The sequence below is a fragment of the Arachis hypogaea genome, chromosome 16, assembly GCF_003086295.3.
Source record: "Arachis hypogaea cultivar Tifrunner chromosome 16, arahy.Tifrunner.gnm2.J5K5, whole genome shotgun sequence".
Taxonomy (NCBI): Eukaryota; Viridiplantae; Streptophyta; class Magnoliopsida; order Fabales; family Fabaceae; genus Arachis; species Arachis hypogaea.
Genome location: NC_092051.1, coordinates 57,263,725 through 57,335,813, shown reverse-complemented (window position 1 = coordinate 57,335,813; position 72,089 = coordinate 57,263,725). Strand labels below are relative to the sequence as shown.

Genomic DNA, 72,089 nt, shown 5'->3' with positions numbered 1-72,089 from the left:
TTTATCTCTCTGTTAGACACCTCGGCTTGCCCATTAGTCTGAGGATGGTAGGCTGTTGTTATTTTATGAATTATCCCATGCTTCTTTAGTAATCCTGTTAGTCTCTTGTTACAAAAATGGGTGCCTTGATCGCTCACGATTGCTCGTGGTGATCCAAAGCGACAAATAATGTGGTTTCTCACAAAGGAAACAACAGTGTTAGCATCATCAGTGCGGGTAGGAATTGCTTCCACCCATTTGGAAACATAATCTACAGCTAACAATATATAAAAATAACCATTAGAATTTGGAAATAGACCCATGAAGTCAATGCCCCAAACATAAAAAATTTCACAGAAAAGCATAATTTGTTGAGGCATCTCATCCTTCTTGGATATATTACCAAATTTTTGGCATGGGAAACAGGATTTACAAAATTCAGCAGCGTCTCTAAAAAGAGTAGGCCACTAGAATCCACAGTCTAAGATTTTTCTAGCTGTTCTTTGAGGGCCAAAATGTCCTCCACTCAAATGAGTGACAGGCCTCTAAGATGGACTGAAATTCTGATTGAGGTACACACCTTCTAATTACCTGGTCAGCACCACATCTCCATAAATATGGATCATCCCATATATAATATTTAGACTCACTTTTCAGCTTATCTCTTTGATGCTTAGTAAAGTTTGGAGGAAAAGTGCGGCTAACTAGATAATTAGCTACAGGTGCATACCAAGGGACTACCTCAGATACTGCTTGCAGGTTATCAAAAGGGAAATTATCAGCTATAGGAGTGGAGTCATCCTTAATGTGCACAAGGCGACTCAAGTGGTTTGCCACTAAGTTCTAGTTTCCACTCCTATCCTTTATTTCTAAATCAAATTCTTGTAGTAGCAGTATCCAACGTATAAGCCTTGGTTTGGATTCCTTTTTAGCTAATAAATACTTTAGAGCTGCGTGGTCTGAATACACTACAACTTTGGTACCAAGTAAATAGGCTCGAAATTTATCCAGAGCAAAAACAATAGCAAGAAGCTCTTTCTCAGTAGTAGTGTAATTAGACTAAGCGGTGTCTAAAGTCTTAGACGCATAAGCAATGATAAAAGGATCCTTACCTTCATGCTGAGCCAGCGCTGCTCCTACTGCATGGTTGGAAGCATCGCACATGATTTCAAATGGCTGGTTCCAGTCAGGTCCTCTCATAACTGGAGCTTGAGTCAGGGCAGTTTTCAGCTTATCAAACCTTGTTTGCATTCCTCACTGAACTCGAACTCAATATCTTTCTGCAACAATCTGGATAAGGGAAGCGCTACCTTACTGAAGTCCTTAATAAATCTCCGGTAAAAACCTGCATGGCCAAGGAACGAACGGACTTCCCCCACAGAGGAGGGGTAAGGCAAACTAGAAATAACATCCACCTTTGATGGATCTACAGAAATGCTAGTATTAGACACAACATGTCCTAGTACAATCCCTTGTTTAACCATAAAGTGACATTTTTCAAAATTTAATACAAGGTTTGTACTGACATATCTATCTAAAACTCTAGATAAACTATCTAAGCAAAGGCTAAAAGAATCACCATAAACGTTAAAATCATCCATAAAAACCTCCATACAGTCCTCAATGAGATCAGAGAGAAGACTCATCATGCACCTTTGGAAAGTAGCTGGTGTATTGCACAAGCCAAAGGGCATTCTCTTATAAGCATAAGTCCCAAAAGGACAGGTAAAAGTAGTCTTTTCCTGATCTTCAGGAGCTATATGAATCTAGAAATAACCTGTGTAACCATCTAAAAAGCAATAATGCGATTTACCTGACAGGCGATCCAACATTTGATCAATGAATGGAAGAGGATAGTGATCCTTACGGGTGGCCTAGTTTCGGCGCCTGTAATCAATGTAGACCCTCCAGGCGTTCTGTACTCTGGTTGCCATGAGCTCTCCATGCTCATTCTTCACTGTAGTGACTCAAGACTTCTTCGGCACCACTTGTACTGGGCTTACCCATTCACTGTCTGAGATGGGATAGATGATATCTGCCTCTAGTAGTCTGGTCACTTTTATTTTGACAACCTCCAAGATAGTGGGATTTAGTCTTCTCTGGGGTTGACGAACAGGCCTTGCTCCCTCTTCTAAAAATATTCTATGCTCACAAACTTGAGGGTTGATGCCTACTATGTCTGCCAAACTCCACCCAATTGCCTTCTTATGCCTCCTCAACACACTAAGTAACTGCTCTTCTTGTTGAGAAGTGAGTTCCCGTGCAATGATAACTGAAAACTTCTGCTTTTCCTCAAGGTAAGCATATTTGAGTTGTGGAGGGAGGGGTTTTAATTCTAACTTCTGCTCATGGTCAGGCTCTGGATTTTCTGGAGTTGGTGACAATGGTAAAGTACTTTCGTTGTCCTCAGAAAGTGTCCCCACACTCGGACCTTGTCCTATGTACTTCTCTTCTAACTCCTCCTGGTGAATTTCAGCTACGGTTTCATCTATGATGTCACTCTAGAGGATATAATGATCTTCTGGAGCGTGCTTCATAACTCCATTCAGATTGAAGCTTACTACTCGGCCGTCTATTTCAAAAGAGTATGTTCCTAAAAAAGCATCCAATTTGAACTTCGAGGTCTTCAGGAATGGTCTTCCAAGTAAGATTGATGATGGCTTCTCTGAGCCATTTTGGGGCATCTCCAGGATATAAAAATCAATGGGGAATGTGAGCCCCTTAATGCCCACTAATACATCTTCAGCAACTCCAGCCACTGTAATAATGCTTTTATCTGCTAACACAAAACAAGCTGCCAACCTTTTTAAGGGAGGGAGCCTCAAAATATCATATATAGACAAAGACATTATACTCACACATGCTCCTAAATCACACATGCAGTCAGAAAATACTACATCACCAATAGTACAATTAACCATACATGGACCTGGATCACTACACTTTTCAGGTATACCTCCCATTAAAGCTGATATAGAAATACCTAAAGGAATAGTTTCTAATTCATTAATTTTGTCTTTATGTATACATAAATCTTTTAGAAACTTTGTGTATTTAGGTACTTGTTGAATAACATCAAAAAGGGGAACAGTTACCTCAACCTTTTTGAATATTTCTACCATTTTGGGATCAGGTTCCAACTGCTTCCTAGGCTTCTTTGCAAGTTGTGGAAAGGGAATAGGAATGGTGTTTTCTACAGTGTCTGCGCCCTTCGGTGCTTCTTCCTGTGATTGAGCTTCTTCTTCTTCAGCCATGTCCTGTATTTCCTCTTCCTCCTCAACATCTTCTATTTCCACTACCTTTTCAGCTGAGGCATGTTCTGGTGGGCTTGGCTCCTCCTGATTCCTCTCTTGCAATGTGGTTCCGGACCTTAGGGTGATGCCATTAATGCCACCCTTTGGATTGGGTAAGGGTTGAGAAGGAATTCCACTAGAGCTTCCTGTTGAGTGTTTGAAGTATTGGGTGGTGCCAGCTGAGAGATGAGAGCTTGTATAGCGGACGCTAGGCCATTAAGTGAACTTTCCATGTTCCTTTGTCCTTGTGTAATGGATTGAAGAGGATCGTCACTCGGAGAGGAATTAGATTGAGTGACCTGCAGAACTTGTTATTGGTTGTGTTATGGTCCTTGGGACTGCCTCAGATGAGGTGCTCTGTAAGGCTGGTTCTGGTTCTGCTACCTGTTGTTGTTATTATTCCACCTCTGATATCCTTGATTGTCTCTGCCTCCTCTGTTATTTTGTCCCTCCAATTCTAGTTAGAATTGTCCCCCCAATTCTGGTTAGAGTTGTCCTGCCATCCATGGCTGTAACTGCCACCTTGATTGTACCCTTGGTTGGGGCAGTCATAGAAGTTATGAGTGGCTGCCACAGTGTTGTCTTCCTGTTGGAGCTGCGGACATTCATCACTATAATGGCTATAATCGGCACAGATCCCACACACTCTCTGTGGGACTAACTGTTGGCTTTGCTGTGCTTGTTGTTGACTCAACTGCATCTGCTTCAGTAAGTTGGTCATTTCACATATACTCTGAGCCAGAGCAGTAGTTTCTTTGCTAGAAGATACCTCTGCAACAGCCCTTGAGCAGCTTTGTTTCTGCCTGTGATTCCTTGTAGACTCAGCCAAGTCGCTGATCAATTGCCATGCCTCATCAGTGGTCTTTTACTTTTTCATAGACCCATTGCTAGCACTTTCCAATGTGGTCTTATCTTGGGGCCTCATGCCCTGTGTGACGTAGCCGAGCAACACTATCTTGTCAATCCTATGGTGGGGGCATGCTTCCAGAAGGTTGTTGAAGCGCTCCCAGTATTTAAAGAGAGTCTCGGATTCGTCCTGAACAATCATGAAAATGTCTTTCCTCAGTTTATCAGTAACTTCAGCTGGGAAGAATTTTTCCAAAAATTCTCTTCTAAGCGTATCCCAGTCAGAAACGGTTGCTGCGGGTTGAGTGTAGTACCACTCTCTTGCTTTTCCCTCAAGAGAGAACGGGAAAGCTTTCAACAGAATAGAAGTTTCATCTGCACCATCACGCCTGACAGTAGAACAGGCTGCTTGGAAATCCCTCAGGTGCTTGATAGGTTCTTGAGCAGGTAAGCCATGAAACTTAGGCATCAAGTTGAGCAGTGCAGTCTTTATTTCAAAGTCTGTAGCCACTGCTGGGTGATGCGCTTGAAACAGTTACATTGTAAAATCAGGGGCTCCAGCCTCCTGGATAGTAATTCTCCTAGGTGCTGCCATGTCACCTACACGTAAATCAACCAAATCAGCAGAAAGGGAGCTTGTTTCTTCCTCAAGTGACGTTTCAGATTCGCCCTCAGAGAGGACTAACCGACGCCGAGTTTGCCTTATTCGTGAGATAGTTCTTTCAATCTCAGGATCAAATACTGGCAAGCTTGGATCAGGAAGTGAACGCATCATTTAACGAAAGAAACATGCAGCTCATAGTAGCAAAATAAAATAAAATACAAATAAATAAAATCCAATCAATAACTTAGCACTCTATTGCAACTCCCCGGCAACGGCGCCAAAAATTGACGTGGCGAAAATTGGCGAGTTAAGAAATTCTTATAAGAGATACGTTGCAAGTACAGTTCTTAACCAACCGAAAATCCACTTATCAATTTAGAAGGGTTGTCACAAAATTAAAATTAAAATCAAAATACTGGGACTATGAATCCCAGGTCGTCTCCCAACGAGTTGCAGAAAGATGTGCTATTTTATTAATCAGATGTTTTTCAAAAGTGGTTTGAGTTGATAAACAGGAATTTAAATTAGAGAATTTATGTAATTTTAAATAAAACCCTTGACTGGGAGTAGATTAGTTGGAAGCCCTATTCTTGTTGGAGTACTCTCAACATTAATTGATAATTGAAGGTTGTTCTGCTTAGTTATCCCTTACTAGGTAGAGGAAAGTCAAGCAAGTTGGAAAGCTATTTCTAGTCACAAGACTTAATCCTCTCTCTTGGGAAGGACTAGTGTCAATGATCAGAGGGCGATCCAACAATAAACCCAATTACAATTTTTTCTCTTGAGTAACCCAACTCAAGGTTTCCTTTCAATCATCTCCCAATCAAGTTATGGAACTACTCGCTCATTATGAATGTAAATTTCACAAAATAAGGAAGAGAAATACTGAAAGACATAATAAATAATAATCAAAAGGATCAATTAAAATAAAAATAATTCTTATATAAATAAATTCTAGAAATAATCCAAGAGTAATTCTGAGTAAATAAGGAACATGAAAGAGTAAGTGACAAGTAAGGAAACAAACTGGAATGATGAAGTCTTGACGGAGGTAATAACTCTTCTCAATGTTCCAATCCAAAATGCAATAAAATCAAATCCTAAGAACTATGAATGTGTAGAGAGAAAACCTAGAGGAGAGGTAAAATCAGATCTAAAACTAAAAATTATGCGGAATGAATGTTGTATTTTCGTCTCCGCATGTTCCCTGGCTCTAATTTGCTTTTCTGGGCCGAAACTGGGTCAAAACAGGGCCTAAAATCGCCCCCAGCGAATTCTGCAAATTCTACAGATCGCGCATATCACGCGATCGCGTCATCCAGGCATTCGCATCATCCAGCATTTTGCCTTGCCACCCGTGCGCGTCGTCTACGCCTTCACGTCACTGGTGCAGTTTCCAATCCGCGCGGTCGCGTGAGCCATGCGCTCGCGTCACTTCTCCCTGGTCATCTACTTAATTTCTTGTGTTCCTTCCATTTTTGCAAGCTTCCTTTCCAATCTCCAAGTCATTCATGCCCTATAGAGCCTGAAATACTTAACACACAGATCACGGCATCGAATGGAATAAAGGAGAATTAAAATACAAAATTAAAAGTCTCTAGGAAGCAAGTTTTCAACCATAAAGTATTTTTAGGAAGGAATTATAAATGCATGCTTATTTAATGAATAAGTTGGTAAAGATTTGATAAAAACACACAATTAAACACAATATAAACCATAAAATAATGGTTTATCACTCATCTCTTCATGAATTCTCCACTTTGCATGCTTTTTTCTTCACTTCTTCCATCCAATACTTGCCTTATGAACCACAAATGACTCAACAAACACATCAAGGCATCGAATGGAATTAAAGTGAATTAAAATCACCAATTTAAGGGTCTAAATAGCATGTTTTCACACTTAAGCACAAATTAAAGGAGAATTACAAAACCATGCTATTTCATTTAATAAATGTGAGAAAAGGTGATAAAATCTCCCCAAATAAGCACAAGATAAACCACAAAATTGGGGTTTATCAAACCTCCCCACACTTAAACTAAGCATGTCCTCTTGCTAAACTCAAGAAAGAAGCAAAGGGTATCCACATTTATTCACTGCAAACTAACTATATGCAACCTATCTAAATGCAAGCTATCTAAATGAGTGCAATTACTTGGTAAAAATAAATCAATTCCCAATAATAGATATACCAGTTCGAGGGCTAAAGCAATAGCAATCAAAGCAAATCCACAATTGAATTGAGTTATTAAAAAGAATTTACAAATTTTCAAGAAAAGATGATCATGGGTGGAAACACGTAATTGAGCGATCGAACCCTTACCGGATGTGTATCCGCTCTAGTCACTCAAATGTATGGAGTTGATTCACTCAATTCTCCCCTAATCATGCTTTTCAAGATTTATTTTTCATCTAACAATCAACAATTATTTCATGCATGCATACAAATATCATGAGGTCTTTCCCATAGGTTGTAATGGGGCTAAGGTCAAGGTAAGGATGCATATGGTCAAGTGGACTAGAATTTGAATCTTTGATTAACCTAAGCTTCCCACCTAACCTATATAACAACCTATACAATTCAAATCTAACCTAACTACCCATTCTTTACTTTTTCACACACTCATGCATTCTATTTTTGGTTACTACACATATGCATTGATTTTTATTGAGTTTTACTTGGGGCATTTTGTCCTCTTTTTATTGCTTTTCTTTTTCTTTCTTTTTCTTTTCCTATATATAAATATATTGTATATATTTTTTTCTTTTATTATATATATATATATATATATATATATATATATATTTTCTTTCTGCAACAAAGTATATACAAAAGTATCAATGCATATGCTTTTACATTTGATTAACACATGAGTATGTACCCAATCCCCATGATTTTCAACAAAGATACAAAAATGCACTTTTATCTCTACCCAATGTTCCTAACTATCCCAAAATCAAATAATGAACACTCTCACTAACTTAAGCTAATCAAAGATCCAAACAAGGGACATTTATTGTTTTTCACTTAGGTTTGTGATGTGCTACAATTAAGAACAAATGGGTTAAGCATAGGCTCAAAATTGGCTAAGAATGGAAGATAAAAGGTAGACTATTTGGGTAAGTGAGCTATTTGAACAATGGCCTCAATCATATAAGTGCATGTATACACAAGATAATAGACATAAAGAATCAAACAAATCAAATATTACAATCATAGAAAGAGAATACTAAACACAAGAATGAAAGTAAGTGGTTATATGATGTATGATAAACCCCGATTTTGTGATTTATCTTGTGCTTATTTTGGGGAATTTTACCAACTTTTTCCACATTTATTCAATGAAATAGCATGGTTTTGTAATTCTCCCTTGAATTTTGCTTAAGTGTAAAAACATGCTTTTTAAGCCCCAAACTGATAATTTTGATTCATTTTTATTCTATTCGATGCCTTGATGTGTGTGTTAAGTGATTTCAGGTTATAAAGCAAGTATTGGATGGAAGGAATGAGTAGAAAAGCATGCAAAGGGGAGAATTCATGAAGAAACAAAGATTGGGAGTGCATCAAAGGACGCGCACGCGCACAAGGCACGCACGCTCAAAAGTGATCTTGCCCATGGACGCGCACGCGTACATGCCGCGTCCGTGCGGATGAAGAAATTGCCAATCGACGCGCACGCGCACATGGCGCGCACGTGCCAATACTCTTACTTGGCCCACTTGAAGGCAAAACACTGGGGGGCGATTTTTGAGCTGCCCAGGCCCAATTCCAACTTGTTTCTGAGTGTATTTCATGCAGAATTGAAGTCCAAGCAAAGGGGGAGCAATTATTTGAAGTGTTAGCATCATGTAGAGTAGTTTCTAGAGAGAGAAGCTCCCTCTTCTCTCTTGAATTAGGATTATAATTTCTTAGATCTAGGTTTAATTCATGCTTTGATTTACTTTTCCTTTACAATTTCTTGTTCCTCTACTCTTCCTCTCTCTAATTTTGTATTTCATTCTTGTAATTGCTTGCTTTGTTGTTGATGCACTCTTCCTTCTTCTATTTTATTTTAATGCAATTTATGATTCATGTTCTTTTATCATTGATTTGCTTTTTTGTTGTTTAATTCCTTGCAATTGAGTAGTGTAGATTTATATTCCTTGCAATTTTTCTATGCTTTCCTTTTATGCCTTCCAAGTGTTTGATAAAATGCTTGGTTGGATCTTAGAGTAGAATTTTGTGTTCTTGGCTTGGGAAGGTAACTTAGGAACTCTTGAGTCACTAATGTCTAAGTGATTGACGATTGAGAGCCATTAATGCTAGATCTCACCAATTGATTAGGTGTAGAACTAGGACTTATGGACTTGGATTGATATAGCTCACTTGACTTTCCTCTACTATTAGTTAGGGGTTAACTTAGTGGGATTGATCCTTGCTAATTCTCATGTTGTGGTTAGTGATTAGGATAGAGATCCTTGACCACCTAACCTTGCCAAGACCTTTTTGTTAGTTTATTTCCTTTGCCATTTATATTTCTTGTCCATCATCTCAAAAACCCCAAAACATACTCCATAACCAATAACAAGGCACTTTATTGCAATTCCTAGGGAGAATGACCTGAGGTTTAAATACTTTGGTTTATAAAATTTAGGGGTTTGTACTTGTGACAAATAAAATTTTTTTTGAAAGGACTATTGTTTGGTTTAGAAACTATACTTTACAACGAGAATTCATTAGTGGAATTCTATACCACACAAAAGGTCGTTCATCAAAAATGGCACCGTTGCCGGGGAGTTGCAATGGTGCTATGTTATTGGCTATTGTATATATTGTGAATAGCTTGATTTTTAAATTGCTTGTTAGTTTTTGCTAGTTTTAGGACTTTGTTTCATTATTTCTTGTTAGCTTTTGTTTCTTATTTTCACTTTTCACTATGAATTCTCACTTTGGCTATGAGTGTGATTATAACTATGTTGTAGGAAATGGGAACTTCAATGAAGATGTGTATCAAGGATGGGACAATCAAAGGTGGGAGGAGCCATATGCATATGATCAATCCTCATGGCAATAACCTCCACTAATGCACTATGAAGAAGAGCTATTCTACGATACATATCAATCCAATGGCTATGGTGAATCCCCTTGTGACTTTCAAGAACCACCACCATATTCCTATGAGCCATATCCCCAACATAACCCTCAACCATGCTCACAAGCCCCTTCTTACCAACCATCTTCACATGACCCTAATCCATATCCATCCTACCAACAATCATATGAGCTATATGAACCACACATAGAGCCATCATTACTCCAACATCAACATTTTCAAGAGCCGCCCCCTCCATATTATTACCAAGATGAACCACCTGCAATACATGAAAACTTTCAACCACAAGATGAACTCTACTTTCCATCACAACCTCCTATGGAAGAATACTCATGTCCTTCAATACAAGAGTCATATGATCCTACTCGTGATATCCAAGAGGAACAAGAGTCAAGGGATCGTCTAAAGGAAGCATTGGATCAATTTCAAGCAACCATGGAGTGTGTTGTGCAACAAATGGAAAGAATGGAAAATATTGAACCACCACAACTCTACCTAAAACAACCACCTTCCGACTATAATACCTTTCCCTCAAACAATGAACCCTCTCTTCCACCATCACCTCCCGATGAAGCCTTTATGCTAGAATTAAGGGATCTTAAATCTCGTATCTTAAGGCAACACGAGGAGGATGAAAAGAAATTTGAGGAGTTAAGAGCAAAAACGACTATCATGGTAGAAGCCATTGGCAACATAGTCTCATCCCGCCTAAGCCTATGCGATCAAGGCACTCCCATTGTGGAATGTGGAGAAGCAACCAAGGAGCTTAGTGAGGGAGTGAACTTGAAGCTCCAAGGTGAAGAAGAGGAGTTAAAGCAAGAAATGCAACAAGAGGAGGAGGTGGAGATTATTGAACAAGAGGAAGAAGTGATTGAAGACTTAGGAGATGCGGAACCACCTTGGGAGTCTAGGATTGAAGAAAACCCCTCCAAAATGATTGAATTTGATGCTAAGGAAGAATGTGCACAACCTCCAAGGCATATCCCTTATGAAGAATTGGATGGGATAGAGCAAGAATTGAGTCCCCTTGGTGATGAAGATCAAGCATCAAGTCTTAGTGGTGGAGAATCCTTTGAGCATGAAGAACCTTCTCCCGTTGGGTTTGAAAGCGTTGTGGAGGTAAATTTTTCTCACCCTCCCAATTATGACTTGAGTAAGGGAAAAGGCTTAGATAATATTGTTGAACAAAGGATCATATTTGAGAAAACTTGTGAAGAGGTGGAGATCCTTAGAAAAAGGAGGATGGAAATTGAATACGCTTTGTCAAGACCCTTAGGAGCTTTTTTGCCTAGGGTATCATCTACTTCTACATTTGAGTGGGTAAAATTCATTTCTATTACCTTTACTATCCCACTCGAATATGGCATACTTGAAACGGATGGTCAACTTAGGATGCTTTGTGGGATGAAGCGTAAAAGAAAGATGTTTCGTGGTTGGCATTGTATGTCTAGGCTCATTATGGTTGAAGCTTCAAGGAGTAAAGGTTGGACTAGTGCTCAATTGGATGGGTCTAGGAGGATAGTTTGGTGCTTCCATGAGAGTTCATCTCTCTTGCCACCCAGAGGAAACCACCATGATCAACTCAAGGACGGGTGTGAAAACAAAGTGTGGGATCCCGGATCGCACAAGGAAGATCAACTTTGGGAGCCTATGGTTTGTGAAGAACTCTATCAAAGCTTGGAGTTATTAACTTTGAATGATGAAGCGCAATGGAAGTCCAAGAATTGGTGGATGTTCAAGGATGGATTCAAGCACAAGCCACCTTGATGAGGAGCTCCCCATAAGTCCAACTTAAGGACAATAAACAAAAGTGCTAGGTGGGAGACACCCCACCATGGTAACATCTTTTCATTTTCCCTTTTGTACATATTGGTAAAATAGGTTTAATCTCATGTTTTGATTGATTTGTTAAGTTTGTTTGGTAGTCTAGTAGGTTAAATAATGTTTTATGATGTCTTGGAAGTTGTTTGGAGGTTTGGAATGCTTGGTTTGCTGCAAAAACATAGAAAACTTTTGAAAAATAAAGCATCACCCACGCGCACGTGCACTCCACACCTATGCGTGAATCAAGCAATTTCGGCCATCCATGCGGACGCGCCATGTACGCGTATGCGTGGATTGAATTTTTCCACTTCCCATAAATTCACCCGAGAGTTGTGCCTGAAGTGTGCCAACTTTGTGCCACAGGGCACGCGAACGCGTACCTTGCACGTCCGCGTCGACTCTCTACTTTGCAATGCATGCGTACACGTCATCCACGCGTACGCATCACTTCCATTTCATCAATCCACACTTACGCGCACATGACGCGCACGCGTGGATTGCCCTATTTTACCCACCTTCTTCTCTTCTCTTCTTTTCATTTCCTTCCTTCTTTTCTCTTCTCTTCTTTTCTTTCCACCCTTCAAACATCATCCAACACTACCAAATATCATGTAACACCATTTTTTTTAGTTAGTTTAATTTTTGTTTAACTTTTGTTTTCCATTATAAGTGTTGGATTACTAATCTTGTTTACTATTTACTGCTGCTGCTTATTGATAGGATGTTAGTTTAACATCATTGTTGTTAATTGTACTTGTTGGATTTCTTTGTTGAGGTTGTATTTGGTTACTTGGTTTGGAATTTTTCATGTTTAACACTTTTGAATACCAAGTACTTGTTACATTGCCTTCATGCATCTTAATTCTTTGAATTGCATGTTTTGGCCACCATGCATTCATCATCTATTGTTAGGCAATTGTATATTCTTATTGCATTTTTTAGGTGATGCTTGTTTATGGTTTACCCTTATTCACATCACTTATTTCATACATTGAGTTTGTAGAATCGTGAAATTGGATCGAAAGCTTACCTAGCGACATATTTTTGAGCTTTCTAAGCTTTGTGGACCATGCTTGCTATGTGATTGATTTTCACTTCAATCTTTTTTTTCCTAAGCTCCATAGCATCCATGTGTTTCACCTCTATGTCACTTAGGTGTTGCAACAATTTCAATATGTGTCATTGATTGTTGTGTGAGTTTCATATACCATTTTGTTCACTAAATCTACCTACACATCAATCAATGCCCATGCACTATCCAATTTTACAATGGCTTGATTAATTACTTGAATGCTTTTATGCTTCTTCACTACTTGTTTGGTTGCTCTAACCTACAAGTCTTTTAAAGTATCTCAAGCACACTAGAATGACTGAAGTGTATGCATTCTTTTGTGTAAATGTGACATAGCTTTTTATACTAGCGTGTGTGTGTTCTAAACCGCGCACAATTTTAGAACCCGCACACCTATTTTTCATCAATGTCACACTAATTCACTCGCTCAATTCTAGTGATTCACCATAAGCAAAAATGGAAGCGGAAGGAAGAACACGCAACAACCGGTTGACCTACCAGCTGAAGGTGGCAACTAGGAGAGTCGCCGTACCCCCTTGCTCATTTAGTGCACCGAAGACGGTGCAAACTTTTAAGTGTGGGGAGGTCGTCCGACCGCTCGGCATTTTCGGGTGACAAGTTTCTAATCCCAACACTTTTGCATTTCAATTTTAAGTCTTTTAGGATTTTTAATTGCATTTTCTTATTTTTCATATGTATATATTAAGCTTAGTCAAAATCATGATATTTTCCAAGGATTTTATCTATAGGCCACCCCAATTGAAAAAAAAATATTTTTAGAACTTGCTTGAATTATATACTTTGTGGAGCATGATTTTTGAGCTAAGAACACAAGCATGTGAGATTTGAGCCTAATTGTGTGGTTACATCATACATAACCACTTACTTTCATTCTTGTGTGCATTATTCTCTTCCTATGATTGTAATCTTTGATTTGTTTGATTCTTTATGTCCATTACTTTGTGTATACATGCATTTATTTGATTGAGGCCATTGTTCAAATAGCTCACTTACCCAAATAGCCTACCTTTTATCTTCCATTGTTAGCCAATCTTGAGCCTATACTTAACCCATTTGTTCTTAATTGTAGCACATTACAAGCCTAGGTGAAAAACAATAAATATCCCTTAATTTGGATCTTTGATTAGCTTAGGCTAGTGAGAGTGTTTATCATTTGATTTTGGGAGAGTTGGGAACATTGGATAGAGATAAAAGTGTGTTTTTGTATTTGTGTTGAGAATCTTGGGAATTGGGTACATACTCATGTATTAATCATGTGTAAACCATATGCATTGATGTTCTTGTATATATATTTTAGTTTGAAAAGAAAAAAATTTAATATAAAAAATAATAAAAAAAAGAAAATATATAGAAAAGAAAGAAAAAAAAATTACAATAAAAAGGGGACAAAAAATGCCCCAAAACAAGGTTCAATAAAAGTCAATGCATATGGGTGGTGATCAAAAAGAGAATGCATGAGTGTGTGAAAAAGTGAAGAATGGGTAGTTAGGTTTGTTTAGAATTTTATAGGTTGTCATAGGTTAGGTGGGAAGTTTAAGTTAATCAAAGATTCAAATCTCAAGCCCACTTGACTATATGCATCCTACCTTAACCCTAACCCCATTACAACCTATGGGAAGTCCTCATGATACTTGTATGCATGCACGAAATAATTTTTGATTGTTAGATGAAAAATAAATCTTGGAAAGCATGATTAGGGGAGAACTGAGTGAATCAACCCCATACACTTGAGCGACTAGAGCGGATACACATCCGGTGAGGGTTCGATTGCTCAATTACATGTTTCCACCCATGATCATCTCTTTTCTTGCAAGTTTGTAAAATCTTTTTAATAATTTAATTCAATTGTGGGTTGAGTGATTGCTATTGCCTTAGCCCTTGTGTTTGTATATGTATTCTTGGAAATTGATTTATTTTGACTAAGTAGATGCATTCATGTAGATAGATTGCATATAGATAGGTTGCATATAGTTAGTTTGCATTGAATAAATGTTGATGTCCCTTTGCTTCTTTCTTGATTTTAGCATGAGGACATGCTTAGTTTAAGTGTGGGGAGATTTAATAAACCCCGATTTCGTGATTTATCTTGTGCTTATTTTGGGGGATTTTACCAACTTTATTCACATTTATTCAATGAAATAGCATGGTTTTGTGATTCTCCCTTGAATTTGCTTAAGTGTAAAAACATGCTTTTTAAGCCCCAAACTGATAATTTTGATTCATTTTTATTCCATTCGATGCCCTGATGTGTGTGTTAAGTGATTTCAGGTTATAAGGCAAGTATTGGATGGAAGGAATGAGTAGAAAAGCATGCACGCTTAAAAGTGATCTTGCCCATGGACGCGCACGTGTACATGCCGCGTCCGCGCGGATGAAGAAATTGCCAATCGACGCGCACGTGCAGATGGCGCGCACGCGCCAATACTCTTACCTAGCCCACTTGAAGGCAAAACGCTAGGGGCGATTTCTGAGCTGCCCAGGCCAATTACAACTTGTTTCTGAGTGTATTTCATGCAGAATTGAAGTCCAAGCAAAGGGGGAACAATTGTTTGAAGTGTTAGCATCATGTACAGTAGTTTCTAGAGAGAGAAGCTCCCTCTTCTCTCTAGAATTAGGATTAGAATTTCTTAGATCTAGGTTTAATTCATGCTTTGATTTACTTTTCCTTTACAATTTCTTGTTCCTCTACTCTTCCTCTCTCTAATTTTGTATTTCATTCTTGTAATTGCTTGCTTTGTTGTTGATGCACTCTTCCTTCTTCTATTTTTTTTAATGCAATTTATGATTCATGTTCTTTTATCATTGATTTGCTTTATTGTTGTTTAATTCCTTGCAATTGAGTAGTGTAGATTTATATTCCTTGCAATTTTACTATGCTTTCCTTTTATGCCTTCCAAGTGTTTGATAAAATGCTTGGTTGGATCTTAGAGTAGAATTTTGTGTTCTTGGCTTGGGAAGGTAACTTAGGAACTCTTGAGTCACTAATGTCCAAGTGATTGACGATTGGGAGCCATTGATGCTAGATCTCACCAATTGATTAGGTGTAGAATTAGGACTTATGGACTTGGATTGATATAGCTCACTTGACTTCCTCTACTATTAGTTAGGTGTTAACTTAGTGGGATTGATCCTTGCTAATTCTCATGTTGTGGTTAGTGATTAGGATAGAGATCCTTAACCACCTAACCTAGCCAAGACCTTTTTGTTAGTTTATTTCCTTTGCCATTTATATTTCTTGTCCATCATCTCAAAAACCCCAAAACATACTCCATAACCAATAACAAGGCACTTTATTGCAATTCCTAGGGAGAACGACCCGAGGTTTAAATACTTCGGTTTATAAAATTTAGGGGTTTGAACTTGTGATAAACAAATTTTTGTATGAAAGGACTATTGTTTGGTTTAGAAACTATACTTTACAACGAGAATTCATTAGTGGAATTCTAGACCACACAAAAGTTCGTTCATCAATGTAACCACACAATTAAGCTCAAGTCTCACATGCTTGTGTTCTTAGCTCAAAAATCATGTTCCATAATGTGTAGTTCAAGCAAGTTCTAAATTTTTTTTCAATCAAATGGGGTGCCCTATAGATAAAAATCCTTGGAGAATCTCATTATTTGACTAAGCTTATTATATACATATGAAAAATAAGAAAATGCAACTAAAAATCCTAAAAGACCTAAAAATGAAATGCAAAAGTGTTGGGATTAGAAACTTGCCACCCAAAAGCACCGAATGGTCGGACGACCTCCCCACACTTAAAAGTTTGCACCGTCCTTGGTGTATTCAAAGGCGAGCAAGGGGGTACGGTGACTTTCCGAGTTGCTACTTTCAGCTAGTAGGTCAACCGGTGCTGCGTGTTCTTTCTCCGCTTCCATTTTTGCTTATGGTGCATCAGTCATGAAAAATAGAAATTAACACCGTAAGATGAGAGAGTGAAAAGCAAGGAAACGTAAATTGTTAGAATGAGGTAAATCACTTGAATAAAGTGAGTGAATTAGTGTGACATTGATGAAAGATAGGTGTGTGAGTTATAAATTAGGCACCTTCTAGAATACACACACATTAGCATAAAAAGTTATGTCACATGTACACAAAAGAAAGTATACACTTCACTCATTCCAGTGTGCTTGAGATGCTTTTAAACTTGTAGGTTAAAATACAAATAAGTAGTGAAGAAGCATGGAAGCATTTAAGCAAAAATTAAGTAATCATGAAATTGGATAGTGAATGAACATTGATTGATGTTCAAGTAAACTTAATGAATATAACGGTATACGAAACTTACACAACAATCAATGACACCTATTGAAGTTGTTGCAACACCTAAGTGACATAGAGGTTAAACACATAGATGCTATGGAACTTAGAAAAAGAAATATAAGAGTTAAGATCAATCACATAGCAAGCATAGTCCACAAAGCTTGAAAATCTCAAAAATATGTCACTAGGTAAGCTTTCGATCCAATTTCACAATTGTAAAATCTCAATACATGAAATAGGTGATATGAATAAGGGTCAAGCATGAATGAGCAACACCTAAGAAATAAGGCATCGACAATGTACGATTGCCTAACAATAGATAATGAATGCATGGTGGCCAAAACATGCAATTCAAAAGAGTTAAGATGCTTAAAGGCAATGTAACATGTGCTTGGTATTCAAAATCATTAAGCATTAAAAGTTCCAAACCAAGTAACCAAATATAACCTCAACAAAGAATCCAACAATGAATATAAACAAAATTGATGTTAAGATAACATCATATTAGTAATCAGCAGCAGTGAACAGTAAATAAGATTAGAATCCAACACTTATAATGGGAAACAAAAATTAAAAAAAAATTAGACTAACTAACTAACTAAAAGAATGGTGTTACATGGTGTTTGATAGTGTTGGATGATGTTTGAAGGCTGAGAAGAATAGAAGAGAAGAGAGAAGAAGGAAAGAAATGGAAAGAATATGATAAAGGAAGATGGTTGATGCAGGGTAGCCCACGCGTGCGAGTCAGTGATGCATGCACGTGGAGTGGTAAAATGCGAGCAACGCGTACGCGTACGTGTGTCGATGGATTATTTTGAGAGTGACGCGTATGTGTGAGGTGCGCGTACGCGTGAGTTCACTTGCACGTTTTGCATAGTGTGCGCGCACGTTTCGCGCAACTCTTGGGAAAATGGCTTGGAGGTGGAAATACACAATCCACGCGTACGCGTGCATGACGCGTGCGCATGGATGGTTGAAAATACTTGGGTCACGCGTACGCGTGGATGGTGTTCTGTTTTTCAAAAATTTTCCATGTTTTTGCACCAAACAAGCATTCCAAACCTCCAAACAGCTACCAAAACATCATAAAACTTTATTTAATCTACTAGACTCCCAAATAAACTCAACAAACTCAACAAAACTTGAAATTAAACTAATTTTACCAATATTTACAAAAAAAAAATGAAAAGAGTTTACCATAGTGGGGTGTCTCCCACCTAGCACTTTTGTTTATTGTCTTTAACTTGGACTTATGTGGAGCTCCTCATCAAGGTGGCTTGTGCTTGAATCCATCCTTGAACATCCACAAATGCTTGGACTTCCACTGCGCTTCATTATTCAAAGATAATAACTCCATGCTTTGATGGAGTTCTTCACAAACCATAGGCTCCCAAAGTTGATTCACACCTTATAATCCGGGATCCCATACTTTGTTTTCACACCCGTCTTCAATTTGATCACTTTGATTCCGTCTGGATGGTGAGAAAGTCGAATTCTCATGAAGGCACCAAACCATCCTCCTAGACCCGTCCAATTGAGCACTACACCAATCCATGCTCTTCAATTTCGAGCTTCCAACCATAATGAGCCTAGACTTACAACGCCAACCACAGAATATCATCCTCTTACGCTTAATTCCACAAAGTGCCCTAAGTTAGCCATCCGTTTCAAGCAAACTAAATTCTAGTGGAATAATAAATCTAAGAGTTAGAAGTTTTACCCACTCAAATGAAGGATTAGATGACAACCTAAGTGGAGGAGTTCCCAACGGTCTTGACAAAGCACGCTCCACTCCCGTTCATCCTCTTCTAGAGGCTTTTACCACTTGGCAAGGTTCTTTAAGCTCTACCTCTTGCCAAGCTTCCTCAAGTCCACATTCTTCTTCACCAAATTCTTCTATCTCTTCCCCATCACCCAAATCATAAATGGGAGGTTTAGTAATGTCTACCACCTCATCAATCCCAAGCATCGTGGGGAAGGACTCATCAAGCTCAAAAGGATCATATGTTGATGCAGAATCATCATAGATAGGAGGCCTTGTTGCTTGGAACACTTCTTCTAATTCTTCACTCATAATATGCCTTGGAGGTTGTGCACTCTCCTCCTTAACACCAATTTCGCGCTTCATGGGAGAAGGTTCCTCCACTTGAGATTCTTCTATGTACTCAACATATCCTAAATACCCAACCACTACTTCCTCTTGTTTAATAATCTCTACCTCCTCCTCTTGTGGCATTTCTTGCTTTAACTCCTCTTCTTCCCTTCGGAGCTCCAAATTTGCTCTTTCACTAAGCTCTTTTGTTGCTTCTCCACATTCAACAATGGGAGTACTTGGAATGCATGAGCTTAGATGGGAGGCTATGTGGTTAATAGCTTCTACCATGATAGCTATCTTGGCTTCTAGCTCCTTAAACTCCTTTTCTGTCCTCTCTTATTGCCTTAGGATATGAGATTCAAGATCTCTTAGTTCTTGCATAAGGGATTCATCGGGGGGCGGTGGTGGAAGAGAGGGTTCATCGTTTGAGGGAAAGGAATTGTAGTTGGAAGGTGGTTCATATTGGTGAAAGTCTTGAGGTGGTGTATACGGAATTTGTGGTTCTTGGGAGTATTGGTGTTGGAATGGTGGTGGCTCTAGATATGGTTCATATAGTGGTTGGCATGGTATGTATGAGTTAGGATCATGTGGAGGTGAATGGTGGTATGAGGCTTGTGAGTATGGTGGAGGGCTATATTGAGGAGGGGGTTCATATGTATGTGGTGGTTGTGGTTGACAATCACAATAAGGGTCATCACATACATTAGATTGGTATGCATTAGAATTAGGATTATACCCATAAGAATCCAAAGAGTAGTCATGTTGGGGTGGCGCTTGAACGGCTTGGATGGAATAAAATGCCTTTTGGTTCTTGCGTATCTCCGTGAGGAGAGTAGTCATATCCCCAAGCACTCTTGTCAAACTTGATTCGGGAGGAGGTTGTTGCCAAGAAGGTTGTCCATAAGCTTGGGGCTCCTTCCACCTTTGATCTCCAAATCCTTGATGCATGTCATCATTAAAGCTTCCATTTCCTACAACATAGTTTGAACCACACTCATAGCCAAAGTGATGAGAATTCATGGTGATAAGAGAAAACAAAAACAAATTCTAACAAGAAACAAAGAAAACCAAATTCTAAAACTAGCAAAAACTAACAAAGAAGAAAAAGGCAAATATATTCACAATATTTACAATAGCCAATAACATAGCACCATTGCAATTCCCCGGCAACGGCGCCATAAATTTGATAGAGAAAATTATTGTGTCGGTCTAGAATTTCTCTTATAGAAATAAGAACTTCGTTGTAATCATAGCTCCAAACTAACAAACAATTCTCACATCAAAAATATTGGTTGTCACAAGTACAAACTCCAATAAAAATTAACCAAAGTATTTAAACCTCGGGTCGTCTCACAAGGAATTGCAATGAAGTGGTCAATTATTGGCTATGAAGGAACAAGGGGTTTGATTTATAAAAGGGGCAATAAAATAAATGACAAGAAAAGTAAATCAAGCAAACATTTAAAGATGACAAGTAATAAAGAGAAGATATTAGTAAAGAGAGACATTCAAGGCAAGGATTGAGATCATAGGCTTTCCATCCTAGTCACTAATAACAATAATTAACAAGAATTTATCTTATTTCGTCATCTCCAATGTTGGAAGAAGGTGTAAATTATCTTCCATGAGAGAAAGTCAAACAAGACTAGTTAATCTCAAGCCAAAAATCCTAATCAACTCACTAATTGAATTAGCAAGAGATTAGAGTCAATGGAAATAATATTAACAAACAACTCTAGATCACCAATCTAAATTGGGTATTAATGACTTAAGATTGCCCAATTACTCTTTCCAAGCCAAGAATGCTCAAAGTCTACTCTAAAGCCCAACCAAGCATTTTGTCAAACACATAGAAGGCATAAAAGGAAAGCATAGTAAAAGTGTAAGAATAATAAATCTACCAACTACCAATTACAAGGAAAGTAAGATCAGAACTCCAATCAACAATAAAAGAACATCAATAATCAAATTTCATTAAAAGAGATCCAAATCTAGCATAAGGATTCATGAACGTAAAAGAGGCATAAAAGTAAAATTAACAAAAGAACTAAGAAGAATGAAGTAGAATAAACAAGAAATTGTAGAGTAAACAAGATGAAATCATGTAATCAAATCTAGATCTAAGAGAAATTAACCTAATCCTAACCTAATTCAAGAGAGAAGAGGGAGCTTCTCTCTCTAGAAAACTAACTAAAGGCTCATCATGACTAACTAAGTGCTCCCCCTTTGCTCAATCTTCAATTCTACATGAAATACACTCAGAAACGAGTTGGATTTGGGCCTGTACAGCTCAGAAATCGCCCCCAGCGATTTCACTTTAAGTGGATCACGTGCCGAGCGTCACGCGTGCGCGTGGATGACGCGTGCGCATCGCTAGCCAAAACCTCTACTCACGCGTACGCGTGCATGACACGTGCATATGGCCCTCCGTTCTCCAATTGCTCATCTCTTCATGAATTCTCCACTTTGCATGCTTTTCTTTTCACTTCTTCCATCCAATACTTGCCTTATGAACAAGAAATCACTCAACAAACACATCAAGGCATCAAATAGAATTAAAGTGAATTAAAATCACCAATTTAAGGGCCTAAAAAGCATGTTTTCACACTTAAGCACAAATTAAGGGAGAATTACAAAACTATGCTATTTCATTGAATAAATGTGAGAAAATGTGATAAAATTCTCCTAAATAAGCACAAGATAAACCACGAAATTGGGGTTTATCAGATTTTCACACTAAAAATAGGATTGACGTTGCAAGTATAGTCCAAACCCAACAATTTGGCCATCAATCAAATGTTAATCCAAAGATGTCACAATACAAAACAAATTATTACCGAGAGTATTTAGCTCCCAGGTCGTTCTCCCTAGGAGTTGCAATGAAGTGTACAATTATTGGCTATGAGAGAGCATGGGGAATCAGGAATGCAAGCAAGAGAGCAAGAAATGTAAATAGCAAGAATTAAAGCAAGCATGCAAGGAATTAAAAGGAAAGCAATTAAAAGACTCTTGGCAAGAATTGGGAGTTTAGGATTCCTATCCTAGTTATGGACCACAAACATGGCAATTGTGTGGAATCAATCCAAATTAGTCAATCCTCCTTGAGAATTAGTCAAAAGAGTGTAATTGATCTCAATCCATAAGTCCTAGTCAACTCACTAATTATCTAGTGAAAGACTAGTGTCAATGGAAACCAAACCAATTAACTATTCTCATACAATGCGGAATGGACATCCATAACTCAATTCCACCCAAACACCCAATTTCTCAACCAAGAGGGTGAAAACTAAACATGCAAGAAAGTAACATTAAAGCAATAAAAGTCAAAGCAATTAAATACAAGCAAAGGAAACTTCAAATGCAAGAAAACATCTTGGCAAGTAATTGAGAGCTAAGGCTACCTATCCTAGACATTAAGAAGAGAAGAAGTAGAGAGAAAGAAGAGAAGAAAAGAAACATAGTGAGAAAACAGGGGTGTGCTGGTGCACGAAATCGTGATCGTTCATTCCTTGGTAACGGCGTTAAAGACTTAATACACACGTTCATAATCTTAGTTCTTTGTCACAACTTCGCACAACTAACCAGCAAGTGCACTGGGTCGTCCAAGTAATAAACCTTACGTGAGTAAGGGTCGATCCCACAGAGATTGTCGGCTTGAAGCAAGCCATGGTCACCTTGTAAATCTCAGTCAGGCATATTCAAATGGTTATAGAGTTTTAAAAATTAAAAAGATAAATAAAACGTAAAATAAAGATAGAGATACTTATGCAATTCATTGGTGAGAATTTCAGATAAGCGTATGGAGCTGCTTGGTTCCTTCTGAATTTCTACTTTCCTACTGCTTTTATCCAATCCTTCCTACTCCTTTCCATGGCAAGCTGTATGTTGGGCATCACCGTTGTCAATGGCTACATCCCGTCCTCTCAGTGAAAATGGTCCAAAATGTGCTGTCACCGCACGGCTAATCATCTGTCGGTTCTCGATCATACTGGAATAGGATTCAGTAATCCTTTTGTGTCTGTCACTACGCCCAGCACTCGCGAGTTTGAAGCTCGTCACAGCCATCCCTTCCCAGACCCTACTCGGAATACCACAGACAAGGTTTAGACTTTCCGGATCTCAAGAATGGCTGCCAATAATTCTAGCCTATACCACGAAGACTCTGATCTCACGATCAGGAGTCTAAGAGATATGCATTCAAGCTTGATTTCATGTAGAACGGAAGTGTTTGTCAGGCAAGCGTTCATAAGTGAGAATGGTGATAAGCGTCACATAATCATCATATTCATCATATTCTTGTGTGCGAATAAATATCTTAGAGAAGAAATAGGCTTGAGTTGAATAGAAAAACAATAGTACTTTGCATTAATTCATGAGGAACAGCAGAGCTCCACACCTTAATCTATGGTGTGTAGAAACTCAACCGTTGAAAATACATAAGAGCAAGGTCCAGGCATGGCCGAATGGCCAGCCCCCTAAACGTTTACAAAATGATCAAAATATGATCAAAGGTCTTAAGGTCTTTAACACAATAGTAAAAAGTTCTATTTATACTAAACTAGTTACTAGGGTTACAGAAATAAGTAAATGATGCAGAAATCCACTTCCGGGCCCACTTGGTGTGTGCTTGCACTGAGCATTGAAGCTTTCACGTGTAGAGGTCTTCCTTGGAGTTAAACGCCAGTTTGTAACTTGTTTCTGGCGTTTAACTCTGCTTTGCAACCTGTTTCTGGCGTTTAACTCCAGAATAGGGTAGAAAGCTGGCGTTGAACGCTAGTTTGTGTCATCTAAACTGGGGCAAAGTATGGATTATTATATATTGCTGGAAAGCCCTGGATGTCTACTTTCCAACACCATTGAGAGCGCGCCATTTGGACTTCTGTGGCTCCAGCATATCCACTTTGAATGCAGGGAGGTCAGAATCCAACAACATCTGCAGTCCTTCTTCAGCCTCTGAATCTGATTTTTGCTCAAGTCCCTCAATTTCTGCCAGAAATTACCTGAAATCATAGAAAAATACACAAACTCATAGTAAAGTCTAGAAATATGATTTTTATTTAAAAACTAATAAAAATATATTAAAAACTAATCAAATCATACTAAAAACTATGTAAAAACAATGCCAAAAAGCGTATAAATTATCCGCTCATCACAACACCAAACTTAAATTGTTGCTTGTCCCCAAGCAACTAAAAATCAAATAGGATAGAAACAAGAGAATATACTATAAACTCCAAAATATCAATGAAACTTAGCTCCAATCAAATGAGCGGGACTAGTAGCTTTTTGCCTCTGAACAGTTTTGGCATCTCACTTTATCCCTTAAAGTTCATAATGATTGGCATCTATAGGAACTCAGAATTCAGATAGTGTTATTGATTCTCCTAGTTCAGTATGTTGATTCTTGAACACAACTACTTTATGAGTCTTGGCCGTGGCCCTAAGCACTTTGTTTTCCAGTATTATCACCGGATACATAAATGCCACAGACACATAACTGGGTGAACCTTTTCAGATTGTGACTCAGCTTTGCTAGAGTCCCCAATTAGAGGTGTCCAGGGTTCTTAAGCACACGCTTCTTTTTGCTTTGGACCTCGACTTTAACCGCTCAGTCTCAAGTTTTCACTTGACACCTTCACGCCACAAGCACATGGTTAGGGACAGCTTGGTTTAGCCGCTTAGGCCAGGATTTTATTCCTTTAGGCCCTCCTATCCACTGATGCTCAAAGCCTTGGATCCTTTTTATCCTTTCCTTTTGGTTTTAAGGGCTATTGGCTTTTTGCTCTTGCCTTTTGGTTTAAAGAGCTTTTGGCTTTTTCTGCTTGCTTTTTCTTTTTTCTTTTTTTTTTTGCCATTTTTCTTTTCTTTTCTTTTTTCGCAAGCTTTTGTATTTATTGCTTTTTCTTGCTTCAATAATCATTTTTATGATTTTTCAGATCATCAAATAACATTTCTCCTTTCCTTGTTCTTCAAGAGCCAACAATTTTAACATTCATAAACAACAAATTCAAAAGACATATGCACTGTTCAAGCATTTATTCAGAAAACAAAAAGTATTGTCACCACATCAAAATAATTAAACTAATTTCAAAGATGAATTCGAAATTCATGTACTTCTTGTTCTTTTGTAATTAAAACATTTTTCATTTAAGAGAGGTGATGGATTCATAGGATATTCATAGCTTTAAGACATGGACACTTAAACACTAATGATCATATAGTAAAGACACAAACATAAATAAAACATAAGGCTCAAAAACCGAAAAATAGGAAAATAAGAACAAGGAGATTAAGGAACGGGTCCACCTTAGTGAGGGTGGCGTCTTCCTCTTCTTGAAGAACCAATGGTGCTCTTGAGCTCCTCTATGTCTCTTCCTTGTCTTTGTTGCTCCTCCCTCATAGCTCTTTGATCTTCTCTAATCTCATGGAGAATGATGGAGTGCTCTTGGTGTTCCATCATTAGTTGCCCCATGTTGGAGCTTAATTCTCCTAGGGAGGTGTTGATTTGCTCCCAATAGTTTTGTGAAGGGAAGTGCATCCCTTGAGGCATCTCAGGGATTTCATGGTGAGGAATTTCCTCATGCTCTTGTTGAGGTCGATGATCTCTTGTTTGCTCCATCCTTTTCTTAGTGATGGGCTTGTCCTCATCAATGAGGATATCTTCCTCTATGTCAATTCCAGCCAAATTTGCAGAGGTGGCAAATGAGGTGAGGAAAGGCTAACCTTGCCAAAGTGGAGAACTTGTCAGCCACCTTGTAGAGTTCTTGAGGTATAATCTCATGAACTTCCACTTCCTTCCCAATCATGATACTATGGATCATGATGGCCCGGTTTACAGTAACTTCAGACCGGTTGCTAGTAGAAATAATTGAGCGTTGGATGAACTCCAACCATCCTCTAGCTACAGGCTTAAGGTCCGGTCTTCTCAATTGAACTGGCTTGCCTCTTGAGTCAACTTTCCATTGAGCTCCTTCCACACATTTGTCCATGAGCACTTGGTCCAACCTTTGATCAAAGTTGACCCTTCTAGTGTAGGGGCGTGCGTTTTCTTGCATCATTGGCAAGTTGAACGCTAACCTTACATTTTCCGGACTGAAATCTAAGTATTTCCCCCGAACCATGGTAAGCCAGTTCTTTGGGTTTGGGTTCATACTTTGATCATGGTTCCTAGTGATCCATGCGTTTGCATAGAACTCTTGAACCTTGAAGATCCCGACTTGTTGAATAGGATTAGAGAGAACTTCCCATCCTCTTCTTCTAATCTCTTGTCGGATCTCCGGATATTCGCTCTTTTTGAGCTTAAAAGAGACCTCAGGGATCACATTTTTCTTGGCCACAACTTCATAGAAGTGGTCTTGATGGACCTTTGAGATGAATCTCTCCATCTCCCATGACTCAGAGGTGGAAGCAATTGCCTTCCCTTTCCTCTTTCTTGAGGTTTCTCTGGCCTTAGGTGCCATTGATGGTTATGGAAAAACAAAAAGCAATGCTTTTACCACACCAAACTTAAAAGGTTTGCTCGTCCTCGAGCAAAAGAAGAAAGAAAGTAGTAGAAGAAGAAGAAAATGGAGGAGATGGAGGAAGAGGGTGTATTCAGCCAAGGGGGAGAAGTGGTGGTTGTAATGTGTGATAATAAAGTAGTGTTGAGGGGTTTATATAGGGGTAGGGGGAAGGGTAGGTTTCGGCCATTAGGGTTGGGTTTGGGAGGGAAAAATTTTGAATTTTGGTGGTAGGTGGGGTTTATGGGAAAGAGTGGATAGATGTGAGTGGTTAAGGGCATTTGGGGAAGAGGTATGGAGGTGATTGGTGAAGGGTATTTGGGGAAGAGTGTTATGAAAAGGTGTGAAGAGGAGAGAAGAAGAGGTGGGGTAGGTAGGGATCCTGTGGGGTACACAGATCCTGTGGGGTCAAGGACTTAGCATCCCTGCTCCAATTAGGCGTGCAAAACGCCCATAGAGTGCATGTCTGGCATTAAACGCCAGCTTGCTGCTTGTTTCAGGCGTTTAATGCCAATTCCTTGCTCTGTTCTGGCATTAAACGCCAGTTTGATGCTTCTTACTGGCGTTTAAATGCCAGTAAGCTCCTCCTCCAGGGTGAGCTGTTTTAATGTTGTTTTTCATTCTGTTTTTTATTTTTCAGTAGTTTTTGTGGCTTCACATGATCATCAACCTAAAGAAAACATAAAATAGCAATGGAAAATAAATAGATATAATTAAATAACATTGGGTTGCCTCCCAACAAGCGCTTCTTTAATGTCAATAGCTTGACAGGGAGCTCTCATGGAGCCTCACAGATGTTCAGAGCATTGTTGGGACCTCCCAACACCAAACTTAGAGTTTGAATGTGGGGGTTCAACACGAAACTTAGAGTTTGGTTGTGGCCTCCCAATACCAAACTTAAAGTTTGACTGTGGGGGCTTTGGTTGACTCTGCAGTGAGAGAAGCTTTTCATGCTTCCTCTCCATGGTTACAGAAGAAGATCCTTGAGTTTTAAACACAAGGTTGTCCTCATTCAGTTGAAGGACCAACTCTCCTCTGTCCACATCAATCATAGCTTTTGCTCTGGCTAGGAAGGGTCTTCCAAGGATGATAGATTCATCCTCATCCTTCTCAGTGTCTAGGATTATGAAATCAGTAGGGATGTAAAGGCCTTCAACCTTTACTAACAGGTCCTCTACTAATCTATAAGCCTGTTTCATTGATTTGTCTACCATTTCTAGTGAGATTCTTGCAGCTTGTACCTCATAGATTCCCAGTTTCTCCATTACAGAGAGTGGCATGAGGTTTATCCCTGACCCAAGGTCACACAGAACCTTCTCAAAGGTTATGGTGCCTATGGTACAAGGTATGAAGAACTTATCGGGATCCGGTTTCTTCTGAGGTAATGTCTGCCTTATCAATGCACTTAGTTCATTGGTGAACAAGGGGGTTCATCCTCTCAAGTATCATTACCAACTAAACTAGCATTCAATTTCATGATGGCTCCTAGATATTTAGCAACCTACTCTTCAATGATGTCTTCATCCTCTTCAGAGGAAGAATAATCATTAGAGCTCATGAATGGTAAAAGGAAGTTCAATGGAATCTCTATGGTCTCTAGATGAGCTTCAGATTCCTTTGGTTCCTCAAAGGGAAACTCCTTATTGGTCAGTGAACGTCCCAGGAGGTCTTCCTCACAAGGATTCACGTCCTTCTCCTTCTTTTCTGGTTCGGCCACACCAAGTAAGGTTATGGCTTTGCACTCTCCTTTTGGATTCTCTTCTGTATTGCTTGGGAGAGTACTAGGAGAAGTTTCAGTGACTCTTTTACTCAGTGATGACAAGTCATCTTAGCCTATTTTAACTAGTCTTTTTCTTTTGATTTCACTTAGTTTTATGCACTTTCTTGTATTATAAATTAGCCATTTGGATTGGAATTGCATGGTTTCCTTAATTCAAGCAACCACCTCTTAATTGATACAAAATCATGAGATTCAAGCCAACTTTAGTTGATAACTAATTGATTTATAAACCTTGTGAATTTTGTGATACTTTGATTGGTTGTTTTGATTACTTGTAGGTGAAGAAAGGAAACAAAAGATGTGCCAACATTATGGAAGAAGGTTGCAAGAATGGGTTTAAGAAAATGGAATTCACGTTTGAGCTAACGTTTGAGTCAAACGTCAACTCAAACGTGAGTAGCAGTTGAAGAACACCCTGGGGAAAGCCAACGTTTGCGCCAACGTTTGCCTCAAACGTTGAGGTCAAACGTTGGCTGAAGAATGAAGCTCATGGAAGGCAACGTTTGAGCCAACGTTTGCCTCAAACGTGAGGTCAAACGTTGGCTCCAAAAGAGAAGAGAATTGAAGCTCCTGGGAAGGCAACGTTTGCGCCAACGTTTGCCTCAAACGTGAGGTCAAACGTTGGCGCCAAAGAGAAGAGAAATGGCATCCCTGGAGGCAGCAACGTTTGAGCCAACGTTTGACTCAAACGTGAGGTCAAACGTTGGCGCCAAACAGCATGAAGGGGGCACACTTCAAACAAGAATAACTTGAGTTGTAGATGTCCAATTGAGGTGATTCCAAGTGGGTTAGAAAGCTGACATTCAGAGCTTTCCAACCATATATAATAGTCTCTATTGGGCACAAAAATTGGCAACACAACAAGAGGACAAAGTAGCCCCAAGAAGCATGCAAGAGGGAAGAACCACGTTTGAGCTCACGTTTGACCTCAAACGTTAGCTCAAACGTGGATGACAGCAAATGGCCTATGCTGCATAATTTCACTCAAGTAACGTTTGAGTCAACGTTTGACTCAAACGTTGGCTCAAACGTGAATGACTCATGGCCGTTTCACTAATGGATTTCTTCCCAACACCAAGAGCAATCAACGGAGGCTACTATCAACCCAATTCCATCAAGACTAAAGGCCCAATTCAATGCTTAATGATCATTGGAAGAAAGTGTATAAATAGCTTAGGATTTGAAGTTTTTAGAGGGCTTTTTTCCTTTTGAGTTTTTACTGAGTGATTTTGGGAGAGAGCTTTTGGGTTTTGAGCTACTTGGAGTGATCTTTAATTTCTGTCTTGGGGAAGGAGAATTCATTCCTCTTCCTCTTAGTTTTATTGCTTTCAATTTCAATTACACTTGTCTTGGATCTTGGGTTGGAGATTTGAAGAAATTCTGTTTCAATCTCATCCTTGGATCTCTCTGCTTATTTATTGAATTTAAATTTCTGTCTCCGTTACTTACTTCTCATCTACTTTCCTTGCAATTTACAATTCCCTTGAAATTGTTCTTGTTGGATCTAGGAAGGCATTGAGATCTAGACTTGGTTTTCTAGTCTCTGGGCCCTGAGATCTAAATTCCCAATTTACATTTTGTTTCTTGCTTTTAATGTTCATTTACTTTACTGCTTCAAGATCCGCTTCAATCCCAATTCCCTTTTACTCTTCTGTTTAATGCAATTCAACTTCTCTTTGTTTAAATTCTGCAAATCCATTCCCCAATTCCCTTTATAATTCCAGCCGTTTACATTTCTTACACTTTAAGATTCCGCAATTTACATTTCTTGCATTCTAAGTTTCTGCTATTTAATTTCTTCTTCTTTAAGATTCAGCACTTTAATTCCCTGTTCTCTTTACTCCCATGCAATTTAATTTCTGCAAATCACAAATCACCCAACTAAAACTTGATTCGCTTGACTAAATCAACCACTAAACTAAAATTGTTCAATCCTTCAATCCCTGTGGGATCGACCTCACTCCCGTGAGTTTTTATTACTTGATGCGACTCGGTGCACTTGCCGGTTAGTTTTGGGTATTTTGGAAGATTCAGTTTTCCACAAATTTTCCCATCAAGTCTTTGGCGCCGTTGCCGGGGATTGATTAGATTGACAATGATTAAGTGGAGTGGTAATCTAGATCAAGCACTTTTTCTTTAATCTTGGACTCACCCACTAACTGTTTGAATTTTTGCTTAAACTAAACTTCATTCTAGCAATAGATTGAAGTGATCTTACTGGTGTTTCTTTTGTTTTGTTTGTATGTCAGGTACAGGGAGATCCATTCCTGTTTTATCTGAAGCTGATCAGAGAACTCTTAGAAGGATAAGAAGAGCCGAAAGAGGGAAAAATATTATTGGAGAAGAAGAATCTGAGGAAGAATACCACGAGATGGAAGGAGATACATCTAACCCAGGAGGAGGAGTTAATAATCAACCACAACAGAGGAGAGTATTGGCTTCCTACACCTTTGCAAATGCTAGACATTGTGGAAGCAGCATTCTCACCCCTAATGTCAATGCAAATAACTTTGAACTGAAGCCACAACTCATCACATTGGTCCAGAACAACTGCTCATTTGGGGGAGGACCATTGGAGGATCCAAATCAACATCTATCTACCTTCTTAAGGATCTGTGACACTGTCAAATCCAATGGCGTGAATACTGAAACCTACAAGCTTCTGCTGTTCCCGTTCTCATTAAGGGATAAGGCCGCACAATGGCTTGAAACTTTTCCCCAAGGAAGTATCACTAGTTGGGATGATTTGGTGACTAAATTTTTAGCCAAATTCTATCCACCCCAAAGAGTCATCAGGCTGAAAACCGAGGTGCAGACATTCACACAATTAGATGCCGAATCCTTGTATGAAGCATGGGAGAGGTACAAAGCCTTAATCAGAAAGTGTCCCCCAGAGATGTTCAATGAATGGGACGTGCTACAAAATCTCTTTGAAGGCCTGACATTGAAATCTCAGGAGGCATTAGATCATTCTGCTGGAGGTTCACTACAACTGATGAAAACTGCTGAGGAAGCCCAGAATCTTGTGGACATGGTGGCTAACAATCAATATTTCTTTGCTCATCAAAGAAACCGCCAACCATCACAAAGGAGAGGAGTAATGGAGCTAGAAGGAGTAGACTCAATCTTGGCTCAAAACAAGATGATGCAGCAGCAAATTCAACAACAATTTGAGCAAATGGCCAAGAGGATTGATAGCCTCCAAGTTGCTGCAGTCAACACAAGCCAACCATCATCCACATGGGTGCAAAATGAAGAGACTCAAGAAGAGCAGCAGCAAGAACAAGTCCAGTACATGCACAACCAAAACTCTGGACAGAATGAAGTGTATGGAGACACATACAATCCATCCTGGAAGAACCACCCAAACCTCAGATGGGGGGAAAACCATACCCAAAACCAACAACCATGGCACAGGAACTCAAGCCAACACAACCCAAGAAGCAACCAAAACCACAACCAGCAGCAAACTAACCAAAACCCCTACAGAAAACCTCAAAACAACTACCCCAACCTCAACCAATACCAATCTAATAACCAACCCACCAACCAAAATGCCTACCATCCACCACCCACATCTCATAACCCACCTCAAGTATCACCTGAAGCCCAAAGAATCACTCACTTGGAGGCCATGATAGACAAAATGTTGAAACACCAGGAAATGGTAACCAAGAATCAGGAAGCCTCCCTAAAGAGCCTAGAGAGACAGATGGGGCAACTCTCCAAGCAAGTATCTGTTGAGAGACCTTCAAACTCACTGCCCAGCGACACAATTCCAAATCCCAAGGAGGAATGCAAGACAATACAATTAAGGAGTGGGAGAACATTAATAAGCAACAACGACACTACAAGGAAGCAAGCAGAGAACATCAAAGAACCGACGGAAGATGAGAATCAAGCAAAGGCAGATGAGGCCAAGGAGCAAATTGTGATGCCAAACAAAGACACTGAGAAACTTAAAGAGAGGGACAACCAGCCACATAGCTCAAAGGAAGTAGCTCAGGGACAGCAGCAAATAGGAAAGAGTATCACACCTCCGCTGCCTTATCCTCAGAGGTTCAACAAAGAGGTTAAAGACCAGCACTTTCACAAGTTCCTTGAGACCTTCAAGAAGCTGGAAATTAATATTCCATTGGCTGAAGCACTTGAGCAAATGCCTCTATATTCCAAGTTTCTGAAGGATCTTATCAACAAGAAAAGAAGTTGGCTTGAAAGGGAAACCGTATTACTCACCGAGGAATGCAGTGCTGTGATTCAACGGGGTATTCCACCTAAACTTAAGGATCCGGGAAGCTTTGTAGTCTCATGCACTATTGGCAAGATACTTCTCAACAAGGCTCTCTGTGACCTGGGTGCCAGCATCAATTTAATGCCTCTCTCAATGATGAGACAACTTGCCATAGAAGAGCTTAAACCCACCAGGATGTCACTAGTCATGGCTGACAGATCAATCAAGACACCCAATGGAATTGTAGAGAATCTGTTGGTGAAGGTTGGGGAGTTTATTTTCCCAGCAGATTTTGTAATTTTGGACACTGAAGAAGAAGGAAACGACTCAATCATTCTGGGAAGGCCATTTCTACACACAGCAAGGGCCATCATTGATGTAGAAAAAGGAGAAATGACCTTCAGGGTTCATAATGAACAAATGGTCATAAATGTGTTCAAATCAATGCAAAACGCCCCTGAACAAGAGGATTACGTAAGAGTGGATATGATAGACAGTTTGGTGGAAGAAACATTAGAAGAAAGTTTTCAAGAGCAAGAAGGAAATCAAGGGGCAAGAGAGGAACAAGTGGCTGAGACCTCTACTGAGCAAGATGAAAGGCAAGATAAGAAGGAAGATGTACGAAGACAAGAACTGAAACCTTTACCCACCCATTTCAAATATGCATTCCTTGGCACATCGGAGAGCTTCCCAGTAATCATTAATTCATCCTTGACAAAGAAGGAGGAAGGAGAACTTCTTGACGTACTCAAAGCTCACAAAGATGCTTTAGGATGGACCATTGATGACCTGAAGGGAATCAGTCCTGCAGTATGTATGCATAAGATCCTCTTGGAAGATAATTCCAAACCAGTTGTTCAACCGCAAAGAAGGCTAAATCCCACAATGAAGGAAGTTGTCCAGAAGGAAGTAATGAAGTTGTGGGATGCAGGGATAATCTTCCCAATATCTGACAGCCCATGGGTAAGCCCGGTTCAAGTTGTACCAAAGAAGGGAGGAATGACGGTCATCACTAATGAGAAGAATGAGTTGATCCCTACCAGAACAGTGACTGGGTGGAGGATGTGCATAGACTATAGAAGATTGAATGATGCCACCAGGAAGGATCATTTCCCTCTCCCATTCATTGATCAGATGCTGGAAAGGTTAGCCGGCCATGCCTATTACTGCTTTTTGGACGGATATTCTGGGTATAATCAAATCGTGGTGGACCCCAAGGACCAAGAGAAAACTGCCTTTACATGTCCATTTGGAGTTTTTGCATATCGGAGGAGGCCCTTTGGGCTCTGCAACGCCCCTGCCACATTTCAAAGGTGTATGCTCTCCATTTTCTCTGATATGGTCGAAAAATTTTTAGAAGTTTTCATGGATGACTTCTCTGTTTTTGGTGATAATTTCAATGCTTGCCTAAACCATTTAACCCTTGTCTTGAAACGGTGCCAAGAAACTAATTTGGTTTTAAACTGGGAGAAATGCCATTTCATGGTACCCGAAGGGATTGTTCTTGGCCATAAAGTTTCAAAAAAAGGGATAGAGGTTGATAAGGCAAAGGTTGAGATCATAGAAAAACTCCCTCCACCAATTAATGTGAAATCTGTTAGAAGTTTCTTGGGGCATGCCGGATTTTACAGAAGGTTTATCAAGGACTTTTCAAAAATAGCCAAACCTTTGAGTAATTTGTTAATGCTTGATAACCCTTTTGTTTTTGATGGAAACTGCCAGCATGCCTTTGAAACTTTAAAAAATAGACTCACAACAGCACCAATCATCACACCTCCAGATTGGGAATTACCTTTTGAACTCTTGTATGATGCAAGTGACCTTGCAATTGGTGCTGTACTTGGGCAAAAGAAGGGAAATTTGCATCATATCATATATTATGCAAGTAAAGTGTTGAATGATGCCCAAAGAAATTACACCACAACAGAAAAAGAATTGCTAGCTGTAGTTTACGCGTTTGATAAGTTTAGATCATATCTAGTAGGATCCAAAGTTGTGGTTTACACTGATCATGCTGCACTTAAGTATTTGATGTCAAAGCAGGATGCTAAACCAAGACTCATCAGGTGGATACTGCTCCTACAAGAATTTGACATAGAGATAAGAGATAGGAAGGGCGCTGAAAATCAGGTCGCTGATCATCTGTCAAGGTTACCACATGAAACAAGTCAAAAAGCATCCCAGCCTATAAATGAAAACTTCCCAGATGAGTACCTTTTGCAAATCCAGCAAGCACCTTGGTTTGCTGACATAGCAAATTACAAAGTGGGAAGGAAGATACCACAAGATTTCTCTAAGCAACAAGTGAAGAAGTTGATCAACGAAGCAAGGAAATTTTCATGGGATGAACCCTTCTTGTTCAAAAGATGCTCTGACGGAGTAATCAGAAGGTGTGTTCCCGAAAGTGAAATTAGGGACATCTTGTGGCATTGTCATGGTTCAGCTTATGGTGGACACTTTGGCCCAGAAAAAACAGCCGCAAAAATACTGCAGAGTGGCTTCTATTGGCCAACTATCTTCAAGGATGCCAGAGAATATGTACACCAATGTAATGAATGCCAGAAAGTAGGAGGATTAACAAAAAGGAATGAGATGCCTCAAAACTTTATCTTAGAATTAGAATTGTTCGATCTATGGGGAATTGATTTCATGGGGCCTTTTCCTCCTTCTTATTCTTTTAGATACATCTTGGTAGCAGTGGAGTATGTCTCAAAGTGGGTGGAAGCCATAGCCACAACCACTTGTGATGCACAGATTGTCCTCCAATTCCTAAAAAAACACATTTTCACTAGGTATGGAATGCCAAAGGGTCTTATTAGTGATGGTGGTAGTCACTTTTGCAACAAACAAATGGAGAAACTCCCCACAAGTATGGAGTAATTCACAAAGTAGCCACACCTTACCATCCTCAGACCAACGGCCAAGCTAAACTTGCAAATAGAGAATTAAAGAAGATCCTAGAGAAAACAGTGGGAATCACAAGAAAAGATTGGGCTAGAAAGCTAGAGGATGCATTGTGGGCGTATAGGACAGCTTTTAAAACTCCTATTGGCAAGTCACCCTTTCAGCTATTGTATGGCAAATCCTGCCACCTCCTTGTAGAGCTTGAGCACAGAGCTTTCTGGGCCACTAAACTCCTCAACCTTGATCCCCAAGCTGCAGGAGAAAAAAGGTTGTTACAACTAAATGAGTTTGATGAATTTAGACTAGAAGCTTATGAAAGTGCGAAGATATACAAGGAGAGAGCTAAGAAGTGGCATGACAAGAAGATCACAAAGAAGGAATTTAAGCCAGGACAGCAAGTGCTCCTGTATAATTCGAGGCTTAAAATCTTCCCTGGCAAACTGAAGTCTAAGTGGACTGGCCCATACTTGGTGACAAAGATTTTTCCCTATGGGAATATTGAACTGCTAGATGAGGCAACGAAAAATCAATTCACAGTAAATGGTCACAGAGCAAAGCTGTACTTGGGAGGACAATGGGTTAAGGAAAAAGAGGTTCAACACCTACAGCCCTCTTAAAAAGAATTGAAAGGTGTCAAGCTAGTGACAAGAAAAGAGCGCTTGTTGGGAGGCAACCCAACCTGAGGTAGTTTTCTTTAGTTACTTCAATAAAAGGTTAAATGATTGGTATGTATTGCAAGGAGCTAAGTTTGGTGTTTCACACCAAAACAATTTAAGGGAGAATAAAGGATTCTAAGTTTGGTGTTCCACCAAAATCTCACTTAAAAACACATTCTCACCTTCTGCACAAAGGGTTACTAGCTCCAAGCAATCTGATAAATCATTTAATCATTGTCTGTTTCTAGTTTTTAGTTTTATTATCTTTAGCAAAGACTTAGGCTTTCACATATGGTTATGCATAAGAAACATGGCAAGGGACTAAGTTTGGTGTTCACACACCAAAGTAAGTTCAAACGCCTACAAGAAAGTCTTGCACACTAACCAGTCATCTAAGGGCTTGAGAAACAAGCAACTTCCATTAACACTGCAGGAATTCAATCACTTTCTTGGGAGGACTACACACCATTAGCTGAAAAAAAAAAAAGGAAGAAGAAGCCACCAAGAGGTTGTATTGTCACTTAACTCCATCAGCATTGAATTACTCTAAATTGGAAGTGTGAATATGCCCATCTTAATAGTAACTGTTAGTGTAGTAGTCTGTATATCATTTTCGTTTCTTTTAAAATAAGTAGGCTAGTTTATGTGTGTGCTTGTGTGTTCATTTTCACTTGACAAGAAGCATGTGTTGTCCTCTGCATCTTTAAATTCAATAAAAGAACAGTTTGAATGTGAAGCAAGATAGTCTCTGTTAGATAGAAGTAGAATAAAAGTAAGTGGTGGTATGTGTGTGATTGTATAAAAACTCACTTTTAATGAATAAAGAGCCAGAATATCCCCTTCTAAGTAAAGAGTGGCCTACTGTCTATGAATCTCAATTGAATTAAATTCCTTGGTTAGAAAGAAAAACAAAAGGAGGAAAAAAAAGAAAAAAGATAGCCAAAAAGTGGCAGAACAAAAAGAAACAAAGCTGGACACCAATAGCTTGAACTGTAAAATATATGCCTGTGATGTCTTAGTACTAGGATCAGCTTGGATTAGTAAGCTCTTAGGAGTGCATCAACACTCGGTGACTTGGGTTAACTAATCCGGGATCATCAGCTGAAAGTCCACTATCAAGAGCAACCTATCTACAAGGCATTTAGTAACCCAAAGAGGTGCTGGGCATCAATGTTTTAAGAAGGAATGTGAGCCAAGTGTCTATGGTGAATAATGTGTCAAGTATAAAGAAAAGAAAATGGACTTGCTACACATGCACTCAAATAAAGCTTATGAACAAAGTAATAGCCAAGGATAAAGGAATAATGAGAGGTCATAGCAATATGTCACTTGAAGCTTGAAGGAGACTTTCTAGGCCTAGGAGTCAATAAGAAGTGAGTATTTGTATAATCCACACAAAACCCCATGAACTATCAATAATACTCTGCTAGCATGAACATCCTCTTCCATTTCATCTTTTCTTCATAATAATTCATTTCTTGCTTGAGGACAAGCAAGCTTTAAGTTTGGTGTTGTGATGACAAGTCATCTTAGCCTATTTTAACTAGTCTTTTTCTTTTGATTTCACTTAGTTTTATGCACTTTCTTGTATTATAAATTAGCCATTTGGATTGGAATTGCATGGTTTCCTTAATTCAAGCAACCATCTCTTAATTGATACAAAATCATGAGATTCAAGCCAACTTTAGTTGATAACTAATTGATTTATAAACCTTGTGAATTTTGTGATACTTTGATTGGTTGTTTTGATTACTTGTAGGTGAAGAAAGGAAACAAAAGATGTGCCAACATTATGGAAGAAGGTTGCAAGAATGGGTTTAAGAAAATGGAATTCACGTTTGAGCTAACGTTTGAGTCAAACGTCAACTCAAACGTGAGTAGCAGTTGAAGAACACCCTGGGGAAAGCCAACGTTTGCGCCAACGTTTGCCTCAAACGTTGAGGTCAAACGTTGGCTGAAGAATGAAGCTCATGGAAGGCAACGTTTGAGCCAACGTTTGCCTCAAACGTGAGGTCAAACGTTGGCTCCAAAAGAGAAGAGAATTGAAGCTCCTGGGAAGGCAACGTTTGCGCCAACGTTTGCCTCAAACGTGAGGTCAAACGTTGGCGCCAAAGAGAAGAGAAATGGCATCCCTGGAGGCAGCAACGTTTGAGCCAACGTTTGACTCAAACGTGAGGTCAAACGTTGGCGCCAAACAGCATGAAGGGGGCACACTTCAAACAAGAATAACTTGAGTTGTAGATGTCCAATTGAGGTGATTCCAAGTGGGTTAGAAAGCTGACATTCAGAGCTTTCCAACCATATATAATAGTCTCTATTGGGCACAAAAATTGGCAACACAACAAGAGGACAAAGTAGCCCCAAGAAGCATGCAAGAGGGAAGAACCACGTTTGAGCTCACGTTTGACCTCAAACGTTAGCTCAAACGTGGATGACAGCAAATGGCCTATGCTGCATAATTTCACTCAAGTAACGTTTGAGTCAACGTTTGACTCAAACGTTGGCTCAAATGTGAATGACTCATGGCCCGTTTCACTAATGGATTTCTTCCCAACACCAAGAGCAATCAACGGAGGCTACTATCAACCCAATTCCATCAAGACTAAAGGCCCAATTCAATGCTTAATGATCATTGGAAGAAAGTGTATAAATAGCTTAGGATTTGATGTTTTTAGAGGGCTTTTTTCCTTTTGAGTTTTTACTGAGTGATTTTGGGAGAGAGCTTTTGGGTTTTGAGCTAATTGGAGTGATCTTTAATTTCTTTGTCTTGGGGAAGGAGAATTCATTCCTCTTCCTCTTAGTTTTATTGCTTTCAATTTCAATTACACTTGTCTTGGATCTTGGGTTGGAGATTTGAAGAAATTCTGTTTCAATCTCATCCTTGGATCTCTCTGCTAATTTACTGAATTTAAATTTCTGTCTCCGTTACTTACTTCTCATCTACTTTCCTTGCAATTTACAATTCCCTTGAAATTGTTCTTGTTGGATCTGGGAAGGCATTGAGATCTAGACTTGGTTTTCTAGTCTCTGGGCCTTGAGATCTAAATTCCCAATTTACATTTTGTTTCTTGCTTTTAATGTTCATTTACTTTACTGCTTCAAGATCCGCTTCAATCCCAATTCCCTTTTACTCTTCTGTTTAATGCAATTCAACTTCTCTTTGTTTAAATTCTGCAAATCCATTCCCCAATTCCCTTTATAATTCCAGCCGTTTACATTTCTTGCACTTTAAGATTCCGCAATTTACATTTCTTGCATTCTAAGTTTTTGCTATTTAATTTCTTCTTCTTTAAGATTCAGCACTTTAATTCCCTGTTCTCTTTACTCCCATGCAATTTAATTTCTGCAAATCACAAATCACCCAACTAAAACTTGATTCGCTTGACTAAATCAACCACTAAACTAAAATTGTTCAATCCTTCAATCCCTGTGGGATCGACCTCACTCCCGTGAGTTTTTATTACTTGATGCGACCCGGTGCACTTGCCGGTTAGTTTTGGCTATTTTGGAAGATTCAGTTTTCCACAAATTTTCCCATCACTCAGCTAGCCCACTTGTGCCTCTAAATTTCTAATGGAGGACCTTGTTTCATTCATGAAACTTACAGTGGCCTTAGATAGATCAGAGACTATATTTGACAAGCTAGATGTATTCTGCTCAGAATTTTCTGTCTGTTGCTAAGTGGATGATGGAAAAGGCTTGCTATTGCTAAACCTGTTTCTTCCACCATTATTAAAGCCTTGTTGAGGCTTTTGTTGATCCTTCCATGAGAAATTTGGATGATTTCTCCATGAGGGATTATAGGTATTTCCATAGGGTTCTCCCATGTAATTCACCTCTACTATTGCAAGGTTCTCAGGATCATAAGCCTCTTCTTCAGAAGATGCCTCTTTAGTACTGTTGGATGCAGCTTGCAATCCATTCAGACTCTGAGAAATCATATTGACTTGCTTAGTCAATATTTTGTTCTGAGCCAACATGGCATTCAGAGTATCAATTTCAAGAACTCCCTTCCTCTGAGGCGTCCCATTACTCATAGGATTCCTTTTAGAAGTGTACATGAACTGGTTATTTGTAACCATGTCAATGAGTTCCTGAGCTTCTGCAGGCATTTTCTTTAGGTGAATGGATCCACCTGCAGAATGGTCCATGACATCTTAGATAATTCAGATAAACCATCATAGAATATATCCAGGATGGTCCATTCTAAAAGCATGTCAGAAGGACACTTTTTGGTTAGTTGCTTGTATCTTTTCCAAGCTTCATAGAGGGATTCACCTTCTTTCTGTTTGAAGGTTTGAACATCCACTCTAAGCTTGCTAAGCTTTTGAGGAGGAAAGAACTTGGCTAAGAAAGCCGTGACCAGCTTATCCCAAGAGTTCAGGCTATCTTTAGGTTGAGAGTCCAACCATATTCTAGCTTTGTCTCTTACAGCAAACGGGAAAAGCATAAGCCTGTAGACCTCGGGATCAACCCCATTAGTCTTAACAGTATCACAGATTTGCAAGAATTCAGTTAAGAACTGAAAAGGATCTTCTGATGGAAGTCCATGAAACTTGCAATTCTGTTGCATCAGAGAAACTAATTGAGGCTTTAGCTCAAAATTGTTTGCTCCAATGGCAGGGATTGAGATGCTTCTTCCATGCAAGTTGGAATTTGGTGCAGTAAAGTCACCAAGCATCTTCCTTGCATCTCCACCATTGTTATTATTTTCGGCCATGTCTCCTTCTTTTTCAAAAATTTCTGTCAGATTTTCTCCAGAGAGTTGTGCTTTGGCTTCCCTTAGCTTCCTCTTCAAAGTCCTTTCAGGTTCAGGATCAGCTTCAACAAGAATGTTCTTATCCTTGTTCCTGCTCATATGAAAAAGAAGAGAATAGAAAAGAAAATATGAAATCCTCTATGTCACAGTATAAAGATTCCTTATATGAGTATAAGAAGAGAAGGATGGAAGAAAGAAAAGATAAGAATTCGAACACAAAGGAGAAGAGTTGGTTCGAATTTTTGAGTAGAAGAGAAGTGTTAGTAAATAAATAAATAATTAGAAGGAGATGAGAGAGGGAAGAATTCGAAAATTAAATAAAATAAAATAAAAATATTTTTGTTTTTAATTTAAAATTAAAGTTAAAATTCGAAAATTAAGAGAAGGAGTAAAATTAAAATTAAAAATTAAAACAATTAGTTAATTAAAACAAATTTTGAAAAAGGAGTTAGTAATTTTCGAAAATTAGAGAGAGAAAATTAGTTAGGTGATTTTGAAAAAGATATGATTGAAATAGAAAACTTTTAAAATCAAACAAAAGTTAAGTGGTTAATTGAAAAAAATTTGAAAATCAAATTTGAAAGGGTGAGAAGTTAGAAAAGATTTTGAAATTGATTTTGAAAAAGATATGATTGAAAATGAAAAAGATATGATTGAAATTTAATTTGAAAAAGATTTAAAAAGGAAATTAAAAATATTTGATTTTTGAAAATTAAAGTTGATTACTTGACTAACAAGAAAGAAAAATATACGATTTTAAAATTTAAAGATTGAACCTTTCTTACTAGGTAAGTAACAAACTTAAAATTTTTGAATCAATCACATTAATTGTTAGTAAAGATTTTGAAATTAGGAAATGAAAATAAGAAAAAAATTTTGAAAATAAATTTTGAAAATTTTGAAATTATGAAAGAAAACAAATGAAAAAGATTTGATTTTTGAAAAAGATTTGAAAAAGATAGAATTTTTAAATTGAATATTTGATTTGACTCATAAGAAACAACTAAATTTTAAAAATTTTTGAAAAAGTCAACTCAAATATTCAAATTTTATGAGAAGAAAAAGGGAAAGATATTTTTTTATTTTTGAATTTTAATGATGAGAGAGAAAAACATCAAAAAGCCTCAATGCATAAAAATTTTGGATCAAAACACACAATGCATGCAAGAACACTTTGAATGTCAAGATGAACATCAAGAACACTTTGAATGTCAAGATGAACACCAAGAACTTATTTTTGAAAATTTTTAAGAAAAGAAAAACATGCAAGACACCAAACTTAAAAATTTTTAATGTTGAGACACTAACAAATTGAAAATGCATATGGAAAACAAGAAAAGTCACAAAACATGAAAATGCAAGGATCAAACAAAGAAGAACATCAAGAACAACTTGAAGATCATGAAGAACATATGATGAATTTTCGAAAATTAAAGAAAATTATAAAAGCATGCAATTGACACCAAACTTAAGAATTGACACTATACTTAAACAAGAAGCACAAAAATTTTTTTGGTTTTTATGATTTTATTAATTTTTTTTTTGGAGTTTTCAAAAATTATTTTGAAAAAGAAAAATAAGAATTTCAAAATATTTGATAAGAATTCCAGGAATCATGCAATGTTAATCTAAAACTCCGGTCCAGGAATTAGACATGGCTTACTAGCCAGCCAAGCTTTCAGTGAAAGCTCCGGTCCAAAACAATTGACATGGCCAATGGCTAGCCAAGCTTTAGCATACATAGTTAAAGCATGTGAAGAGGAAGCCTCAATCCAAAAGAATTTAGACATGGCTTTACAGCCAGCCAGACTTCAACAGATCATCATGAAACTCTAGAATTCATTCTTAAAAATTTTGAAGAACATAGAATAATTCAATTTTTATTATTTTTATTTTTTATATATTTTTTTTAAATTTTTTCGAAAATAGAAATAATTAAAACAAAAACTTAAAATTAAAATAAAATTACCTAATCTGAGCAAAAAGATGAACTGTCAGTTGTCCAAACTCGAACAATCCCCGGCAACGGTGCCAAAAACTTGGTGCACGAAATCGTGATCGTTCATTCCTTGGTAACGGTGTTAAAGACTTAATACGCATGTTCATAATCTTAGTTCTTTGTCACAACTTCGCACAACTAACCAGCAAGTGCACTGGGTTGTCCAAGTAATAAACCTTACGTGAGTAAGGGTCCATCCCACGGAGATTGTCGGCTTGAAGCAAGCTGTGGTCACCTTGTAAATCTCAGTCAGGCAGATTCAAATGGTTATAGAGTTTTAATAATTAAAAGATAAATAAAACGTAAAATAAAGATAGAGATACTTATGTAATTCATTGGTGAGAATTTCAAATAAGCGTATGGAGCTGCTTGGTTCCTTCTAAATCTCTACTTTCCTACTGCTTTCATCCAATCCTTCCTACTCCTTTCCATGGCAAGATGTATGTTGGGCATCACCATTGTCAATGGCTACATCCCGTCCTCTCAGTGAAAATGGTCCAAAATACGCTGTCACCGCACGGCTAATCATCTGTCGGTTCTCGATCATACTGGAATAGGATTCAGTAATCCTTTTGCGTCTGTCACTACGCCCAACACTCGCGAGTTTGAAGCTCGTCACAGCCATCCCTTCCCAGACCCTACTCGGAATACCACAAACAAGGTTTAGACTTTTCGGATCTCAAGAATGGCCGCCAATAATTCTAGCCTATACCACGAAGACTCTGATCTCACGATCAGGAGGCTAAGAGATATGCATTCAAGCTTGCTTTCATGTAGAACGGAAGTGTTTGTCAGGCACGCGTTCATAAGTGAGAATGGTGATGAGCGTCATGGTGCACGAAATTGTGATCATCAACAATGGCGCCAAAGGCTTGGAGCTCTCAAACGTGAATCACACTTTGTAACAATTCCGCACAACTAACCAGCAAGTGCACTGGGTCGTCCAAGTAATAAACCTTATGTGAGTAAGGGTCGATCCCACGGAGATTGTCGGCTTGAAGCAAGCTATGGTCACCTTGTAAATCTCAGTCAGGCAGATTCAAGTGGTGATGGAGGATTGATCATTAAAAGATGAATAAAACATAAAATAAAGATAGAGATACTTATGTAATTCATTGGTGGATTTCAGATAAGCGTATGAAGATGCTTTGTTCCCCTTGAACCTCTGCTTTCCTATTGCCTTCTTCCAATTATTCATACTCCTTTCCATGGCAAGCTTTATGTTGGGCATCACCGTTGTCAATGGCTACATCCCGTCCTCTCAGTGAAAATGGTCCTGATTCTCTGTCACAACATCGGCTAATCAGCTGTCGGTTCTCGATCATGTCAGAATAGGATCCATTGATCCTTTTGCGTCTGTCACACGCCCCACAATCGCGAGTTTGAAGCTCGTCACAGTCATCCCTTCCCAGATCCTACTCGAAATACCACAGACAAGGTTTAGACTTTCCAGATCTCAGGAATGGCTGCCATTAATTCTAGCCTATACCACGAAGGTTCCAATCTTAGATTAGAAATCCAAGAGATACACACTCAATCGAAGGTAGAACGGAGGTGGTTGTCAGGCACACGTTCATAGGTGAGAATGATGATGAGTGTCACGGATCATCACATTCATCAAGTTGAAGAACAAGTGATATCCTAGCGAAGAAGTAGGCGTGAGTTGAATAGAAAAACAGTAGTAATTGCATTAATTCATGAGGAACAGCAGAGCTCCACACCTTAATCTATGGTATGTAGAAACTCCACCGTTGAAAATACATAAGAACAAGGTCTAGGCATGTCCGTGAGGCCAGCCTCCAAATGTGCATAAGACTCTCAAAGATAAAAAGTATATCTAGTGTGTAAAATACAATAGCAAAAGGTCCTATTATAGAGAACTAGTAGCCTAGGGTTACAGAAATAGGTAATTAATGCAGAAATCTTCTTCCGAGCCCACTTGGTGTGTGCTTGGGCTGAGCATTGAAGCTTTCATGTGTAGAGACTTTTCTTGGAGTTAAACGCCAGCTTTTGTGCCAGTTTGGGCGTTTAACTCCAGCTTTTGTGCCAGTTTTGGAGTTAAACGCCAGAATTCTTGAGCTGACTTGGAACACCTGTTTGGGCCATCAAATCTCGGGCAAAGTATAGACTATTATATATTTCTGCAAAGCCCAGGATGTCTACTTTCCAAAGCAATTGAGAGCACGCCAATTAAGCTTCTGTAGCTCCAGAAAATCTACTTTGAGTGCAGGGAGGTCAGAATCCAACAGCATCTGCAGTCCTTTTTCAGCCTCTGAATCAGATTTTTGCTCAGGTCCCTCAATTTCAACCAGAAAATACCTGAAATCATAGAAAAACACACAAACTCATAGTAAAGTCCAGAAGAGTGATTTTTATTTAAAAATTAATAAAAATATAACAAAAACTAATTAAAATATACTAAAAACATACTGAAAACAATGCCAAAAAGCGTATAAATTATCCGCTCATCACAACACCAAACTTAAATTGTTGCTTGTTCCCAAGCAACTAAAAATCAAATAGGATAAAAAGAAGAGAATGTACAATGAATTCCAAAAACATCTATGAAGATCAGTATTAATTAGATGAGCGGGGCTTTTAGCTTTTGCTTCTGAACAGTTTTGGCATCTCACTTTATCCTTTGAAGTTTAGAATGATTGGCATCTATAGGAACTCAGAATCCAGATAGTGTTATTGATTCTCCTAGTTAAGTATGTTGATTCTTGAACACAGCTACTTTAAGAGTCTTGGCCGTGGCCCTAAGCACTTTGTTTTCCAGTATTACCACCGGATACATAAATGCCGCAGACACATAACTGGGTGAACCTTTTCAGATTGTGACTCAACTTTGCTAGAGTCCCCAATTAGAGGTGTCCAGGGTTCTTAAGCACATTCTTCTTTTTGCTTTGGACCTCGACTTTAACCACTCAGTCTCAAGTTTTCACTTGACACCTTCACGCCACAAGCACATGGTTAGGGATAGCTTGGTTTAGCCGCTTAGGCCAGGATTTTATTCCTGTGGGCCCTCCTATCCACTGATGCTCAAAGCCTTGGATCCTTTTTATCACCCTTGCCTTTTGGTTTAAAGGGGTATTGGCTTTTTCTGCTTGCTTTTTTTTTCGCATATATCCCTTTTTTTTTCTGCAAGCTTTTCACTGCTTTTTCTTGCTTCAAGAATCAATTTTATGATTTTTCAGATCATCAGATAACATTTCTCCTTTTCCTTTCATTCTTTCAAGAGCCAATAATTTTAACATTCATAAACAATCAAATTCAAAAATATGCACTATTCAAGCATTCATTCAGAAAAACAATAGCATTGCCACCACATCAAAATAATTAAACTGTTTAAAATTTGAAATTCATGCACTTATTTTTCTTTTTCAATTGAAAACATTTTTCATTTAAGAAAGGTGATGGATTCATTTTCATAGCTTTAAGGCATAGACACTTAGACACTAATGATCATGTAATAAAGACACAAACATAAATAAACATAAAGCACAATTTTCGAAAAAGCAGAAAAATAAAGAACAAGAAAATTAAAGAACGGGTCCACCTTAGTGATGGCGGCTTGTTCTTCCTCTTGAAGATCTTATGGAGTGCTTGAGCTCCTCAATGTCTCTTCCTTGCCTTTGTTGCTCCTCTCTCATGGTTCTTTGATCTTCTCTGATTTCATGGAGGAGGATGGAATGCTCTTCGTGCTCCACCCTTAGTTGTCCCATGTTGGAACTCAATTCTCCTAGGGAGGTGTTGATTTGCTCCCAATAGTTTTGTGGAGGAAGATGTATCCCTTGAGGTATCTCAGGGATTTCATGATGAGGAATTTCCTTATGCTCTTGATGAGGTTCTCTTGTTTGCTCCATCCTTTTCTTAGTGATGGGTTTGTCCTCATCAATGAGAATGTCTCCCTCTATGTCAATTCCAACCGAATTGCAAATGTGACAAATGAGATGAGGAAAGGCTAACCTTGCCAAAGGAGAGGACTTGTCTGCCACTTTGTAGAGTTCTTGGGATATAACCTCATGAACTTCCACTTCCTCTCCAATCATGATGCTATGTATCATGATAGCCCGGTCTATAGTAGCTTCAGACCGGTTGCTAGTGGGAATGATTGAGCGTTGGATGAACTCCAACCATCCCCTAGCCACAGGCTTGAGGTCATGCCTTCTTAGTTGAACTGGCTTCCCTCTTGAATCTCTCTTCCATTGAGCGCCCTCTTCACATATGTCCATGAGGACTTGGTCCAACCTTTGATTAAGGTTGACCCTTCTTGTGTATGGGTGTGCATCTCCTTGCATCATAGGTAAGTTGAATGCCAACCTTATATTTTCTGGACTAAAATCTAAGTAATTCCCTCGAACCATTGTAAGCCAATTCTTAGGATCCAGGTTCACACTTTGATCATGGTTCTTGGTGATCCATGCATTGGCATAGAACTCTTGAACCATTAAGATTCTGACTTGTTGAATGGGGTTGGTGAGAACTTCCCAACCTCTTCTTCGGATCTCATGTCGGATCTCCGGATACTCATTCTTTTTGAGTTTGAAAGGGACATCGGGGATCACTTTCTTCTTGGCCACAACTTCATAGAAGTGGTCTTGATGCACCCTTGAGAGGAATCTCTCCATCTCCCATGACTCGGAGGTGGAAGCTTTTGCCTTCCCTTTCCTCTTTCTAGAGGTTTCTCCAGCCTTTGGTGCCATAAATGGTTATGGAAAAACAAAAAGCTTTAGCTTTTACCACACCAAACTTAGAAGGTTGCTCATCCTCGAGCAAAAGAAGAAAGAAGAGAGTAGAAGAAGAAGAAATAGAGGAGATGGAGTGGGCTTTGTATTTCGGCTAAGGGGGGAAGTGGTGTTTAGGTTGTGTGAAAATGAAGGAGTGAAGATGGGTTTATATAGGATTGAGAGGGGTGTGTAAGGTTCGGCCATAGAGGGTGGGTTTGGGAGGGAAAGTGGTTTGAATTTGAATGGTGAGGTAAATGGGGTTTTATAAAGGATGGATGTGAGTGGTGAAGAGAATAGTGGGATTTGATAGGTGAGTGGTTTTTGGGGAAGAGGTATTGAGGTGATTGGTGAATGGGTGAAGAAGAAAGAGAGTGGTGGGGTAGGTGGGATCCTGTGGGGTCCACAGATCCTGAGGTGTCAAGGATATCTCATCCTGCACCAAGTGGCGTGCAAAACGCCCCTTTTTGCCAATCCTGGCGTTAAATGCCAGGCTGCTGCCCATTTCTGGCATTTAACGCCAGCTTCTTGCCCATTCCTGGAGTTAAACGCCAGTCTGGTGCCCTTTTCTGGCGTTAAACGCCCAGAACGGTGCCAGACTGGGCGGTTAACGCCCATTCTGCTACCTTTACTGGCGTTTAAACACCAGTAACTGTCTCCTCCAGGGTGTTCTATTTTTCATTCTGTTTTTCACTTTGTTTTTGCTTTTTCAATTGTTTTTGTAACTTCACATGATCATCAACCTACAGAAAACATAAAATAACAATAGAACATAGAAATTTATCATAGGATAGTAAAGATTGGGTTGCCTCCCAACAAGCGCTTCTTTAATGTCAATAGCTTGACAGTGGCTCTCATGGAGCCTCACAGATGTTCAGAGCAATGTTGGAACCTCCCAACACCAAACTTAGAGTTTGAATGTGGGGGTTCAACACCAAACTTAAAGTTTGGTTGTGGCCTCCCAACACCAAACTTAGAGTTTGACTGTGGGGGCTCTGTTTGACTCTGTATTGAGAGAAGCTCTTCATGCATCCTCTCCATGGTTACAAAGGGATATCCTTGAGCTTTAAACACAAGGGAGTCTTCATTCACTTGAATGATCAATTCTCCTCTGTCAACATCAATCACAGCCTTTACTGTGGCTAGGAAGGGTCTGCCAAGGATGATGCATTCATCCATACACTTCCTAGTTTCTAAGATTATGAAATCAGCAGGGATGTAATGGTCTTCAACCTTTACCAAGACATCCTCTACAAGTCCATAAGCCTGTTTCTTTGAATTGTCTGCCATCTCTAGTGAGATTCTTGCAGCTTGTACCTCAATGATCCTTAGCTTCTCCATTACAGAGAGAGGCATAAGGTTTATGCTTGACCCTAGGTCACACAGAGCCTTCTCAAAGGTCATGGTGCCTATGGTACAAGGGATTGAGAACTTTCCAGGGTCTTGTCTCTTTTGAGGTAATCTCTGCCTAGTCAAGTCATCCAGTTCTTTGATGAGCAATGGAGGTTCATTCTCCAAAGTCTCATTACCAAATAACTTGGCATTTAGCTTCATGATTGCTCCAAGGTACTTAGAAACTTGCTCTTCAGTGACATCTTCATCCTCTTCAGAGGAAGAATACTCATCAGAGCTTATGAAAGGCAAAAGTAAATTCAATGGAATCTCTATGGTCTCAGAATGAGCCTCAGATTCCCATGGTTCCTCATTAGGGAACTCCATGGAGGTTAGTGGACGTCCGTTGAGGTCTTCTTCAGTGGGAGTCACTGCCTCTTCCTCCTCTCCATGTTCGGCCATGTGAGATGTGGTTATGGCCTTGCACTCTCTTTTCGGATTATCCTCTGTATTGCTTGGGAGAGTACTAGGGGGGAGTTCAGTAATTTTCTTACTCAGCTGTCCCACTTGTGCCTCCAAACTTCTAATGGAGGACCTTGTTTCAGCCATGAAACTTTGAGTGGTTTTGATTAGATCAGAGACAATGGTTGCTAAGTCAGAGTGGCTCTGCTTAGAATTCTCTGTCTGTTACTAAGAAGATGATGGAAAAGGCTTGCTATTGCTAAACCTGTTTCTTCCACCATTATTGTTGTTAAAACCTTATTGAGGTCTATGTTGATCCTTCCATGAGAGATTTGGATGATTTCTCCATGAAGGATTATAGGTGTTTCCATAGGGTTCTCCCATGTAATTCACCTCTTCCATTGCTGGGTTCTCAGGATCATAAGCTTCTTCTTCAGATGAAGCTTCCTTAGTACTGCATATTGCTTCTTGCATTCCAGACAGACTCTGAGAAATCATATTGACTTGTTGGGTCAATATTTTATTCTGAGCCAATATGGCATTCAGAGTATCAATCTCAAGAACTCCTTTCTTCTGAGTTGACCCATTATTCACAGGATTCCTTTCAGAAGTGTACATGAATTGGTTATTTGTAACCAATTCAATGAGTTCTTGAGCTTCTGCAGGCGTCTTCTTCAGATGAAGAGATCCTCCAGCAGAGCTATCCAATGACATCTTGGATAGTTCAGACAGACCATCATAGAAGATTCCTATGATGCTCCATTCTGAAAGCATGTCAGAAGGGCACCTTCTGATCAATTGCTTGTATCTCTCCCAAGCTTCATAGAGGGACTCATCATCCTTCTGTCTAAAGGCTTGGACTTCCACTCTAAGCTTGCTCAATTTTTGAGGTGGAAAGAACTTTGCCAAGAAGGCATTGACTAGCTTTTCCCAAGAGTTCAGGCTTTTAGGTTGTGAATCCAACCATGTCCTAGCTCTGTCTCTTACAGCAAAAGGAAAAAGCATAATTCTGTAGACTTCAGGGTCAACCCCATTGGTCTTGACAGTGTCACAGATTTGCAAGAACTCAGCTAAGAACTGATGAGGATCTTCCAATGGAAGTCTATGAAACTTGCAATTCTGTTGCATTAGAGAAACTAATTGAGGCTTAAGCTCAAAGTTGTTTGCTCCAATAGCAGGGATTGAGATGCTTCTCCCATAGAAATCAGGAGTAGGTGCAGTAAAGTCACCAAGCACCTTCTTTGCATTGTTGGCATTGTTGTTATTTTCGGCTGTCATGGTTTCTTCTTCTTTGAAGAGTTCTGTTAGGCCCTCTAAAGAGAATTGTTCTTTAGCTTCTCTTAGCTTTCTCTTCAAGGTCCTTTCAGGTTCAGGATCAGCTTGAACAAGTATGCCTTTATCTTTGTTCCTGCTCATATGAAAGAGAAGAGAACAAGAAAGTAGGGAATCCTCTATGTCACAGTATAGAGATTCCTTGAGGTGTCAGAGGAAAAGAAGAATAGAAGGAGGAGGTGGAGAAGAGGGAATTCGAACTTATCAAAAGGGATAGAGTTCGAATTCTACCTTGAGGAGGAGTCTTAGTCCTTTAAATAGATGGATGTCAAAAGAGGGGAAGAATTTTCAAAATTAATTAAAAGATTTTAAATAGAAATTTGAAAATTTGATTGAGATTTTCGAAAACTAAGATTGGGAAAGAAATAAAGTGATTTTTGAAAAAGATTTTAAAATTAGAAAAAGATATGATTGAAAAAATTAATTTTAAAAAAGATGTGATTGAAAAGATATGTTTGAAAAGATATGATTGAAAATCAATTTAGAAAAAGAAAGTTTTTAAAATTAAAGTTGATTACTTGACCATCAAGAAATTAAAAGATATGATTTCAAAATTTAAAGTTTGATTCTTTCTTAATAGGCAAGTAACAACTTGAAATTTTGAAGTAAATTTTTAATTGAAGCAAGGATTTTTGAAAATGGTAAAAATAAATATAAAATGGAAAGAAATTGATTTTGAAAGAGATATGATTGAAAAGATATGATTTGAAAAAGATTTGATTTTGAAAAATTATGAAAACTTGAAAAAAATGTGAATTAAAAACAAAATCTTCCCTTTAGTGTCATCCTGGCGTTAAACGCCCAGAATGGTGCCCATTCTGGCGTTTAACGCCCAAATCTCTACCATTTTCGGCATTAAACGCCCAGCCAGGTACCCTGGCTGGCGTTTAAATGCCAGTTTTCCTTCTTCACTGGGCGTTTTGAACGCCTAGCTTTTTCTGTTTGATTCCTCTGCTGAATGTTCTGAATCTTCAATTCTCTGTATTATTGACTTGAAAAGACACAATTTTGAAAATATGTTTGAAATTTTTAATGGTGAAGAACAATAAAAAAAATGCAACTAAGATCAAATAAACAATGCATGCAAGACACCAAACTTAAAAATTTTCATATAAGAGACACCAACAAATTGAGAATGCATAACAAAAACAACAAAACACACAAAACAAGAGAATTTAAAGATCAGAGCAATAAAATCATCAAGAACAACTTGAAGATCAATGAAGAACATGCATGAATTTTTGAAAAATGCAAGAAGAACAGAAACATGCAATTGACACCAAACTTAAAATTTGATACTAGACTCAAACAAGAAACATAAAATATTTTTGGTTTTATGATTTTAAAAATTTTTTTGTATTTTTTTCGAAAATTATATAGAAAAGAAAATAAAGAGAATCAAAACTTTTAATAAGAATTCCAGGAATCATGCAATGTTAGTCTAAAGCTTCAGTCTAAGAAGATTAGACATGTTTGGCCAAGCTTCAGCAGGACATTATATTCAATAGCTAAATTGATGAGAATCAATCAGCTTTTGTGATGGTGGGAACATCACCTTGAAACTCTAGAATTCATTCTTAAAAATTCTGAAAAATACCTAATCTAAGCAACAAGATGAACCGTCAGCTGTCCAAACTCGAACAATCCCCGGCAATGGCGCCAAAAACTTGGTGCACGAAATTGTGATCATCAACAATGGTGCCAAAGACTTGGAGCTCTCAAACGTGAATCACCCTTTGTCATAATTCCGCACAACTAACCAGCAAGTGCACTGGGTCGTCCAAGTAATAAACCTTACGTGAGTAAGGGTCGATCCCACGGAGATTGTCGGCTTGAAGCAAGCTATGGTCACCTTGTAAATCTCAGTCAGGCAGATTCAAGTGGTGATGGAGGATTGATAATTAAAAGATGAATAAAACATAAAATAAAGATAGAGATATTTATGTAATTCATTGGTGGATTTCAGATAAGCGTATGAAGATGCTTTGTTCCCCTTGAACCACTGCTTTCCTATTGCCTTCTTCCAATCATTTATACTCCTTTCCATGGCAAGCTTTATGTTGGGCATCACTGTTGTCAATGGCTACATCCCGTCCTCTCAGTGAAAATGATCCTGATGCTCTATCACAACATCGGCTAATCAGCTGTCGGTTCTCGATCATGTCGGAATAGGATCCATTGATCCTTTTGCGTCTGTCACACGCCCCACAATCGCGAGTTTGAAGCTCGTCACAGTCATCCCTTCCCAGATCCTACTTGGAATACCACAGACAAGGTTTAGACTTTCCGTATCTCAGGAATGGCTGCCATTAATTCTAGCCTATACCACGAAGGTTCTAATCTTAGATTAGAAACCCAAGAGATACACACTCAATCGAAGGTAGAACGGAGGTGGTTGTCAGGCACACATTCATAGGTGAGAATGATGATGAGTGTCATGGATCATCACATTCATCAAGTTGAAGAACAAGTGATATCTTAGAGAAGAAGTAGGCGTGAGTTGAATAGAAAACCAGTAGTAATTGCATTAATTCATGAGGAACAGCAGAGCTCCACACCTTAATCTATGGTGTGTAGAAACTCCACCGTTGAAAATACATAAGAACAAGGTCTAGGCATGGCCGTGAGGCCAGCCTCCAAACATGCATAAGACTCTCAAAGATCAAAAGTATATCAAGTGTGTAAAATACAATAGCAAAAGGTCCTATTTATAGAGAACTTGGTGTGTACTTGGGCTGAGCATTGAAGCTTTCATGTGTAGAGACTTTTCTTGGAGTTAAACGCCAGCTTTTGTGCCAGTTTGGGCGTTTAACTCCAGCTTTTGTGCCAGTTTTGGAGTTAAACACCAGAATTCTTGAGCTGAATTGGAACGCCTGTTTGGGCCATCAAATCTCGAGCAAAGTATAGAATATTATATATTGCTGAAAAGCCCAGGATGTCTACTTTCCAACGCAATTGAGAGCGTGCCAATTGGGCTTCTGTAGCTCCAGAAAATCCACTTTGAGTGCAGGGAGGTCAGAATCCAACAGCATCTGCAGTCCTTTTTCAGCCTCTGAATCAGATTTTTGCTCAGGTCCCTCAATTTCAGCCAGAAAATACCTGAAATCACAAAAAAACACACAAACTCATAGTCAAGTCCAGAAGAGTGATTTTTATTTTAAAACTAATAAAAATATAATAAAAACTAATTAAAATACACTAAAAACATACTGAAAATAATGCCAAAAAGCGTATAAATTATCCGCTCATCACGTCACATAATAATCACATTCATCATGTTCTTGTGTGTGAATGAATATCTTAGAGAAGAAATAGGCTTAAGTTGAATAGAAAAACAATAGTACTTTGCATTAATTCATGAGGAACAGCACAGCTCCACACATTAATCTATGGTGTGTAGAAACTCTACCGTTGAAAATACATAAGAGCAAGGTCCAGGCATGGCCGAATGGCCAGCCCTCTAAACGTGTACAAAATGATCTAAAGAAGATCAAAGGTCTTAAGGACTTTAACACAATAGTAAAAAGTTCTATTTATACTAAACTAGTTACTAGGGTTACAGAAATAAGTAAATGATGCAGAAATTCACTTCTGGGCCCACTTGGTGTGTGCTTCGGCTGAGCATTGAAGCTTTCACATGTAGAGGTCTTCCTTGGAATTAAATGCCAGTTTGTAACCTGTTTCTGGCGTTTAACTCTGCTTTGTAACCTATTTTTCTGGCGTTTAACTCTAGAATAGGGCAGAAAGCTGGCGTTAAACGCCAGTTTGCGTCATCTAAACTCGGGCAAAGTATGGACTATTATATATTGCTGGAAAGCCCTGGATGTCTACTTTCCCACGCAATTGAGAGCGTACCATTTGGGCTCTTGTAGCTCCATAAAATCTACTTTGAGTGCAGGGAGGTCAGAATCCAACAGCATCTACAGTCCTTCTTCAGCCTCTGAATCTGATTTTTGCTCAAGTCCCTCAATTTCAGCCAGAAATTACCTGAAATTATAGAAAAACATACAAACTCATAGTAAAGTCCAGTAATGTGATTTTTATTTAAAAGCTAAAAAAAATATATTAAAAACTAATCAAATCATACTAAAAACTATGTAAAAATAATGCCAAAAAGCGTATAAATTATCCGCTCATCATGTGCGCACGCATAGGTATGTGTGCGTACGCACACTAGGAAGAAAATGGGGTTATGCTCATGCACAGCAGGGTGCGAGTGCTTGGAACAGAAGAGGAATTAAGGCGTGTGGGTGCGCACAAACCTGTGCGCATGCACAGAAGACTTTTTTTTCATGAAAAGGATCACGTGTGCGCGCACACACAAGTCCGTGCGCGCGCACAGAGCATAAGGGGCAGGGGTTCCCACGCACAGGCTATGCCAACACTCCCACCAGAGTGGTTGCAAGTTGGCGGACGCACAAGCTTGTGCGGCCGCACATACAGCGCGAAAAAGGGTATGTATGCGTGCACACGAGTGGGTGTGCACGCACAGGTCACAGAAAGTAGGGGAACGCGCGCGCACAAGGCGTGCTGGCACTGCGAACAGAGGGCAAAATCATGCGTGTGCGTGAGCACAGGTCGGTGCGCACGCACAGGAAGTAGAAAATAGCTGTTTTGTGCGCACGCACAAGTACGTGCGTCCGCACAGATGCCCTGTTTTGCAAAAATTTTTCTTCAAAATTCTATGGTACCAAGCCTTAGTTCAATCAAAACTAAACATCAAAACATGCAAGAACCCATAAATTCATGATTCAAACCAAAATTAACTTACAAATATCAAAATTAAACTAATTCTAAGCTAATCAACCAAACAAACATGCAATAAACCAAAAAATATATACAAAAAGAGAAGAGTAGGAACAATGTTACCAAACACTTTTATTTAATGTCTTGAAGTTAGACAATTGAGAGAGCCCTTGCTATAGTGGCTTGTGCTTGACTTCCCCACCAAATGCTAGAATGTCCAATGTCCTCTAGGATCCCAATCCCTACCATCAACAAAGACAACCAAAAAGCAAGCTATTTACATGTTAACATATTTACAATAGCCACTAACTTTACACCATTGCAACTCCCCAGCAACGGCGCCAAATTTGACGATGGCCAAATGCATGGGTTTGGATTTTCATACTAAAAATAGGATTGACGTTGCAAGTATAGTCCAAACCCAACAATTTGGCCATCAATCAAATGTTAATCCAAAGATGTCACAATACAAAACAAATTATTACCGAGAGTATTTAGCTCCCGGGTTATTCTCCCTAGGAGTTGCAATGAAGTATATAATTATTGGCTATGAGAGAGCATGGGGAATTGGGAATGCAAGCAAGAGAGTAAGAAATGTAAATAGCAAGAATTAAAGCAAGCATGCAAGGAATTAAAAGGAAAGCAATTAAAAGACTCTTGGCAAAAATTGGGGAGTTTAGGATTTCTATCCTAGTTGTAGACCACAAACATGGCAATTGTGTGGAATGAATCCAAATTAGTCAATCCTACTTAAGAATTAGTCAAAAGAGTGTAATTGATCTCAATCCATAAGTCCTAGTCAACTCACTAATTATTTAGTAAAAGACTAGCGTCAATGGAAACCAAACCAATTAACTATTCTCACACAATGTGGAATGAACATCCACAACTCAATTCCACCCAAACACCCAACTTCTCAACCAAGAGGGTGAAAACTAAACATGCAAGAAAGTAACATCAAAGCAATAAAAGTCAAAGCAATTAAATACAAGGAAAGGAAACTTCAAATGCAAAAAAACATCTTGGCAAGTAATTGAGAGCTAAGGCTACCTATCCTAGACATTGACCACAAACATATGATGATTATGAAGAGTTAATCCTACTTAGTTAACCTTACATCGAAGATAAGTCAAATAGGAATAGTTAATTTCAATCCCTAAGTCCTATGTCAACACTAATGGGTCACATAGAGTCAAGGGAAACCAAATCAACTAACTACTCTAATATATCAAACAAGAATGGACATCAATGACTCAAGGATCACCAAAGTCATCATTTTCAAGCCAAGAGTTAAGAAAAACTAAGTGAAAACTAAGCCAAGCATTTTATCAAACACTTGGTGTGCATGAGAATAAAATAATATTAAATTATATTAAAATAAATTCTAAAACTACCAAAGCAAGGAAATGACAATGACAACTTAAGAAAGCAATAAATGACATGGAAACATAAATTTGCATTAATTAGAATTAAAATGACAAAAGTGTTCATAAAACATAAAAGTGACAAAATAAAGGAAATAACAAGAGAAATAAAGAAGAACAAGATGCAATAACAATAAATGACAAGGAAAAGTAAATGAAAACAAGAATTAAAAGTAGAAATTGCAAGAAATTAAACTAAAGAACCCTAATTCTAGATAGAGGGGGGAGCTTCTCTCTCTAGAAACTAAGAGAAAATATCATAAAAACTAAACCTAATTACCCCCTTCATCTTTCTTCAATTTGGCCTTAAATAGCTTCAAAAAATGAGTTGGATTGGGTTTTGGAGGCCCAAAAATCGCTGTCAGCGAGTTGCAATTAATGAGGTCACCTGCAGGGACTTGTGCGGACGCACAGATGTGTGCGTCCGCACACATGATAAATCCTGACTTGTGCGTACACACACTTAGACTTACGTCCACTATAGTAAATTGCATATCATTTTGAAGCCCCGGACGTTAGCTTTCCAATGTTGCTGGAAATGCCTCATTTGGACCTCTATGGCTCAAGTTATGACCTATTTAGTACAGAGAGGTCAGGGCTGGCAACTTTCCAAATCCTTTATTTCTTGAATTCTTCCCTTTTGCATGCTTTTTTCCTCACTTCTTCAACCCATACTTGCCTTGGAAACCTGAAAATCACTTAACAAATACATCAAGGCACCAAATGGGATTAAAGTGAATAAAATTGACTAAATTAAGCTCAAAAGAGCACGTTTTGACTTTCAAGCACAATTTAGGAAGAAATCTCAAAAGCATACTATTTAGGTAAATAAATGTGGGTTTATGTGATGGAATCCACTCAAATCAAACCAAAATATATCATAAAATATGGATTCATCACTCCCTCCCCCAATAAAGTGGGGTTTAGTGGATCATAGCTCTGGGAATGGAAAACGAAAATGTAAAGTGCATTGAAAGTAAAATGAGTACAGAGAAAATTAAATTGTGAGTGTTTACAATCCTGGATCCCCCAGGTTTCAATCCTCTTTTTAGTTCAAAGCTACTCCTATATATACTACTTCTCTGCTCCTCAGTTAAGTCTACAAGTATCTGAATGTGGGCCCTTGGCCTTAGTTAACAAACTCATTGGACTTTGCTCAGCTTGCTGGAAGAGTTTAAGTTAGGCAGTAGTCACGTTAGTCAAGCCGTTAGTGTGAGTAACGTCATGTGTAAAGTCTTGGCTCGAAGACGTTAGTGACACCAACGTGGTCACTAACGTCCCCAATCTCCCTTGAATGACGTTACTGATGCGCATAAACTAGTTATGCTACGATTTAGGAAATTGCACGATCGGCAAAATTCCTTCCGGCAAGTGCACCGGTTATCGTCAAGTAAAAACTCACAATAGAGTGAGGTCGAATCCCACAAGGATTGGTTGAGTGAGCAATTCGGATTAGAAGTGTGTTCTAGTTGAGCGGAATCAAGATTGAGATGAGAATTGCGGAATGTAAAATTGGCGGGAAAAGTAAATGACAAGAAATTGAAATGGCGGAATCTTAAATTGCATGAATTAAAGAGCAGAAACTAAATTGCTGAAATTAAAAGGGAATGGGGGTGATTGCATGAATTGAGTTGCAGAATGTAAAGAGAAGATGTAAATCAGAATTGGGGGATTCATTGGGTTATAGGAGATATTGAGATCTCCGAATCAAAACATGTTTATCTCTTCCTCAAGCAATGCGTTCATTGAATTTTGCTTGGCAATCTTATATGATTGGATCCCAATCCCTTGGCTCACCAATTCTCTCTAAAAATGAACAAATTCCCAATCCCTTGGTTTAAATGTTCATAAGAAGAGATGATGCTCGATCACTGATTATACCACACAGCTTCATGAACCACAATTTGGTAGGATTACATGTCACAATATCCATCCAAACCCCAATCCAATTCACTGTGAGAAAGCTTCTCTAGCATGAATCCTCCATTCCTTTCCCAAGGTTCCGAAGGATTCCAATTATGGGTAGTTTCTTTCCCAAGACAACTACCCAATGGAATTAGATCGAGAAGCTTTCTAACAAAATTCAAGAGAAAAGATTGAAGAAGAAGATAAACTATTATTGATTCATTGAATTACAATAGAGCTCCCTAACCCAATGAAAGGGGGTTTAGTGAGTCATAGCTCTGAATTCAATTACAAAGATATGAAAAATAGCTAAAAGTGAAGGTAAAAGTTTTTCCTAACTTAAATTCTATCCTATTTATACACTTTCTATATTGAGCTTCTGTTGTGTTTCTTGGGCTTTGAGGCCTCTCCCTGCTTTCCTTTTGCCTTGGGTTTATGATCCATAATCTTGATGAGGCTGTTGATCCAAATTCTGTAACATTCATTGAGCCAACTTAGTGATAATCAAATAATGACACATGACTCAATAAATTGAGATTTCAAACTCATCAATCCTTCAGGCCCAATCCCATAAACCATGATATTCAATTGGGTTTCATACCAGAGTAAGTTTAAGTTAATGTTTGTGCTCAAAGACTAACTTAAACCGCACTATTTTTGGCCCAGAAACCTTTTCCAAGAGTGGCGTTTAAGTTGCAGTTTAAGCTTAAACTGCAGCTTAAACGCCAGACACTTCCAGTGAGGCCTTTTTTAGAAGCACGTTTAAGCTTCAGTTTAAGGTTAAACTGAAGCTTAAACGTGGAAATGGAAGAAGGCAGCCCTGGAGAGTCATGTAGTCGAACACGTTTAAGCTTCAGTTTAAGGTTAAACTGAAGCTTAAACGTGGAGATAGGAAGGGCAGCCCTGGAGGTCGAACACGTTTAACCTCCAGTTTAAGGTTAAACTGGAGGTTAAACGTGGAAATGGAAGGAGGCATCTTGGAGGTCGAACACGTTTAACCTCCAGTTTAAGGTTAAACTGGAGGTTAAACGTGGAAGCTTAGAAGGGTAGCCCTGGAGGTGTCGAACACGTTTAAGCTCCAGTTTAAGGTTAAACTGGAGCTTAAACGTGGAAATGGAGAAAGCAACCCTGGAGGAGAAAACTTGGTCGAACACGTTTAAGCTCCAGTTTAAGGTCAAACTGGAGCTTAAACGTGAAATGGCTCCCTGGTGCACTTCCCATTTCTGGCGTTTAACCTCCAGTTTAAGGTTAAACTGGAGGTTAAACGTGGAACTCCTTCCTGAGTGGCATTCTCATTCTGGCGTTTAACCTCCAGTTTAAGGTTAAACTGGAGGTTAAACGTGGAATGCTTCTTTGGTGAGACTTTCATTCTGGCGTTTAACCTCCAGTTTAAGGTTAAACTGGAGGTTAAACTTCAATTCCAGCATTTCTTAGCCTTCATGATTCTGGCGTTTAAGCTCCAGTTTAGGCTTAAACTGGAACTTAAACTCCACATGTGATATTCAAGCTTCCTTTTTTGATTTTGTTGCTTCCTTGCTTAGCCTCTTCTTCCCTGAAATCATCCAAACAAATGCATCAAAGTCTTGCAAAATTTCATGAGAAATCTTCCATTCATAGCATTCAAGTAATATAACTAAAACTCATGGAATTTGCATCAAAATCATATTGTTTGGATGGTTCATTGCTTTGTTATTCTTTTAACCATTCTTGGTTACTTTAAGCTCAAGAAAATGCATAAAACCACTAAAACTAACAGAAAAATACTAGTGAAACTAGCCTAAGATGCCTTGGCATCACAACACCAAACTTAATACTTGCTTGTCCCTAAGCAAGTCCTGAGTTATTTAAGAAGAAAGTATGAAACAGAAAGCAATTACATTGGCTATATTAGCAAGCATTTGAAGTTCCTCAGAAGGGTTTTATGCAGAAAGTTGCAGCATCACTTTTTTCATTCTTATCAGGTAAGATTATCACTTTTTCATTGCATCCATCAAACACTGCTATGGCCTCTTGTTATTCTTATGTCCTTGGCACTTTTCTCTTCTTTGTTTTTCTTTTCTTTTTCTTAGAGCTTCTTTGCTCCTTGTTTGCTTAGTGTCATGTGTTGCACAAGCCTTTGGCATTTTCTTTTTCTTATCAGTGCACTACACATATCCACTTTAGGCATTTTAGTTCACATTTCTTCTTGAGACATTGATGTCCAGCACCTCTTTGTGTGACTAAATGTTTTGTATTTAGGTTACTCTTGATAATGGACTTTTGGTTGATAATCCCGGGTTAGTTAACCCAAGTTACCAAGTGTTGAAACACTCCTCAGAACCTATTCATCCAAGCATATCCTTAATACATAAACACCACAGGCATTTGTCTCAGAAGTTCAAACCATTGGTACCTAGCTTATTTTCTCAATTTTTTTGCTTTTTGGTTGCCCTTTTTCAGTGGCTTTTTCTTCTTCTTTTTCTTTCTTTTTCATGGCCAAAGACATTTATTCATCAAGATCCATAGACAGTTTTCAATTTCTACACAAAGAATGATAATTCTACACTCTAATTCCAGTGATCTGACTAAACAATCAAGCATGCATACCACCACTTAATTCTACTTGATTTGTCACTAATTTAGCCAAGTTACTTTTGTTCAAACTTTTCTTTTATTTTTGGAAACAGAACAAGCATGGCAAGCACTTGTTTAAGAAGGTGAAGTTATATCCAAACATCTAGGTGCTCACTTTATTCAAAGCAATAAACAGACAAATATACTAAAAACTTCACATTCCAGAAAGATTTAACATTTACAGTTTAAACCAGAACAAGTATGCTTTTGTTTGCCCTTTTTAAAGAATTATCAAGGAACAATACCACCTTGTGAAATTCCTTGTTTTCTCTTTGTTGCCAGGAAACACCTTGATTTCTTCTTCTTCTCCTAATTGTTGCTTAATGTTTTAAGATCCTTGTTTCCTTTCCTGCAAAGAGTGATGAAGTTGCTTGCTTCTCAAGCACTTGAGTGGTTAGCTCAACTCTGTGTGGGTAAGTATCTGAGTTTTAAGTTGGTGTGTGAACACCAAACTTAGTCTCCCACTTACTTCTCTGTTCTTTGAATCCTTGAGTTCTCTTTGGAATGAAGTTGCTACTAAGGGTTTTAAGCATTTCTGTGACTGCTTAGAATAGTTGTTCCTTTCTTATAATTCAAAGGTTGTTGTGTTCAAGTGATCTTTATGGTGGAACACCAAACTTAGAGTCACACATTCCCCTTTGAATTATTGATCCACGACTTCATTGTTTGGCGTGAAACACCAAACTTAATTCTTTGCAATGCACAGAAATTACCTCACCCTTTTTATTGAAACACATAAAAGAACAGCAAAAGGGTATTACCTCAGGTTGGGTTGCCTCCCAACAAGCACTTCTTTAACGTCATTAGCTTGACGGTCAGCTTCCTCAGTTGAGGTGATATTTAACCTTGTCCTTCTCCTCCACATCTCCCAAGTAATGTTTGAGTCTTTGACCGTTCACAATGAAGGTTCGTTGTGACTTTTCTTCCATGATTTCTACTTGTCCATATTTGGAGACCTTGGTGACAAGGAATGGTCCAGACCACCTTGATTTTAGCTTCCCTGGAAATAGCTTTAGCCTAGAATTGTAGAGCAATACTTTTTGTCCTTCTTCAAATTTCCTTGGGGCTATGTTGCTGTCATGCTTCTTCTTTGCTCTTTCCTTGTAAATTTTGGCATTCTCATAAGCTTCAGCTCTGAACTCTTCCAACTCTTGAATTTGCAACATCCTTCTTTCTCCAGCAGTTTTGCTGTCCAAGTTCAAAAGTTTCAAGGCCCAGTATGCCTTGTGCTCCAACTCCAGTGGCAGATGGCAAGCTTTTCCGTATACTAGTTGGTAAGGAGACATTCCAATTGGTGTTTTGAAAGCTGTCCTATATGCCCAAAGAGCATCATCTAGCTTAATCGACCAGTCCTTCCTTGAAGTTCCCACAGTCTTTTCCAGGATCCTTTTGAGTTCTCTGTTAGATATTTCGGCTTGCCCACTTGTTTGTGGATGGTATGGTGTGGCTACCTTGTGTTTGACTCCATATTTTAGAAGCAATGCCTCTAATGGTTTGTTGCAGAAATGGCTTCCTCCATCACTGATGATTGCTCTTGGAACCCCAAAACGGCAAAAAATGTGTTTTCTGAGGAAGTTCATGACTACCTTATTATCATTGGTTGGAGTTGCTATTGCTTCAACCCATTTGGAGACATAGTCTACTGCCACAAGAATGTAATTATTTGAGTATGAGGAGGGAAAGGGTCCCATGAAATCTATCCCCCATACATCAAACAATTCAAGTTCCAGAATGAATTGTTGTGGCATTTCATTTTTTCTTGGCAGGTTCCCCGCTTTCTGGCATTCATGGCAGTACTTCACTAGTTCCTTTGCGTCTTTGAAGATAGTGGGCCAATAAAAACCACACTGCAACACTTTAGCTGCTGTTCTTTCTCTTGCAAAATGTCCTCCATAAGTGGAGCCATGGCAGTCCCATAAGACTTCCCTTCCTTCTTCCTCTGATATGCATCTTCTGAGTATGCCATCGGAACATTTTTTGAACAAGTATGGTTCGTCCCAAATGAAGTATTTGGCATCATTTACCAATTTCTTCCTTTGATGCTTGTTAAATTCCAATGGTAAACTCCCAGTGGCCTTGAAGTTTGCTATGTCTGCAAACCAGGGTGCTTTGTGAATTACCATGAGTTGTTCATCAGGGAAGCACTCATTTATATGTGTGCTTTGTGCGCTTCCTTCTTCACATGGTATCCTTGATAAATGGTCTGCCACCTTGTTCTCTACACCCTTCTTGTCTTTAATTTCAATGTCAAATTCCTGCAACAAAAGAACCCATCTAATGAGTCTTGGTTTGGATTCTTGTTTAGCAAGTAAGTATTTTAAAGCTGAATGATCAGTGAAGACAATGACTTTAGATCCAATGAGATAGGATCTAAATTTGTCAAATGCAAAGACTATTGCCAAGAGTTCTTTTTCAGTGGTTGTGTAATTCCTTTGGTTAGCATTCAAGACTTTACTGGCATAATAAATCACATGTACCAAATTGTCTTTCCTTTGTCCTAACACTGCCCCAATAGCAAGGTCTGATGCATCACACATCAGTTCAAAAGGTAAGTTCCAATCAGGTGGGGCAATGATAGGTGCAGAGGAAAGTTTTTGCTTCAAAAGTTCATAGGCTAGCATGCAATTTTTATCAAATACAAAGGGTGTATCAGAGACAAGCAAGTTACTCAAAGGTTTGGCTATTTTAGAAAAGTCTCTAATAAACCTTCTGTAAAATCCGGCGTGTCCCAAAAAACTCCTAACTGCCTTGACATTACTTGGTGGAGGTAGTTTTTCAATGATTTCCACCTTAGCTCTGTCCACCTCCATGCCTCTATTAGAGATTTTGTGGCCAAGGACTATTCCTTCTGTGACCATGAAATGGCACTTTTCCCAGTTTAATACTAGGTTAGTCTCTTGGCACCTCTTAAGCACCAAGGCAAGGTGGTGTAGGCAGCTAGGAAAAGAATCTCCAAACACAGAAAAATCATCCATGAAGACCTCAATAAATTTTTCAATCATGTCCGAAAAGATGGACAGCATGCATCTTTGGAAAGTGGCAGGTGCATTGCACAATCCAAAGGGCATGCGTCTATAAGCAAAAACTCCATATGGACAAACAAATGATGTTTTCTCTTGATCTCTAGGATCAACTACTATTTGGTTGTAGCCTGAATAGCCATCCAAAAAGCAATAGTAAGCATGTCTGGCAAGCCTTTCAAGCATCTGATCCATGAATGGGAGTGGGAAATGATCCTTTCTGGTGGCTTCATTGAGCTTCCTGTAGTCTATGCACATCCTCCACCCAGTGACGGTTCTTGTGGGTATGAGTTCGTTCTTCTCATTTGGCACCACAGTTATGCCACCTTTCTTGGGAACTACATGGATGGGACTAACCCATGGGCTATCAGAAATGGGGTAGATTACCCCTGCCTGCCATAACTTCATGACTTCCTTTTGTACCACTTCTTTCATGACGGGGTTCAATCTTCTCTGAGCTTGAATGGAAGGTCTAGCCTCCTCTTCTAGCAAGATTTTATGCATGCATATGGATGAACTTATCCCCTTCAAATCGGCTAGGGTCCATCCAATGGCATCTTGGTGAGTTTGTAGCACCTTGATCAATTCTTCTTCCTGTTCTTGGCTCAGGGCTGAGTTAATGATAACAGGGTGACTCTCATCACTACCCAAGTATGCATACTTGAGATTAGGGGGCAATGCTTTGAGCTTAGGTTTTGGTGCTTCCTTCTCTTCTTTCACTCTCTCTGGCATGTTTGGCATGGTTGTTTCAGCAGCCTTGATGTCACTAACTTCAATATCCTTGGTGAACTCCTCCTCTGCCACTTCCTTTATTGTTTCCTCAAAGGTTTCTTGTACTGCAATGTCCACTACATCAACCCTCATGCATTCCCTTAGTGATTCTGATGGATAGCTCATTGCCTTGAATACGTTAAACACCAATTTCTCCTCATGTAGTCTAAGAGTGAGTTCACCCTTTTGTACATCTATGATGGCTCCAGCAGTAGCTAGGAAGGGTCTTCCCAGAATTATTGAAGCTTTGGCTTCTTCCTCCATATCTAATACCACAAAATCAGCAGGAAATATAAAATCTCCCACTTTCACCAACAAATCCTCAACTATCCCATGAGGGAATTTAAAAGTTCGATCTGCCAATTGGAGGGCCATTCTTGTTGGTTTGGCTTCCTCAATCTTCATTCTTCTCATCATTGTTAGAGACATCAAATTGATGCTGGCCCCTAAGTCACACAAGGCCTTCTCCACCATGACTTCTCCTATGATGCAGGGGATTTGGAAACTGCCTGGGTCCTTCAATTTCTGAGGCAATTTGTGCTGAATGATGGCACTGCATTCTTCAGTTAACAACACAGTTTCCTCATTTCTCCAGCTTCTCTTCTTGGTCATTAATTCTTTTAAGAATTTTGCATAGAGTGGCATTTGCTCTATTGCCTCAGCAAACGGAATGTTGATTTGGAGCTTCTTGAAAATCTCCAAGAACCTGGAGAATTGACCATCCTTTTCACTTTTCATCAAACGTTGAGGATTTGGTGCTTTAGGTGTATAAGGCTTCAGGACCTCTTTTTCTTTTTCTTTTGTTGTGGACTGTGTAAAAGATTGTCCTTGTTCCTTGTCTCTCACATGTTCCCTTGCTTCATCCTCTATGGTTTCCTTTGAGATCTCCTTTAGATTCTTTCCACTTCTGAGGGTTATGGCCTTACATTCTTCCCTTGCAATGGCCTTGGCAGCATGAGAAACGCTTGTCCCAGGGTTTTGCTTAGACAAATACAAAATTTGATTTTCTAGCTTCTGGATGGCAGCTCCTTGGTTTTGCAGGTTAGAATTTACTTCTTCCTTAAAAGCTTTCAATTCGGTTATGTCTTGACTCATGGTTGCAAGCATTCCTTCTATCCGGTTTAATTGATCTTGAAATTGTTGGTTCGGATTAGGTTGGGTAGGTTGATTATTTTGGCCATGATATGATGGTTGGGAGTAAGTGTTTTGTGTGGCTTGGTATGATCTTTGGTTGGAGTTTTGGTATGTGGAATTGTTATGTTGGTTGTGGTTGTAAGGTTTGTGGTTTTGTGGTTGGATTTGTTGGTTCCCCCACCCAAAGTTTGGGTGATTTTTCCATCCTGGGTTGTAAGTGTTGGAATGTGGATCATATGATTGCCTTTGTTGGTTTCCCACATAGTTGGCCTCTTCCCAATCACCTCCTTCAATGCTTACTTCCTCTTAATCTTGTGTGTGTATTGCAGCCACTTGCTTTGTTTCTAATTGCCTGGTAAGCTCTGCTAGTTGCTTGGCAAACACCTTGTTTTGGGCTAGAATTGTATCAACATGGTTCAGCTCCATGACTCCCTTAGTGTTGTGCCTTTCTGATGCATAGTAGTACTCATTCTCAGCCATTGTCTCAATCACTTCAATGGCCTCTTCCACAGTCTTTTTCCTGTTCAATGAACCTCCTGATGAATGGTCTACAGCCTTCCTTGATTCATAAGAGAGTCCATCATAGAAAATATGCAATTGCACCCAATCATGGAACATGTCTGGTGGGCATTTCCTTGTCAAGTCCTTGAATCTCTCCCATGCCTCGTAGAGAGTTTCACCATCTTGTTGTCTAAAAGTCTGAACCTCAGATCGAAGACTATTGACCTTTTGTGGGGGGTAGAAACGTGCCAGAAACTTGCTTTCCACCTCATCCCATGTTGTTAGACTCCCTCTTAGGAATGATTCCAGCCACTTAGCTGCCTTGTCCCTAAGTGAAAATGGGAACAAAAGCAGTTTATATGCATCTTCCTGGACTCCATTGGACTTCACAGTGTCACAAATTCTCAGGAATTTTGTGAGATGTTGGTTTGGGTCTTCATTAGCACTTCCACCAAATGAACAATGATTCTCCACAAGTGATATTAGCTGTGGTTTGAGTTCAAAATTGTTGGCCTGAATGGGTGGTTTCTGGATGCTGCTACCACAATTCCCAGAGGTTGGGTTTATGTATGAACTAAGAACCCTCCTCTCAGGAATGGCATTGTTTCCATCAGCTCTCTCATGGTTGTGAACTTCTCTATCCATGTTGAGATCTAAAGCTTCCTCAAAATTGTCCTCAGATTCTCCTTCAGATTCCTCTTCTCCCACTACTCTCTTCCCTCTTGCTTCCCTTCTCAGTCTATGAAGGGTCCTCTCTGGTTCGGTATATGGAGGAGTTGATGTCTCTCCTCTCCTACCTGTCATACAAGAACACAGCACAGGCACAAACAAGTGAAATACTCTTGGTTAATGGAAGAGTATGGTTAGAGCAATTGAGGAATTAATTCAAACAGTTAGTGAGTCAGTGAGTTAGTTGCTTGAATTTAAAGGCATAAAGAAAGAAAGCATGTAACCGAGTGCAGAAATTAAAATTCAACAAGTAACTTGAACAGAATTAACAAAGCAAGAGAAATTGCTCAATCTAGTTAGCTTCCAATTGGAGAATTGTCAATCGAAAACCAATCCCCGGCAACGGCGCCATAAACTTGATGCGCATAAACTAGTTATGCTACGATTTAGGAAATTGCACGATCGGCAAAATTCCTTCCGGCAAGTGCACCGGTATCGTCAAGTAAAAACTCACAATAGAGTGAGGTCGAATCCCACAAGGATTGGTTGAGTGAGCAATTCGGATTAGAAGTGTGTTCTAGTGAGCGGAATCAAGATTGAGATGAGAATTGCGGAATGTAAAATTGGAGGAAAAGTAAATGACAAGAAATTGAAATGGCGGAATCTTAAATTGCATGAATTAAAGAGCAGAAACTAAATTGCTGAAATTAAAAGGGAATGGGGGTGATTGCATGAATTGAGTTGCAGAATGTAAAGAGAAGATGTAAATCAGAATTGGGGGATTCATTGGGTTATAGGAGATATTGAGATCTCCGAATCAAAACATGTTTATCTCTTCCTCAAGCAATGCGTTCATTGAATTTTGCTTGGCAATCTTATATGATTGGATCCCAATCCCTTGGCTCACCAATTCTCTCTAAAAATGAACAAATTCCCAATCCCTTGGTTTAAATGTTCATAAGAAGAGATGATGCTCGATCACTGATTATACCACACAGCTTCATGAACCACAATTTGGTAGGATTACATGTCACAATATCCATCCAAACCCTAATCCAATTCACTGTGAGAAAGCTTCTCTAGCATGAATCCTCCATTCCTTTCCCAAGGTTCCGAAGGATTCCAATTATGGGTAGTTTCTTTCCCAAGACAACTACCCAATGGAATTAGATCGAGAAGCTTTCTAACAAAATTCAAGAGAAAAGATTGAAGAAGAAGATAAACTATTATTGATTCATTGAATTACAATAGAGCTCCCTAACCAATGAAAGGGGGTTTAGTGAGTCATAGCTCTGAATTCAATTACAAAGATATGAAAAATAGCTAAAAGTGAAGGTAAAAGTTTTTCCTAACTTAAATTCTATCCTATTTATACACTTTCTATATTGAGCTTCTGTTGTGTTTCTTGGGCTTTGAGGCCTCTCCCTGCTTTCCTTTTGCCTTGGGTTTATGATCCATAATCTTGATGAGGCTGTTGATCCAAATTCTGTAACATTCATTGAGCCAACTTAGTGATAATCAAATAATGACACATGACTCAATAAATTGAGATTTCAAACTCATCAATCCTTCAGGCCCAATCCCATAAACCATGATATTCAATTGGGTTTCATACCAGAGTAAGTTTAAGTTAATGTTTGTGCTCAAAGACTAACTTAAACCGCACTATTTTTGGCCCAGAAACCTTTTCCAAGAGTGGCGTTTAAGTTGCAGTTTAAGCTTAAACTGCAGCTTAAACGCCAGACACTTCCAGTGAGGCCTTTTGTAGAAGCACGTTTAAGCTTCAGTTTAAGGTTAAACTGAAGCTTAAACGTGGAAATGGAAGAAGGCAGCCCTGGAGAGTCATGTAGTCGAACACGTTTAAGCTTCAGTTTAAGGTTAAACTGAAGCTTAAACGTGGAGATAGGAAGGGCAGCCCTGGAGGTCGAACACGTTTAACCTTCAGTTTAAGGTTAAACTGGAGGTTAAACGTGGAAATGGAAGGAGGCATCTTGGAGGTCGAACACGTTTAACCTCCAGTTTAAGGTTAAACTGGAGGTTAAACGTGGAAGCTTAGAAGGGTAGCCCTGGAGGTGTCGAACACGTTTAAGCTCCAGTTTAAGGTCAAACTGGAGCTTAAACGTGAAATGGCTCCCTGGTGCACTTCCCATTTCTGGCGTTTAACCTCCAGTTTAAGGTTAAACTGGAGGTTAAACGTGGAACTCCTTCCTGAGTGGCATTCTCATTCTGGCGTTTAACCTCCAGTTTAAGGTTAAACTGGAGGTTAAACGTGGAATGCTTCTTTGGTGAGACTTTCATTCTGGCGTTTAACCTCCAGTTTAAGGTTAAACTGGAGGTTAAACTTCAATTCCAGCATTTCTTAGCCTTCATGATTCTGGTGTTTAAGCTCCAGTTTAGGCTTAAACTGGAACTTAAACTCCACATGTGATATTCAAGCTTCCTTTATTGATTTGTTGCTTCCTTGCTTAGCCTCTTCTTCCCTGAAATCATCCAAACAAATGCATCAAAGTCTTGCAAAATTTCATGAGAAATCTTCCATTCATAGCATTCAAGTAATATAACTAAAACTCATGGAATTTGCATCAAATCATATTGTTTGGATGGTTCATTGCTTTGTTATTCTTTTAACCATTCTTGGTTACTTTAAGCTCAAGAAAATGCATAAAACCACTAAAACTAACAGAAAAATACTAGTGAAACTAGCCTAAGATGCCTTGGCATCAGTTACCCCTGCCGTTAGTGGCACTCACATGGCCAATAACGGCACCATTTTTGCCTTAAGCCTACGTTAATGCTCAAGTTAATGGCATTAATGTGGCCACTAACATGGCCTTCCTTGTCCTTGCTTCTTCCTTCAATCACGTTAATGGTGCCAACTTCATCATTAATGTCCCAAGCTCCCTTCTTCCTCGTTAATGCCCACGTTAGTGGCATTAACTCAGCCACTAACATGGCTTATTCTCTTCTTGAGCTCTTCTTCGATTAGGTTACTGGCACCGACGTTGCCACTAACGGTGCTCATCTTCTTCTTGCCCACGTTAGTGCCCATGTTAGTGTCACTAACGTGGCTTTCCTCCCATGAATTTTACTTTCAATCACGTTAGTGGCACCAACATTGCCACTAACGGTGCTTATCTTGCTTTGCTCTACGTTAGTGCCCACATTAGTGGTAGTAACGTGGCCACTAACGTGGCTCTTCTCTGCCTCTTCTTACCTGAAATCAATCAAACAATTTGCATCAAAGCCTTGCTCTAATCATAAGATAATGCATATTCATTACATCTTTAATATTGCATTATTCTCATGAAATGTTAGAATTCACAATGTTTGATTGATAAAGACATGAATGCATAACTCATCCAAATATTTGCTTATTCCTAAGAAAATGCATGAAAAACCTAAACATACTCAAAATGCTGTAAAACTAGCCAGATGCTCTGGCATCAGTTCATTAGCCTGAGGATTCTCTACCGATGTGAATTGCTGCTATATCTTGAGATCGGCCACCAATTTCTGAAGGTCGAGTCGGTGAACTGGTTCCTGATGCTGAGCATTTGTACCCTTTTTATAGCATTTTCTTAGTGGTTTGGTTATATTTCATTAAGTTTTAGTGTGTTTAGTGAAAATTCATCTTTGGATACTACTTTGAGTTTGTGTTATTTCTATGAATTTAGGTGATTTTTGGGCGAATTTGGTAGAATCTTGTTCAGAGACGAAGAAAGGATAGCAGATGTTGTCAATCCTGACCTCTGTGTATTCCAATGAGCATATCCTGAGCTATTGGAGATTCAATTGACCAAGAAGGACTGACCTCCCAAGTTGAACACCCAAAATTGGTGTTCAATGCCAGCCAGGGAGCATGGACCATAGTTCAACGCCCAATCCAGTTATGCAGGAATTAGCCAAAAACTCACGAAGTGGGCTCCAAGTGGATTTTAGCATCCTTAGCTTATCTGTCTTATCTTTAGTTTTAAATTTAAATAATTCTTTAGGTTTATTTTCTATTTAAAGAGGATCACTAAGGATTATTATTTATCACGAAATTATTTTCAGATCTTTTACTTTTGTAAAGCATAAGTAAAAACCTCCTGGTTAAGGTTAGGAGCTCTGATTGTTTTTAGGGATTAATACTATTACTCTTCTATTTCAATTACTATTTAATTCAATTCCTAAGGTGTTTGTCTTCGTTCTTAATCTTATGAATCTGGGGTGGAACGACAGTATGACCCCTTATTCCATATGAGCACTTGTGATTCTCGATAGAGTTATCTCGCTTGGGCCTACAGCTTTGAAAACACTCCTCCTAAATCGCCATTTTATCTGGGATAATTAGATATGTGACATATAATCTGGTTAGCTTTGGGTTATTGAGGTTTTTATGCCGCTAAACTAGATTTCTGAGCTTCACCCTTTGGATATAAAGAGTTGACCTTGTCTGTGGCATTTAGTAAGGCCAGGGAGATTAACTCGCTAAGACATTAGGTTTTAATCACTAATAGTTTTGCCATGGAATGAATCACTCATTGTTGGAT

The 72,089-nt window shown here is 38.9% G+C and overlaps 3 non-coding genes across 3 annotated transcripts; all 3 read left to right on the top strand.

The window, feature by feature from the left end:
• Positions 1-40,373: 40,373 nt before the first annotated feature.
• LOC112762022 (small nucleolar RNA R71) lies at positions 40,374-40,481 on the top strand. The gene has a single exon (XR_003182384.1). It is a non-coding gene; the product is annotated as a small nucleolar RNA R71 (small nucleolar RNA).
• A 9,729-nt stretch (positions 40,482-50,210) lies between these two features.
• Positions 50,211-50,318, top strand: LOC112760295 (small nucleolar RNA R71). The gene has a single exon (XR_003180743.1). It is a non-coding gene; the product is annotated as a small nucleolar RNA R71 (small nucleolar RNA).
• A 16,685-nt stretch (positions 50,319-67,003) lies between these two features.
• On the top strand, positions 67,004-67,107 carry LOC112760396 (small nucleolar RNA R71). The gene has a single exon (XR_003180838.1). It is a non-coding gene; the product is annotated as a small nucleolar RNA R71 (small nucleolar RNA).
• Positions 67,108-72,089: the final 4,982 nt, after the last annotated feature.